Source organism: Dermacentor andersoni, chromosome 3 (genome assembly GCF_023375885.2).
Source record: "Dermacentor andersoni chromosome 3, qqDerAnde1_hic_scaffold, whole genome shotgun sequence".
Lineage (NCBI taxonomy): Eukaryota > Metazoa > Arthropoda > Arachnida > Ixodida > Ixodidae > Dermacentor > Dermacentor andersoni.
Genome location: NC_092816.1, coordinates 158,567,941 through 158,640,029, shown reverse-complemented (window position 1 = coordinate 158,640,029; position 72,089 = coordinate 158,567,941). Strand labels below are relative to the sequence as shown.

At 45.6% G+C, this 72,089-nt stretch overlaps 1 long non-coding RNA gene across 1 annotated transcript; it reads left to right on the top strand.

The window, feature by feature from the left end:
- The first annotated feature begins 27,296 nt into the window (after positions 1-27,296).
- Positions 27,297-61,931, top strand: LOC129382998 (uncharacterized). The gene is made up of 3 exons (XR_008610955.1): positions 27,297-27,350; positions 39,139-39,200; positions 61,383-61,931. It is a non-coding gene; the product is annotated as an uncharacterized lncRNA (long non-coding RNA).
- The last annotated feature ends 10,158 nt before the right edge of the window (positions 61,932-72,089 follow it).

Genomic DNA, 72,089 nt, shown 5'->3' with positions numbered 1-72,089 from the left:
CGCCATAATTAATTTTTTTTAAGCAGCCACCAGGCGATAGTGGCGGCGGAGATGAATACTTGGGGATTTCAGCGTCCAAGCTCACTGAAGCGCCCGTCAGACGACTCTGAGTGCGAAGAACAAGATCGAAAATAATCCCAAAATTCACTTACGCGCTCCTCTTGCACAGCTGGGGGCAAACACTTATGAAGAACTGTATGTGAGCACGAAGGCTCGAAGACATGAGCGTTAGGTGTTTCAAAAAAAGCATGGGCACTGGGCCCATCAGTCATTCTTTGTGAAGGCGCCTCCATTGAACCACTGGGTTCAGTTACTCGCCTATGAGGCGAAAGAACATATTGGCTGGACCCCACAGCAGGGTATCAAACTGGTGCCTGAATAAAATTCTCAGATCCTGTGAAACGCTCAGCAGTCGACGCTCCAAACGGTGCAGTATGACTGGGCACGTCAGTCAGCATAAGGAATCCTGCCGGAATCCTTTGTCTTACGGCCGAACATGAAATACTCGTTCGAGCTACTTTACGAGCTGTATAAGAACGCAGTCGCGAATGAGAAGAACAGCATTGAAAAGCGGAACTCAGTGAAGGCATATGTGAAGAAACTGCATCTTACAGTGTTACAACAGTATTGGTAAGATGGTTATATGCATTACTATGCGTGGGACTATAGAAAAACCTGGTAGGAATGTGCTGCACACGCAAATTGACTAGGGGTGTACAGTTCAACTGGGTTTTCCTTGGAGCTCGCCGTCGCGGCGCTTTTACTGGAGTATCCTGTTCCAACACGCTACACTTGTTCACGGTAGCGGGTGATGAAGTCGAACAGGCTTTAGCTAGCGGTGCAATGTCAAAGTCAGCTGCACCATAACAGTTCAGTGAATTCGGATGATATTCCGTTCAGCGGGAACCAATGTCGAAGCCCGGTGGTGAAGATCAGGCTTGGACACATGACACAGTCGCTCCATCGATCACTACCTTTAATGCCTTAATAGCGTCGAGTCCCAGAATTGATTAATCGCATTCAGTGATATAGAAGTTCACTGCAGCTGACTTATCTTGGTATTTGATGGTTGCGGCGACAAATAAAAAATTATTTACCACTTGCTCCTAGTAGTTCTGGATGATCAAATGCCATTGAAGCAGGCGGATATGCGAAAAGTACATCTTGTAGTCCCGAATATTCATAAGGGAGAGGACTCCTCCTGTATCGACCATCAGGTGAAGAGTCACGTTTTTAACTTTCACGGGAACGCGCATAAGCGATAAAGCGTCGATGCGTTTTCAATCTCTAGAATAGTCGCGGTCTTTATACCAGTATTCTCTTGCATTTCCAGCTCGTTGACTGGTCCCTATGTACTTTCCGATGAACGGCACAGTTGGAAGAAATGTCCCTTCTTGACACACGTCTGGCAGAATTTGTGGCGGGCAGGACAACCCAGAAAATTATTCCAGTGCTTTAGGGCGCCTCAGTGGAAGCAGCCACCGGGTCGAGCCGATGGCGAGGAAGTAGAGGAGGCGCCCGGTTGCCTTCTTCCCTGAGGAGGAGGCCCACCTCCTCGCTCTCGGCGTACTCCATCTTGGCCCGGTCGGGGGGAAAGCACAGGGGGCGTGGCTGGTCGCGTCTGCCATCTTGTGGCTGCCGGCGCTGTGAAACAGCGTCTACTTGTAAAACGCCTAGCTGCTGCATTATTTTATCGGTGCGTTCCTCTTCCTGAGCACTTTTCATTGTTTTCTTGACAGTACAGCACTGGCCGTGTTGGATGAACCGGCGGCGAAGCTGATGCGACTGCAGGCCGCAAAGGATCTGGTCTTGAACCATGACGTCGGTAGCGGTGCCCAACTTGCATGATTTGAGGAGCCGTCGAACAACTTGAATGAATTCCGTAGTCGGCTCCGCAGGACTTTGTACTCTTCGTTTAAGTGGACGCAACTGCAAAATTCATCCTTTTCTCAGGAAAGTGCTTGTGGAGCTCTTCAACCGCCTCTTTGTATACTTCAATTGCCTTGGAGTACCCTGTCCCTTCGTTGGCTCCGGTCTGCGCCTCACCCTCGATGAGGTTGTAGTGAATACTGACGCCTTCCACACCCGGCGAATTGAGAAGGAGCGCTTTTTTGTGGTCCGGCGTAGCGGTCTGTGGCTTCGGCGTCGACGTATTCCTGCGGAACACGTCGCCATTTCAGCCAAGGAATAGCCGGCACGCCGGGACCTGACAAGAAGGGTGGGGCTGGGGGTGGGGAATCGCCACGTTCATGCTGCGGCCGTAGCATACAGGGCCGAAGGGCATGGACAGCCGCAGACAACGCCGCAGTGGCATCGAAAGCCAAGCAGATGACGTCGCAGTCGCGTTAAAAAGCAGAATGTTCAAAAATACTGCTTGAAAGGACGGCAGAAGAAGTGGAAGATGCGGTGAAGAAGCAAGCTGCAAATTGTAACTCACATGTAAGCGCGATGAACACGGATTACCCTCGTCGCCAATGTTATGTCACGTATTGCGACGGAACGCACTGCACATATCCAAGGCTGGTAGCGTCGGCTCCGCCGTTAACGGCAGCAGAATGGCACAATCTGCAATTCTTGTGGGCATTACGGCAGCAGTTGACGATGTGCAGCCCGCACGGAAAGTTTATCCTCATCGCCAATGTTATGTCGGCGTGGCCGCCATGATCGCCACGCAGGCACGGTGGCCTGGAGAGAGGAGCAGACTGGGGCCAAGGCTGGGAATGTTTACATAAAGACATTCAACAAGAGTAGACACTCTCATAGGGCCCAGCGGCCGAGTTGAATGTCGCGGCCAAAGCGGATGGAATTATTTCCTCTACGGTATCGATTTTCTGCGCGCGCGTTTTGAACTCGAGCTGGCACGTGCTACGCCGGCTGCGCTACTCGGCGCTTTTTCTTTCTTCTCTTGCTCAATCGCGCGCGGTCTTAGTGCGGAATCGTTGATTTAATTAAAATGATTGCGAACAATCTTTACAAGCCTCCCTCGAATCTTTGCCACGTGAACTTTTATGAAGTTGACGCAAAGCGTGTTGTAAATGTCTTCATATAAATGTTCGTTCCGGGCTTTCTGTGGATTTATCGAACGTTGTGGCACCAGGTAGGCAGCAGTACTTCCCGTACGAAGCTCGACCGGACGGCATCAGCTGAAAAATGAAAAAAGTAAATGAAAAGCATGCGCCATTTTGGTATTTAGCCCTTGTCGGAATACTGCCTGCAGAGTGGAAAGGAGTAACAGTGGTCAAATATGCGACATTATAAACAAAAGCAATTTGATTTTATATACATGGCGTTGAAAACACCAGGCTTATTGCAAGCCTTACTATAAGTTATGAAGAAAACATCTGGCTTCCAAGCATTCCCCCATTCCCGGGCATTATTTCCTCCGCTTTATGAGCGCGCGAGTGCGCGTTTCCAAAACAACTTGGCCTCAGCCGACGCGATAGTACGCTACATACACGGAAGTGCCCACAACACAGGCTATCAGCCAGACCATGTTAGAATCTCGCAGAATGCCTTCTGCTCCCACTCAAGAGAAATGCGCTGGTGCAAAGCCTGCTTTCAGTCGTTTAGAAGACAAAATTATCGAGCTGTTGGTTTTTGAGCTCCTCCGCGCTATCTTTTGTGCGTTCTGCCAGCGCAAGCAACGTACTCCAGTGTTATCACTCTTCGCAATCCTTCATCTCGTTTCGACGAGTACCGAAAGAAGGTATATGTTGCGGGGCCGTAGAAAGGTCACAAACTTGGGCCCTATAATATAAAACTATTTCAATATGTTTTATTCCAATCTCCTGACATCAAATTCCCGTAACCATCGACGCAAGCACCGGCCGGTTACCCTCAGGGTTGTCCGAACAGACCAATCAAACGCTCTCCTCGTTCACAGGAGCTAACTTTTGTTTGCTTGAAAAACAAATAACATCGCCTACATTGAATGGCTTGAAGTATCTCGCTGGCTGACAAGAGGCGAGGCGCACACTCAAGGGGAGAGGGATACGATGGTTCCGAGCCAGTGCACTGAAAATCGATAACCAGATGAAGAGGGTGGTGCCGGCCCCTGCAATTGGGTCGCTTTCCATTGGTTAGCTTACGGTGGCTGGTCGAAAATCGCGGCGGCATGCAACGGAAGCTTAAGAATGACGCTAAAACGGATCCTCAACAAAGAAGAGTTGGCAGAATGAGGTCCTAAACGTGCCGAAACTGCTCGAAAACGTTACACGGCCACGCAAAAGGTTTTATTATACGCAAATAAACCCATGCTCTTCGGCAGGTGCGAGTAGCCAGCGCCTGAGTGATCGGCAGTAACCATCTTTTATTCTTTACGGAACTGGTCAGCCTGCAGCTGTTCAGAAGAAAATTCAGTTTTCTTCGGCTTATTATTGCATCTTCAGTGCGTACACGTCACATTGACGCGGTGAGTTATAGAGGTTTTGTGACGTAGCGTGACAGGCAGGTGAAGTGAGTGCAGCCCGAAAACTTTTCCCCAATAGCCGGGGATAATGGCGAAAAGGCGTCGAATCAAAAATAACTATTTTTCTTTTTTCGGTCAAGTCACGCATAATCAGTGTGTACACGTCATATCAGATGGGGATCTATCGCGGTTATCGTGACGTCGCGTGACCGACAGGTGAAGTGGCGGAGGTTCAAAAAAGTTTTGGCCAGCCGCCGAGGGCTGATAAGACTTGCAATAGAAATGTTTGGAATAGTTTTACGTTATAGGGCCCCTCGTGTCACTAAGATTCAGTACGCGCCAAACTGTCACTACGGCCAGCTTGCTTTTTTTGCTAGCTACTTCACAGCCTCCGGGGAGGCGAGCGTGTCTCAAAAGTATCCGAAAAAGCTGCGAAATCAATTAAAATAATTTGGGGTGTCACAGAAGGCGTCACGAACTTGTTCCCGTAAGATTCAGTACACGCGAAGCTAACTGCGGGACACAGCTGAGTTGCTTTTCTCTAACTGTGTGGTTCGGCGAGCATGCCTCAAAAGTATCCCAAAGAGTAACGAAATTAGTTACTATAGGTGGTCACTAAAGGTGGTCAGTGGAAGGTGGTCACTCCGCGTGCCAATTATTCTACACAAAAGATATCATACACACTACCAACACTTTTAAGTTTGTTTCTGAAATCAGGTCTTGATATTTATATAACTGGTGTACGAGCTTTACCTGAACATTTTGTCGCTCAATCTTTCTTAAATAATTGAAGAGAGTTTTACAGGTAATTTGTGCTTTTGCGTTTATTTTTTGTGCATATTTCACATGTAGTCAATTGCTATTTATATATATGTCTCCTGTTCAATCGCTGTTTGCCTTGTAAAGGAGGCTGCGGGCTCTAGTCAACTCATCATCATCATCATCAGCCTGGTTACGCCCACTGCAGGGCAAAGGCCTCTCCCATACTTCTCCAACTGCCCCGGTCATGTACTAATTGTGGCCATGTTGACCCTCCAAACTTCCTAATCTCATCTGCCCGCCTAACTTTCTGTCGCCCCCTGCTACGCTTCCCTTCCCTCGGAATCCAGTCCGTAACCCTTAATGACCATCGGTTATCTTCCCTCCTCATTACATGTCCTGCCCGTGCCCATTTCTTTTTCTTGATTTAAACTAAGATGTCATTAACGCGCGTTTGTTTCCTCACCCAATCTGCTCTTTTCTTATCCCTTAATGTTACACCTATCATTCTTCTTTCCATAGCTCGTTGCATCGTCCTCAATTTAAGTAGAACCCTTTTCGTAAGCCTCCAGGTTTCTCCCCCGTACGTAAGTACTGGTAAGACACAGCTGTTATACACTTTTCTCTTAAGGGATAATGGCAACCTGCTGTTCATGATCTCAGAATGCCTGCCAAACGCACCCCAGCCCATTCTTATTCTTCTGATTATTTCACTCTCATGATCCGGATCAGCAGTCACTACCTGTCCTAAGTAGATGTATTCCCTTACCACTTCCAGTGCCTCGCTACCTATCGTAAACTGCTGTTCCCTTCCGAGACTGTTAAACATTACTTTAGTTTTTTGCAGATTAATCTTTAGTCCCACCCTTCTGCTCTGCCCCTCCAGGTCAGTGAGCATGCATTGCAGTTGGTCCCCTGAGTTACTAAGCAAGGCAATATCATCAGCGAAGCGCAAGTTACTAAGGTATTCTCCATTTACTCTTATCCCCAATTCTTCCCAATCCAGGTCTCTGAATACCTCCTGTAAACATGCTGTGAATAGCATTGGAGAGATCGTATCTCCCTGCCTGACGCCTTTCGTTATAGGGATTTTGTTGCTTTCTTTATGGAGGACTACAGTGGCTGTGGTGCCGATATAGATATCTTTCAGTATTTTTACGTACGGCTCGTCTACACCCTGATTCCGCAGTGCCTCCATGACTGCTGAGGTTTCGACTGAATCAAACGCTTTCTCATAATCAATGAAAGCTGTATATAATGGTTGGTTATATTCCGCACATTTCTCTATCACCTGATAGATAGTGTGAATATGATCTATTGTTGAGTAGCCTTTACGGAATCCTGCCTGTTCCTTTGGTTGACGGAAGCCTGAGGTGTTCCTGATTCTATTTGCAATTACCTTAGTAAATACTTTGTAGGCAACGGACAGTAAGCTGATCGGTCTATAATTTTTCAGGTCTTTGGCGTCCCCTTTCTTATGGATTAGAATTATGTTAGCGTTCTTCCAAGTTTCCGGTACGCTCGAGGTCATGAGGCATTGTGTATACAGGGTGGCCAGTTTTTCTAGAAGAATCTGCCCACCATCCTTCAACAAATCTGCTGTTACCTGATGCTCCCCAGCTGCCTTCCCCCTTTGCATAGCTCCCAAGGCTTTCCTTACTTCTTCCGGCGTTACTTGTGGGATTTCGAATTCCTCTAGACTATTCTCTCTTCCATTATCATCGTGTGTTCCACTCGTACTGTATAAATCGCTATTGAACTCCTCAGCCACTTGAACTATCTCATCCATATTAGTAATGATATTGCCGGCTTTGTCTCTTAACGCATACATCTGATTCTTGCCAATTCCTAGTTTCTTCTTCTCTGCTTTTAGGCTTCCTCGGTTCCTGAGAGCTTGTTCAATTCTATCCATATTATACTTCCTTTTGTCAGCTGTCTTACGCTTGTTGATTAACTTCGAAAGTTCTGCCAGTTCTATTCTAGCTGTAGGGTTCGAGGCTTCCATACATTGGCGTTTCTTGATCAGATCTTTCGTCTCCTGCGATAGCTTACTGGTATCCTGTCTAACAGGGTTACCGCCGACTTCTATTGCACACTCCTTAATGATGCCCACAAGATTGTCGTTCATTGCTTCAACACTAAGGTCCTCTTCCTGAGTTAAAGCCGAATACCTGTTCTGTAGCTTGATCTGGAATTCTTATCGCCGATTCCACCTCTTCATAGAAGCTTTCGACTTCCTGGTCATCATGACTGGATGTAGGAGCGTAGACCTGTACAACCTTCATTTGGTACCTCTTATTAAGTTTCAGAACAAGACATGCCACCCTCTCGTTAATGCTATAGAATTCCTGTATGTTACCAGCTATATTCTTGTTAATCAGGAATCCGACTCCTAGTTCTCGTCTCTCCGCTAAGCCCCGGTAGCACAGGACGTGCCCGCTTCTGAGCACTGTATATGCTTCTTTTGGCCTCCTAACTTCACTGAGCCCTATTATATCCCATTTACTGCCCTCTAGTTCCTCTAATAGCACTGCTAGACTCGCCTCACTAGATAACGTTCTAGCGTTAAACGTTGCCAGGGATTCTTAGCACCCTCTGCTGCGTCGCAGGTCTGACCACCGCCGTGGTCAGTTGCTTCGCAGCTGCTGGGGACTGAGGGCCGGGGCTTGATTGTTGTGTTCATATAGGTCGTTGTGGTCAAGTGCTGCACCAGGGTGGCCAATCCTGCTCTTGTGAGGGAGTGCGTTACCGGTTCTGGTCACCGGGATCAGGCCACACTCCACGCCTGTTTATGCAATTTTATCAACACGCGGATTTTTTTTTTTTAGTCCGGTGGAAAATTGCGCGGCACCGGGATTCGAACCACGGACCTCTTGCACGTGAGGCGGGTGTTCTACCTCTATGCCACCGCTACCAGTCAAGTCGCTTGCCTCTAAAGCGACTTTCACCCGCAGTCTGCTCCATCACTGATGGAAATAAAGGAGTCATAATTATTCTTAACGTTCGGGGTCAGTACAAGGGCCAGAACTTGCCCGGCAAGATTCAGTACACGCGGAACTGCGTAACACGGCCGAGCTGCTTTACCCCAACTGCGTCACAAAGCCGGGTGCGGAGAGCGGGCCCTAAAGCTACCGAAATAAGTTAAATTAATGTTGGGACTCATAGAAACACCTCCCAGTATGAGTAATTAGCTAAGATTAGTTATGCCAGGACGGCCGAGCTGTTTGTCGCTAACTGCATCACAAGTCTTGGTTCCGTGCCGTTAAAGCCAAAACTGCTTCAAATGCATCGCAGACTATCAAACAAAATGTCTCACCTTGCCGTAGTCCAATAGTGCTGTTTTGCCATGTCGAAGTGCAGAAGAAGCGAAAGAATACGCCGGGATCCCAACAAACACGCTACAACCAAAAGAGACGGGTCGCCGAGCAGGCGACCTTCACATGCGCAGCCGGCCTCGCTCGCTTCGGTGGCATGTCTGGCGAATGACGCATGCATATGGTGCGTCTGGCGTGCCGCTAGCTTGTTGCTAGGTGACGCAAGAAAAATAAGCCGCCAAGTATAAGTGCATTTATAGGCATAGTTTTAGCGGAAAAGACTAAAAAACTAAAACGTTGTCTGTGTGTTCACTTTACATCATTTTTTTTACGATACTCGCGTCAACTAACGGATGGGATTGACACTAGGCGTGACGTGTTTCCTATTGCCAGTTTTCGCCTAGTGTCTCCTCTTGTTGAAATTATTTCTCTATGGTATCTATTGAAAGCGTGACGCCTTAAATAGGCTCAGCGTCGCTATCACAGCGCCCCCTGAGGGCGAGTAAGTTGCGGTCTCGAAACTGTCATCCGGATGTAACAGTTATGTCACAATTGTGCGAACTTCACCTGATGGCAAATCTAAAGCGGGCAAAACTGAAATAATATGCAGGGTCCTAAACTACACCACTAATATGGAAGTAGAACTTTTGCGAAACTCATGCAAACATTGCCAGAAATTCAAGTAAGATATACATTAGTACTTTAAATTTATCTGATGTGCTTGGGTTAACGGATCTGATATAGAACTGCTATATCTGTTTTTGGTGCAGTGTTACGGATTTGTAAACTTCGCGTATCTTCTTGTTTTCAAACTTACTAATTTTCGGAATAAATTAGAAAAAAGTTGAGGCTCTACACAACAATTTCACTTCCAATAATCACTAGAATTCAAATTCTCCCAGAAGCAACAAATGTCAATAAAGTGGGCCGTGGGTGATCTCTGAAGATCATTTCTGCGGTTAACAGGTGGCAGCGGAGCTGGGTCCGAGCTTATAATTCCTCTTAGTGCAGCATTTTTTACTCGGTACGCTGCTTGCTCCAGCTTGAAGATGAATGATTGGACGACGTGAAATGTCAAATTAGTTTGGGCATAATTTGACATTTCAAGCCGTCCAATCATTCATCTCATGTGCTCCCGTTTTCTCATGACAAAGTTTACTGCTGTTTATTCAGTCATGTAAGTATACGAAAATAGGCCGGGCGAATTTCAGGCCATATCTTACCAACCTGAACAAAAACCAGTGAACTAAACATTTATATGCTTACAGCACCATCTGAGACACCGCTACGAAGGACCATTCGTAAAAAGAGAAAGAAACACTAGGCAACATGGGTGAAACATAGAGGTGCCTTTTTTTCTGAGCGAGTGGCTACTTTTATATTTACATATGGATGTTGAGTGTGCCGTTGAACTCAGAAATTTCTGCAGCACTACCTTTGTAAATTTATTTATTTATTTATTTATTTAGTCAACTTTAATTTACTTATTAAATTCCGAGAAGGCCAGCATTTCAGATGCGTTCAAAGCTAAGAGGAGAAAGAAAATGAGTAGTCGTAAAACTGGCTCACTATCTGGGTATATTCCCAATGTGATATTTACATTGTTATTATTTATGTGTACTTGCAGCAAGTGCAGCAGGGTCAGTGGAATCGGTGAAGGAGCCGCAAGCAAGAGCAAGCACAGAAGAACGAAAATCTTCTGAAATTTGTTTTCGGGGTGTATGTGGGTAGTCATCAGCCGGGACCGCACAATACTGGCCCCAGAAGTGTGGTGCTGGTGGCGTCTTCCCTGACAATGCTTGGTAAACGAGGAAAATAAAGCGTTTTATGGAAGACATATTCTGCTGTATATACTGAATACCTTATCAATACGTAATATGAAGTGGAATAATTTAGGCTGTAAAGTTTTTGAGTGCGACGACGCCGCCTATCGCATTTACATAGTTTAGTATTATTAAAAAAAATACATTAGAACCTATTTGACGCTCAATGTCGACGGTAATCTGTTATCATAGAATGGATAAAGCGGCCCAACGTGTTGCCACTGTCGAAATGAGTTACGTATGATGAGCGCACTGCAGTGGCATCGCTCTCTAGCGCTTCTCTGAGAACTCTCGGTCCCATGTAGCGCCGCCGCCGCGAAGCCTGCGCATGGACTCCGAAATGCCTGCTGCACCGGTGCGTGCAAGCGCTCTGAAACGCGTCATGCGTCCAGCAGGCTGCTCTCGCGCACTTTCTAGACACGTCATCAACTGTGCCTCGGTCTGGACGACGCACCCCGAACAAGTTGCCGTGGCACCCGCTATGCAAGACGGTCGGAGCGACACGGTGTACAGCAATTCGAAAGCGGCCGTCAGGACACTCCAGAAAGGCCGGGTAGCCCGGCAGGTAGGTCAAAGTGGGAAAAGCGCCAAACATGGCGACCGCTCCACACACTCCATCCTTTGGTTGCCTGCCCACATCGGGGCGATCTAGGGAGTTCCTCTGAACCTTAACGAGTCTGCCCACGAGACTGTGCGTGGCTTTACCGACCGCGGTACCCTCGGATCGGGTCTCTGTCTCTGCCAGGACACAGAGACGTTCCTATCGCGCACAAGGAAATTCCTAAATTATTTTACTCAGAGAGAAGGGTTTTCCCGTCTCCTCATTCTATGCTAAGCTGGCCACAGGCGGTCACGCTCACACCCCTGCGAAACGAACTCCTACCCAAATCCGGCGTCCTTTAACAGCATATATCCTGACATTTACCCGAATTGTTCTCGCGCGGCCTGTGGTGAGGCTGATACTTTTACTCACATGGTCTGGGAGAGCAGGTCGTTGGGCCCGAAGTTCACCAAGGAAGAGTGGAACGCACTCCTGGCTCCTGCGAAGTTCAGTCTTTGAAGATGAAAGTGTGACCGTCCAGCGCGCCCGTGATCAGGCCGGCAGGCCTAGCCTGCCGGCCCGATGTATAGCTGTTGCGCGTTTTGTTGCGTTTTGCTGGACCCACTAAAAGTTTACTCACTCACTCACTCACTCACTCTGGACACGCGATCTATGCAGTGGCACTGCCGAGAATTCTGCATGTAGCCTTCGAGATGGTTGTGTGGTACTGCGTGAAGCAGGGACAAAGGACGCAACGAAAACAAGGGCAAGCGCTTACTGCCAACTGAAATTTTATTGCCCGGTGCAAGGTGTTATATATATAAAAAAAACAAAGGGAAAGCGACTTAAAAACATATGTGTAAAAAACAAACAATACAGATGAAACTTATTCGCGCTGCCCTTGTCTAAGAATGATAATTCCCTTCGTGATAAGGCCAGGGATACCTTGCTTATGCACATAAGAAGCCAACAAACACTGACACCAAGGATAGCATAAGAGAATTTACTTGTGCTTAATAATTAAAGTAAAGAAACAATAAATTATTGGAAAGTGGATGAAAAAAATGGCCAGGCTTAGCTTGGTTAAGCCAAGAATGCGTTGCATATTGCGCGCGTTGCATATTGCGCGGTCCGTGACGTCACGCGCCGGCGCAGCGCCCCTAGCGCGAGGAGTGGGAGTCAGGTGGTGGCTGCGGCCGCGCGCGACCGCGCGAGTTGGGGCCCAGCTTTTCCTCCGGCTGTCGTGACGTCACGTCACGTGGTTGCGCTAAAGGTCAATGGTGGCTGCCCGGCCGCGCCCAAGGGCTGAACTGAGTGATTGCAATATGCAACGCATAAAACCCTAGTGTAGGGGTATGAGCCACTATGATGGCTCATACCCCCAATGGTGGCTGCGCGGCCGCGCCCAAGGGCCGAACTGAGTGATTGCAATATGCAACGCATAAAAACAACTTGCTGCAGGTGGGGACCGAACCCACAATCTTCCCATTTCGCTACGATGCTCTAGCAATTGAGATACCGCGGCGCGGTTTCCCCATCCACTTTCTTGGGTATTTATGTTTCCTAGAAGAACCTTGGGAGTGTTAGCCAGCGCCACGGACGTGGCGTTGGCTAACACTGTATGTATGTATGTATGTATGTATGTATGTATGTATGTATGTATGTATGTATGTATGTATGTATGTATGTATGTGTACATGTATGTATGTACTTATGCATGTTTGTACGTACTATCGGCCAAAAAAGTAAGCGGACTACGGCTTAGGTGGCCGGAGCGGCTGCGGGGCCACACCGGGGCGCTACTATCTTGCTCGGCGCGCTGACGGCGAGAGTGCCCCGAGTGACGCCAGATTTCGCCCTCACTCTCACGCGGCACCTCATCACGATTGATAAATTTCTAGTGCACCATTCAGTTGCTCTGCTGCTGACGGTCGCGACGAAGGGGACCGTGCATCGCCCTTACCCTAGCACATGGCGCTGTCGCGCAGTAGCGGATGGCCGCATGACATCAAACCGCGGCACTGAGAAGAAACGAAGACCCGTTCTGATTGTTTTGCTTATATTCACCTTATTTTTCATGTTAGTGCATGCCGCCGGCATCCAATGCTGCTCGATTTCAGGCAGCATCACGCAAGCAGGCGCAATGGCGGCTACGGTGACGCGCGGTCTTTGACGCCGGCGTGGTATGTTGCAGAGTGGGAACACATAACATCTACGGTGGGAAGCGCTGCGCGGACGTCCGAAGCTATAGCGGCTGCGCTCTATGAGTCGATGTCAAGGCGAGTAAGCCAAGTCATCGCGGTAGACGGAAAGTTTTCATCGCACTGAGGACCCCTTGAAGCCATGGAATGCTTCCATGTATAAACTTTCACGACTGACTAGTGTATCCGATTCGTCTTCCCACTCATCTCTTCCTGACAGTACTTTTGTAAAGTTACATAACGGCCTATGCATTGTAGTAGCTAGTCAAAGCAGTTTTCATATGCGTCGCTGATATCGCTATTAAATCCAATGCGGGAGACAATACCGGAAAAGTAATCTCGACAGAAAAGCCGTACCTGCAGTAAGCAGTAAAGCTTGACGCCTGTAACTTATCGCTTACCTTGCCGGTGAAGCAGCGCACGGACACAGTGAAGACACACATGAAAAGACGACATTCACTGCGTGTGTTGTCTGCGTTTCTTGTGTGTCTCCACTGTGTCCATGTCAGTACGCTGCTTCACCGTCAAGGTATGATGATTAATCACAAGCTAACCCAACTTTCCACATCACGTAACTTATCGCGCTGGCGTGAAAGTGCGCGGGTCACCGTAGCCGCCGTTGCGGCTAAATTGAGCAGCGGTGGACACCGGCGACATGCACTAATATGAAAGATAAGGTGAAAATAAGCAAAACAACAATCAGGACGGGTCTTCGTTCCTTCTCAGTGCCGCGGTTTGATTCCCCGCGGCCGTCCGCTACTGTGCGACAGCGCCATGTGCTAGACGACGGGCAATGCACGGTCCCCTTCGTCGCGACCGTGAGCAGCTGAGCAACCAAACGGCGCACCAGAACTTTATCAAGCATGACAAGGCCACGCGTGAGAGAGACTGCGAAGTCTGGCGCCACTCGGAGCACTCTCGTCGTCAGCGAGCGGAGCGAGATAGCAGCGCCCCGGTGTGGCCCCGCAGCCACTCCGGCCACCTAAGCCGTGGTCCGTTTACTTTTTTGGCCAGCAGTACGTACAATGTATGGATGTATATATGTATCTATGTTTGTAGTCAACCGTTTTCTCGCCTACCTGCGTCATGGGTATTCAGTGGTCGAATGGCCAGGGTATCGGGCTGATAAGCTGAGCTCAGAGGGTTCAAAAACAACTGTCGGGCCGAAATCGCTGACTGGGTATGTGGCAATGTGTACATACGTGCTGCTCTTCAACCAACATCTTTCACACCTACATGGGTTACTCGAGACGCCGGCTTGCGTCGGTATCGCTGATCGACAAAAATACGCAGATGTCCCCCAGTGTCGTAATCGACGTTATGCGAAGCATTTTGCATGCAGCTTGCTATGCAGCACTGTTGGGGCTTTGCAAGCGTTCCAATCGACGTTATGCGAATCATTTTTGATGCAGCTTGCTATGCGGCATTGTTTGGGCCTTTGCAATGCCTTACCATCATTGTTAAATGTGTTTGTCTGGATCCAGCATTTTTGTATGGGACACCACTACCGAGGGCTACAATTAACGCTAGCGCGTGCGTGTGACCACAACAGAAACACGACGACAGCGGTAACGATGATTGCATCATGATTAAATGATGTGTAGGAGCGGTATGGGTGTTGTTATGGGCAACAAATGCAGAAACTAAATGTTCATTGAAGGCAGTACGTGGTATCACTTGTAAGACACAAATGGGTGACTTGACGGCGATACTGTAGTAGAGTCTCAAACGTGTGTCCCCTTAAAGCCCTTTGGACGAGTTGCGCGGTGGCGCTGCTGGCTATGACGGAGCCGTATAGATGCTGCCATTGTGGCAGTCGATATAGCATTGCCATACTCGGACACTATGTGCACCAGGAAAGAGCAGGGCTTGTTTGAATAAGCCGTAAGGTAACGATGAGAATGGCCGTGAATGTCCAGTACAGAAGCGAGGAGGTGGCGTGCTGGCGCTCGGAAATCGCCGATCCTGAAAAGCCTGCTTTTGAATCGCTTGGCTTTTGCTTTTGAAAAAAAAAATGGAAATAAAAAAATTCCAATATTGCATTTCAACCACCACCCAATGTGCTCTATCGCCAGAGAGGCCGGGGTCTTTCGCGTGTCACTTGCTTCGAGCGCATATGGCATGCATTACATTTTCAGTTCCATTTTCCAGCGTGATATCCATCGCATAAATTAAATGACATGACATGCATCACACGACGGACATGACATGCATGTCATGTCTTGATTGTCACGAATGACATCAATGGTATGAAGTGGCGGTGTCGCGGTCATTTTTTTCGGTGGATATCTACGAGTATATGCGTGTCGAGAAATGCGACTATGACATTACAAGGACAACATGAAGTGACACGCTCATGCATGTCCTGTGAATAATATGATGCCATGCAATATGTGGCATTCATAGCCATGACACGCATTTCACTCATGCGGTGAAATTTATGTCTTGCAATTTATATCAGGTCAACCAGGCATGTCATGTCACTCATCATCATCATCATCAGCCTGGTTATGCCCACTGCAGGACAAAGGCCTCTGCCATACTTCTCCAACTACCCCGGTCATGTACTAATTGTGGCCATGTTGTCCCTGCAAACTAATTAATCTCATCCGCCCACCTAACTTTCTGCCGCCCTCTACTACGCTTTCCTTCCCTTGGAATCCATTCCGTAACTCTTAATGACCATCGGTTATCTTCCCTCCTGATTACATGTCCTGCCCATGCCCATTTCTTTTTCTTGATTTCAACTAAGATATCATTAACTCGCGTTTGTTCCCTCACCAAATCTGCTCTTTTCTTATCCTTTAACGTTACACTTATGATTCTTCTTTCCATAGCTCGTTGCGTCGTCCTCAATTTAAGTAGAACCCATTTCGTAAGCCTCCAGGTTTCTGCCCCGTACGTGAGTGCTGGTAAGACACAGCTGTTATAAACTTTTCTCTTGAGGGATAATGGCAACCTGCTGTTCATGATCTGAGAATGCCTGCCAAATGCACCCCAGCCCTTTCTTATTCTTGTGATTATTTCAGTCTCATGATCCGGATCCGCAGTCACTACCTGTCCTAAGTAGATGTATTCCCTTATCACTTCCAGTGCCTCACTACCTATTGTAAACTGCTGTTCCCTTCCGAGACTGTTAAACATTACTTTAATTTTCTGCAGATTAATTTTAGACCCACCTTTCGGCTTTGCCTCTCCAGGTCAGTGAGCATGCATTGCAGTTGGTCCCCTGAGTTACTAAGCAAGGCAATATCATCAGCGAATCCCAAGTTACTAAGGTATTCTCCATTAACTCTTATCCCCAATTCTTCCCAATCCAGGTCTCTGAATACCTCCTGTAAACACGCTGTGAATAGCATCGGAGAGATCGTATCTCCCTGCCTGACGCCTTTCTTTATTGGGATTTCGTTGCTTACTTTATGGAGGACTACGGTGGTTTTGGAGCCGCTATATATATATCTTTCAGTATTTTTACATACGGCTCGTCTACACCCTGATTCCGCAATGCTTCCATGACTGCTGAGGTTTCGACTGAATCAAACGCTCTCTCGTAATCAATGAAAGCTATATATAAAGGTTGGTTATATTCTGCACATTTTTCTATCACCTGATTGATAGTGTGCATATGGTCTATTGTTGAGTAGCCTTTGCGGAATCCTGCCTGGTCCTTTGGCTGACGGAAGTCTAAGGTTTTCCTGATTCTATTTGCAATTACCTTAGTAAATAATTTGTAGGCAACGGGCAGTAAACTGATCGGTCTATAATTTTTCAAGTCTTTGGCGTCCCCTTTCTTATGGATTAGGATTATGTTAGCGTTTTTTCAAGATTCCGGTACGCTCGAAGTCCTGAGGCATTGCGTATACAGGGTGGCCAGTTTCTCTAGAACAATCTGCCCACCATCTTTCAACAAATCTGCTTCAACAGATCTTCCCCAGCTGCCTTCCCCCTTTGCATAGCTCCCAAGGCTTTCTTTACTTCTTCCGGTGTTACCTGCAAGATTTCGAATTCCTCTAGACTATTCTCTCTTCCATGATCGTCGTGGGTGCCACTGGTACTGTCATTCATATACAGACATATATCGAGTTAAAGAAGAGACCACGACAGCATCATGTATTTCATACCATTTACGTCATGACGTACGGGCCATGAAAAACATATGATGTCAGGTCATGCATACATTCAATTCATATTCTTATATAGATTGAGTTAAAGACGCTACCACCATTGCTTCATGTCCTTCGTACCAGTCAAATAATGACATGCATCTCATGAAAAATATGTAACGACATGTTACTCATGTTGTTCGCACGGATGATAATAATAATAATAATAATAATGACATACAATATATGATATAGCCAGCCACCTTATGCAAATGCGCGTCATGGTTAAGCCAACGTGACGGCTTCTAGAAGCGCTACAACATTATTTACTGATAATGAGTGCAAAGCCCTGAGGGCTTATGTAATATGGAAATAATTATATTGGAGACTGTGAGTAAAAGTGAGAGGACGACACTTTAGAATAGCTAGCATGTTTAGTCAAATATCGTGAAAACAGCGGCCTCTTATTCTGCCAAGTGCAAGGTTGCAACCAATGTAACACGTGGAAAAACAAGCCATGGTCTTTCCTTAATGAGAGCCAGTGACAGGCAGTTTAGTTGAATGTAATCATGCTTCCTCATTTTCAGGTGCGTTGTTCTCAAAAATGAAGTCCTCCTTCTCACACTGGCCTCCGATTGTATCGTTCTAAAAGCCGAGGTAATTTGAAATTGCCTTTAAATTTCGCTATAAACAGTATCTCGCGGCTATATAAATAGTAGATTCCACTGCTGTCATCCTTGAAATGGTGAACTATTCATTTGCACCCAGTTGTGAAGCACCAGCAAAGTTTCTCAGCAAAAAGATTAACTCTTCCTTTGAGTCAGGCTCCATAATGAACATACGATGATGCAATTGCACCGACAGGACTGTCAGAATACTTACCAAGGCATATTAAAGTGATATATGGGGAAAAGAATGTGTGAGCTTCAAATTATGTGCATTACAGTACTAATTCTATCCGCCAAACAATCTGTGGAGCCACACATGAGTTGAGAGTTGTAGGGTTGAGAGCAGTAGCGTGCGACAGATAACGGTTGAATGACCCACGCATGATTTTATCCACCAGGCGACAGCGGCTCATGTCCAGAGCAGATGAAAATGGCTCAATAAATTAGCCCTACGATAACATAGCAGATGTCTGCGATCCAAAATAGCCATAACAACCTTCTCTTAAACCCGAGATCGAGGGTAAGAGACTTCTGTCCGTAAGTTGCGATGACAGAAGGGTTGATAGCTTGTAGGGGGTTTGCTTTGCGCGGAGACTGCGGTCAGCTCTGGATGCAGGAATTATGCTGACGTCCACATCAGCGTCCAACAATAAACACAGTCCGCTTGTTCGGTCGGTTAAATGGAAAAGGCGGTTTGTCGTATGGCCATGATCGCCCGCTGTTTATTAACGAGTGGCCTGAACGCGTGCGGTGTGCCACGAATAGGGTGACACACATCGACGAGCCGTGGCGAATAGGCGTCGGTGGTAGTAGCACAGGCCCTGTGATGAAAATCTGCGCTCAGGATGTTAAACGGCCGCTGCATAGCAGGTGGCCTGAGAGGCTGATGAGTTGGATAGGGTCGATCATTAAAGTTGCGAGTGTTGCGCAATTACTGACGCAAATCGGGGACTTGAGATGCGAACTCTTTACTGTTTCCCGAAGGGAATCTACTTCAGGAAGTAGAGAGCTACGACAGAATTTATGACTGCCGGAGCGACATCCATCATATCTTCGGCCAGTTCGGCGAGTTCCGACAAAAGCTTATGCTTAGCTGTGGCGAGAGCCATGCAGACATTGGCTGAAAGACGTTGTAGAACTAGCTCACGAAATAGGGCCGTGTCCAAGGGTTCTAGTTGGTCATCAATGAGCTGTTGCAGGCAGGGCTGGGCAAAATACTTTTTGATTGTATGACGATACGATGCAAGACACTCGGGTATTTGAAGTAAAGATACAAGATACTACCGCACTTACTGTATTCGGTTCGGTACTTTCCATTCGTATGTTAAGATACTTCGATACATTAGAAATGTTTTCAGTTTATATCTATGTAATGTAGCAGAAAACATGTATGCAGGAAGTGTTTGCTTGGAAATCCCTTAACTCCGACCAACTTTCTTTCTTTGGAATAAAATACGTGTTAGTATCTCAAGAATTTTGTCTTTCTTGCTCAGGTATAATAGTTTCATTCCAAAACAATGCTTGAAAGCCACTAGACGCTTGACAACCTCATTCTAGCATTCTTCAGACATTGTAACAGAGCATCACGAAAATGAAACTTCGATAACATCACTATAGCGGCATCACAATTTCCGGGAAAGACACCGCACACATTGGGGTACGTAGCGCAGTAAGGTGGCCAGGAGCAAGTGTCGTAACACCTACGCAACTAAAAACAAGAAATCAAGAAAAAAGATTGGCTGCGCGCAGATGTTCGCGCGCATGTCATTGTCAAGGCGGTGTGACCGCCGCCATGTCACTCTGCCCCACCAATAGGGGCGCGGAGACCTAATCACCTGCCCTCGCTGGAGGGCTCTCGCGGAAAGATAAAAGAATGTCGCTGCCTATATTTTCATTAAGGTGGTCTACTGACAACAGCACCAGCTTGGGAAGCGGAGTTCAGCCGGCCTTTATAGTTTCGCGCACTCATTTGCAATAGCCAGTGACTTGTACCTTAAGATATACGATACATTCTTTCATGTATCGGAAATACAGATGCCGATAGACGTCTTGAGGGAAGTAGCATGATAAAGATACAAGATATCCAAATGTTATCTAAGATACTATCTAAGATACGTGTATTTTTATGCTTCCCAGCGCTGGTTGCAGGTGACGTCAAAACTACGTTGGACATCTGTCACCGAGCTGTTCGTTGTGCAGTAACTGCTGAAGACCCCTATGTGAAGGCCTGACAAGGCGTCCAAAAGAGCCTCTTTGTTTGTCTTATATGGCGTTTCATGATGTGAGTGGATGAGGATGTCATGTATCTTGCCCCTAGCGTGTAGCGGCAAAGCATCAAGGATGAGTTCATATTTCCGAAACTCCGACGTAACGCGATGACTGCGGAACTTATTCTCAGCCTATATGAACCATAACCTGAGGTCGGCCAGCTATAGCTATGGTAGCACTATGGCAGCTGTAGCTCCTATAACACCCTTAGAAGGTACCTGCGCGGTTGCAGCGGTGGTAGGAACGGAGTTGAGGCCGTCTGGAGCATTTGATTGATCCATTGAAAGTCGCGTTCGTAGTACAGGTCACTAGTAACTGTGGAACCACCAAGCACAGTTAAGACCACAGAGGTTTTATTTCTACGTCCGTTCACTTGACCTACTCCATCGCTTCGAACTCCTCTTTGTCATCTTTTAAGCCATAGACCACTACTCGCTCATGTCTAAAACCAGCGACGCGCCAGAAGGGGAAAAAGTTTGCCGCACCATGTTTTGCTATCATAACATCAAACTTAAGGTAGATCAAAAGAAAATCTGCACTGCATTTATGGAAAAAAAGTATTGGTACTACTTTCCAGGGGCACAGCAAATTCACGTTATTTAAACGTACACTCGTTAACTTCCAATAGGTGCATGGGTTGCCAATTGCACTGGACCGTTGCTGAGCAAAAGTGGTCATATGAGGATTGTACGTCTGAAACTAGCGGAAACGTTTCCAATGGAGGATCTTGTCCAGTCGCACAAAAATGTTTCAGGCAGAATCCATTTCGTCTAATTGCAAAAGTATTGGCTCCGGCCAGAGGCATTCCTTGTCAGAGCACTCTTGACCATTCAAGTCTACATCTTTTTCTTCTATATTATTCAGCCTATTGTTGCAAGCAGAAGCTTCATTTGCATTAAAGAAACCTTACTGAACTCAAGGGATTTGCGCAGTACTTTGTTTGCAAGTACAAAAATGTGTTTTCAGTTAGGTATGCTTTTGGTGCCTTTCCCGGGTTCTCAATGGCCAAAAACCAAAAATGATGCAAACAGACGGGCTACGGAAGCAAGTAAGCATAATACGGATAAAATCAAGCTCCACATAAATATGGAGTTTCAGCTCTGCCCCCTCCCCTCCCCCTCCATCTCGACCCACACTGGTTCAGCAGGTCTTCTTCCTAATATTCAGGAACTGAGAAGAAAAATACAGACAAGTACGTATTTTAAATCTTCCGTTCATATTAGGAAATAAAGTTGTGCTTGAAAACGCCATGGACATTGTCTAAGACATTGGAATAAGGACACGCTGCGCTGACTGAAAACGTAAGTATTTTTGCCACGAACGAACTTGCGAATGCGCTGGAGCGCTTCATCGAACCAAAGTAATTATACTGAAGAAAACAAAAGGGGTGCAAAAGCTTTCTAATTTCATCTGACTTTGTGCGCTCTTTCTGTATTTATATGCGATAGTATTTTAACTATAGTATTTCTGTCATTAGTGTAAGATATGCCTTCTCGATCGAGCCGGAATACGGCGCTCGGTTTCATCACTCGATGGAATTTAAGCTCATTAGTTAAACTACTGGAACTTCCAAAACTTTCAAAGCGATAGCACTTAAAGACTTTAAACAGGATGTGTGGAGTCCACATGTTTTTTCCGTTGTTCCGTGGCGTTCGGCGCTGTGCTATCATTTGCTTAGCTATAATTGTTTATTTGGCACCGGATGCGGATACTACATGCAAGGCTTTGTTATGATTGCACTGATCCGGTCATGATGTCGCCTTGCTCGTATCCTCGTCACCGTGTTACCGTCGTCATCATCGTCGCTTCCTCCGGCGGTCGTCATCACCTTTCTGTCGTTGGTATCATTCCGTCGTTGTCATCGCTCTACCTAGTCGTCGGTTGAGTAGCTTTCGTTGCTAAGGCGTGGTCGACATCCTACTGCATTCATCACTTTTCGGCTGACCCCGTGAACACTTGAGCGAGTTTCAGTGGCATTTTGAAGTTTGTGCACAAATTTCGGACGTTGGCGAAGCAATAACTTTGTCGCAGCAAATGAAATGTCAACTAAAATAATTGATGAACTTCGCTAATATTTTGCAACCGAAAGGCCACGCTCATCAATACGGTCGGCTACGACAGTAGGGACAAACTATGTAGTGTTATTAGACGGTGTCTTTGCTTTAGTAAATTGCAATCATAAATGAGATGGCGCGTTTTCGCGAAACGGTGCTCATTAGTTTAAAAGAAAGTTATCACTATCATGCGATCGTGGACGTTCTTTACAGTAAAATACGGGACGCACGGTAGCCACTTGTACGTCATCAGGGAGAAGGTATTGTCTTCATTAATTATAAAATGCGAACGTTCTTTGCAAGAGGCAATAACTACAAGTTATTTTGCTGTGCTAACGCAACCCAGTGCTGTATCACCATGGCGTGATCTGTTCCTCTGATCCTTTTTTGTAATTTAGGTGTCTCGTCTGGTTTCGTGCAATGTCTATCAAGACAGACTATCTATCTGTCAAAAGAGACTTCAGTCTGTCAAAACAAGTATGTACATTTTTCGTGATGTCCTGACACAGCGTCGGGACTGCAATCCCGCTCGCGTCAACAGACCACGCCTTTATTGAAGTAACTTTATAGTAGCTATTACCTCTCTGTATAGTTGTGTTGCACATTTTTGTTTTGGCCCTGAATTACATATTTTCAGCCGGCCACATTGAACCACGTCATGATAGCAATTGTACACTGAGGTCATCTGCCTCTCTCTTTTTTGTATTGTTCATGGGTACACGTGTGCTTGTCATAAAACTTATTTTTATTCCAGTTGATTGTGAAGAATATAAGTACTACCAACGTCTCGACGCATCGAAACTCGTGATTGTCCAACACTGCCTGCAAAAATTGGCAGATAGCAAATAAACAAAGTGATAATTGAACTGACGCGCTTCAAGTTTTAATCGAAATCAACCTTTTGTAGGATGAGGCGGCAGAGATTATAACCCCTGGTCACACACTTCAGTAATAGCAGAGACGCATGAAAGAAGAGGGTAATGCAACAATCGAAATTGCGACAGCAGCAAAAAAAGTTTGAGCACCGTTTACTTCCTAGGGCTGGTGTTTATCAAAGGTGAAACGTGCAAAACTACGCCCGCGACCGCATAGAAAACTTGTGAAACAGCTCAAGTTCAATTGGTCGGTGTAGCTGCACGTGCGTGGTCAGCTATGAGAATGTTCATATTTTATCATTTCTCTCCATGCAGCTTGGCTAGAGTTAAGGCAAAGATCGTGACCGTTCTTCGGACGCAGGTGAGTTTTCGACGCTAATGTTACTAAAGGAAGGTGTCTCCTCGAAGTACAAGTCATTGGTCGAGTGATCTCCTTGGGCGTCCAATATATCTCGGCTTTTCTGAAAGCGGTGTCATTTTTCGACATGGAACGACACATTTGTGCTCATGGTTACAGCACATAAAACTTGAGAATTCAAATGAATAGTCATTTGGCCCAGACGATGGTCTAGTTGATTAGGCAAGGTGACTTGGGGTCATGCACTAGTAGTAAGTGATGATTGCGATTCTGGCAGCAAATGTGATTAGGCATGGCGCAATATAAATTTTGCTTACTTCTTCTTTGTAGTTTGCTTATTTGATGAACAAGGATGTTGTCTATCCTTATGTTGTACTTGGTTGCTCGGTCTCTGCTGGTATCAAATTACCCTAGATAAGAAAGCAGGAACAGCGTACCAGGAGATCTTGAGCGGGTTCGTAATCATGGCCCATGTCTTCTGCTAGCTATTAGTTGTTGTAACAGAAGAAAAAAGAATTCGACCTCATAAGTGCAAGAATGAACTCGGTTCACATAATTTATAGCAATTCTAATATTAACCTCAAGCACAGAATGGGTAAAATTGCTGAATATCGAATCGGCGTGACATCAAAAGTTCTTACTTCATGTTTGAAACGAGTCCTTTGGTTTTTCTTAAGCTTATCATATCGTATAGCCGAAGCTATTTTCACGTCCATTTATGAAGCGGGACCAGACATGTAAGAAAGATGCCACTGCGTAGGTGATGCGCTCAGTGGCACGGTAGCATGCGCTACACACGTGCTCAGCATGGCCATCGCATGACGGCACATCAATTCTGAATGAGGCCGCTGACTCTGTTTCCTGTTCGGTATGTTCGTTTTATTGCTTGCCATTACGTCTATGTGCTTTTTATTAAGGTGCCACTACCATGAAAAAACTCGGCAGGGAAACTACTCGTAGAGAAGATCGTTTACTTTGGAATGTGGTGTGTAAACGACGAGTAACGACTGCTTGGAGATTATCAAACTCTGATGGAGCACGCTAGTTCCATCAACAGCTATCGGTCTTCCGACATAAGCAATATCGATGAAGCCGGCTGCGCGTTTTGAAAACGCTTTCATAATTATAGCACTGGGTAGGGCCAGTTGAGAATGCAATATATTATTTTTTTCCTTACTTTGGGTCCGTTTTCTTAAATACAGCAGCAAAAAGTGTGCAGGACCTGAAATTCATGCGGGAGTTTGTGTAACGCATGTTATAAGCACTGATGCTGTGGCTTTGGCTTGATACAACGCCAGGTAACATTAAACATTCGAACGTACGTGACATTCTACAGTGGGAAGCCCAATAGAAAGTGACTGTTATAACTTGAATATTTGCTGACGGTACTATAAAGTAGACAGAAAAGGCACGTCGTGGGCGTAGTATATAACCGAAAGAATGAAACGAACCGGGTCAGTTCATGCGATCAATACAGGAGATATCTAGAATTTTGTAAATGCAACAGATTATCTGTACAACAGTGAGAAAGACGCTGGAAGTCGTCAGATTATCATGTGCAGGTAATCACATCACGAATTAAGCAAATATAGCAAGTGTGCGGCTGAGGAGGGTCGAGATGTGTTGAAGTTAACAATAAAATTTCAACTCTGCACCTTTATTTCAAGACAGACGTGTTATGAGCAAATATAAAAGAGAGAGAAAGAATAAACTTAATGTTTGACCAGTTTCTTTGCTTGAGCCCAGAGGTGGTTGGCCTGCTCAATCCAGGTAGCCATGGCTCGCTGCCGCCGCCCGAGTCCTGTTCACCAACTGTAGCTATTCTTCAGTGTCGTGCGTCACCAGCGAAGCATCTTACTGGTCCTCTGATTGTTGTTCTCACTTCGCTTCTTTCTGCGCGTTATCGCCTGGTGGTGGTGACAACGGTGATACGTCTCCGTTATTCCTGCACCCCAGAACCATGTGGCATAGGGTTTTGGGCGTGTCCGGCGAGCGGGTAGAATTTGCAGTCGCGCCCGTAGGTCCTCGGATAAATGGCGTGCATCAGTGTTCCACGCGGGTAGGTTCCAGCCTGGAGTCCTCTCCAGGTCGCCGCTTGTTCCCTACTCATCCTCTTACTTGTGGGTGGGTAGCGACTCCTCTGCTTCCTGTGGTGCGCCAAGATCTTTAAATAGTTATCGCGTATGTGTTCAGTTTCTGCGTGACAAACGCATGTTCGTGTTCTCTGCGTGTCGTAGATTGCTCCACGTGCATGATGTTGATAGGTGGCGTGCGCCAGCTCGTTCCCCGCTGGATATTTGTGTCCCAGCGTCCAGAGTATATTTTCTTGTTCTATCTCGGTGCTTTTCGAGACCTGAAGTGCTGCCTTTCCGATCCTTCCGTTCATATACCTTCTGCACGGTTCTTGCGAATCCGTCATCACGATAACCTGGGTCTTCCTGCGTGTTGCGATGGCCAGAACTGTGCCCAGCTCTTACGCTGTGCTCACCGACTGCGGCCTCTGGCTGATGTTACGTGGGTTCTGGGGCCTCTTGCATAATAAAAAGCAGGTGAAGACAAGCGTTCGTTTTCACCCTTTGCTTTCTATTTTTGTCTTGTTTTTGCTAACCACTGGAATAGTTTACGTTGTCGAATTCGATTGAAGTAAAACACAAGTAATAGGAAATAGATCGTTAGTAGACATATTCATTCTGAAGTGGACTTAGGCTGACGACGCCGTCAGCCTTACGATTGTGGAGACATGAGTTCCCGGAATCAGCTGAGTTTCTGAAGTTTAGCATTGTGGCGACGCATTAGCGCTGCCGAGGCTGTATGCAGTAGTTCCTGAAGTGACCACAGAAAGGCATACCACAGGCTTGTCTATCATAACGGTATCTGAGATACATACCTTAATCAAACTCTTGCGAGATGAAAAGCTACTGTTAAACCATAACTTTTGTTCATCCGTGTTGTCGTTGATATTGATTTCCTTAGAACGATAGATGGCAGCAAAATAAAATGGAACGGATATGTGAAAGTATAACACAACGTTCTTGTTTAATGTGCAGCGCGTTCTTATGCAAACGTTTTTGTTTTCCCCGTCTAAGGTTCTTTGTTCGCTCTGTAACTCTGCAAAGTGCTAACACTAATTACGTCAAGAAAAATAACAACTTATGTAACCTAATTCATGATTATTGAGGGCACGTTCGCGTGAAAAGAAAACCATGATATTTTCTGTGATTTAGAAAAAATATTGTGATTGTACTTAATTATCAATTATTTTCTGACCTATCATACACTGAAGCTGTGCTCCAAGTTACCGGAAATGCTCCAATGAACGTTGCGTTATGTATCCTGTGCCTAAATTAATTTGGGAAGTATCTTACTCAGAATATAAAGAAATACTTTGGTTCTTGTAAGAGCAAATAAATTATAAGCAAATAATTGTACAGAAAACAATATATATCGTGCAATGCTGCACGCTCATCATCCCTTATTTTGTTGCAATTCTAGGATAGAATAAGCATGCGCCTATCAGCGATGGATACATGAAACTGCTTGGTTGTATTCAAACTGTAGTAATGTGCGACGTATCTTTTTTGTATAGTTCTATCGACCTCGTAGTTTTTTTCACTGCCAGGAACCACGTGCATCTTCAAAATAGATAAACGCGAAATTCCCTTGAGCACCATTGAAAGACTCTTGTCAGGATTATGGTGAGACGTCGAAAATTGAAGCTCATGTTTGCGCTTCCTTTCGTTATCGCTCCATTACATACCCCTCTGCTTGTGTGCGCAGGCAAAAAAAATTCTTCAGCTGTGCAGGAAGAGAAACATACGGCGGCACAGCGTTGTCTCATCCAACAATAACAGGTATTAAAAATTGTGCACACGGCACGTTGAAATAGATGAATAAAAAACACCATGCAACAGGAAACATCTATTCTCCGAATTACTTGGTTAAGAACGAGGTTGAAATCAACGAGGGTTGTTCTACCTGGTATGTGAAATGTTGTGCAGTTTCTTATATGTCAAAGCGCTATGCCAATGAAATTGCCATGAATTGTTAATGCGTGCTAATCGACATCCAGCATGTAAAATTGAGAGCGTTGAAAACGTATGGTGTGCTCATTTTGATCTTAGCTAAATATAATGCACCTGTATATAAGCTACTAAAAATGGCTTCATTTTAGGTCTTCACTAACGTTAGAAAGCTCGCGAACTGTATACTTTTACTGGCGTCATGCCTTTTACAATAGCGTATATTTTCAGGGTTGCAGTGTCGTGGTGAAACCTGTTGCGCCTTCGTGTTCAGAATATCTTCGATCTATATATACGTAGAGAACAAGTAGTGCGCTTGACAAAAGTGTACAGCAGGCGTATGTGTGGATGTAGGATATTGTAACCAACATAGGAAAAATATTTATTCAGGACTTGAAGAACTGCCACGAAAAGCAAAATGGCCACTATGTCGTAGGCGTCCTAATGTTTGCATTTAACATCTCCTAATGCCTTGTCGTCCTTGGACGCAACATAGCTCTTTTCGCACACAAAGCCTGAAGTGTGAGTCAACTGGCTTAGGCTTCCTGTCGTAGAGTATATGGTTTCGAATGGGTGGCAGGCGTGAGTTGTGCACTCGGAGAGCATCTACCGCTGGTCGTGAGACGCGCGAGAGTGTTGTTCACTTTTCTCATCCAGTGAAGGGCACCATGCGGTCGACAGCAGTTTGCCCAGCAACATTTGAAACAAACCACGCTTCCTTGGGAGTCCAAAGTCAAACTATATCCCCAGGATAACAAGTAACAGACCGGTGTTGTATGTACTAGCGTCCGTTGAAGTTTGCCTCCTACGCAGAAGTATGCAGTCGCGCGAGGCGAGGCGGGCCTTTACCAAGGCGTAGGCTGTCGGCCACCTTAAGGTGATCATTAGGATAAAGAGCATGCCAAGCAAATACCGGGACGCGCGACCATTAAGATGGTAGAACAGACTGTAGCCGGTGGTGTGGCGTTTTGCAGTTTTGTACGATTAAGTAATAATACGTAGAGCGTCAATCCAATCCTGCTGATCGCGGAATGAAACACATAGGAACAATATTATGGATCGTCCGATAAGCGTGCTGAGACCGGTTTGTGTGTGGGAGATATGACGTCGAATGTCTGCAGATTGAGTCACATAAACCTAGAAGCTCTTCCACGATATGCGCAGTCCACGACAAGAAGAATGAAATGAAGTGCAGTAGCATTCCGGCTGCAGTCGCCGATGGCATGGCCGCTGTTTCGCAGTTGCGCCGAAAGTATACAGAGCAGATAATTACCCAGCGGTTGCCCTAGGAGGCTTCATGAAAAAGAGCCTAATAGATTCATGGAAAACTGTCTAAAACCGCGAGCCAGGAGATAGAACGAGGTTCCAGAACACCAGGTGTGGCAGTGGTTGGACGTTGTCAAAAGAGAACTTCTTCTGGAAGAAAGCAGAAGCAAATGCCAATAATAACTTGGCCGCGGTACACGATTTCTTATGGCATATTCTCAGGCACGAAGTCATAGATGACGATTTCGTGGAGGTGCTCTCAGAGATACATATAGAGGCAACGGAGTACAAAATTGTGCGGGATGGGCACAAATACAATGAAGTGCCGGAAATCACCAAGAATTAAATGACTGATGTCGGCTGCCTCCATTGTTGTTTAAGGCTTATGTAAGGACATAGGAAGACGACTGGAAAAAAGTGAATGAAGGTTTCATTTGTCAACGTACGTAATGGGCGCATGATTCAACAGATGGTCTCTAGACTGATGTGTGTGGACGACATATCACTGCTAGCGCACAATGCTAGAGGTTTGCAAGCATTTGAAAATATGTGGGGCAACTCCGCAACAAATCTTTGCATTACGTTTACCACCGAGAAATCTGGAATTACGATCTTCGAGGAAGAGACGAGTAATTATTCGATGTCACTTCAACAGCAAGTCATACCCATAGTTAAATAATATAAATACCTCGACGTATACATCAACGAAAACAAGATGCATTCAAGCAGCCACCAAGATAATCAGCAAATAAATGTGAAACGGAATGGAGCAATATTGAAACATGGACCACTTTGGGGCCACCACTATGGGGCCACCATAAATATGAGATGGTGCGTGTATCCTGGAAAGGAGTAATGGTACCTGCGGTATCGTTCGCAAATGTCATTGTGTGTGCAGAACTGGATATCTTGTCGGGGTTGAAAGTCAACCAAAGATTGGTTAACACAACCAACTCACAAATGAGGCAGTGCGTGGTGACATGCAATCGGCATCTTATAAAGTGAAAGAAGCGCCGAGCAAACTTATTTTTGAAGAAAAACACAGAAACATGGATCCAAATGAGGGGCGGCCCATGTGCACATGTATCTCTACCTGAAAGCGTGGACACAGAATGAATGAAGTGCTGAAGGTAGTCGACAACCAAGTACAGGGTATTCAAAGTGTAAATAGATACGAGGAGTCATCAAAAAGACAGTGAGAGAAGCGGACACAGCTAATGCGACGCATAGAATGAAAAAAAAAAAGGCCATGGGGTTTTACAAGAATTGGAAGAAAGCTATTTGATGGGAAAATCTCTAGCATAACAAAAATGGCCATGCCTTGGCCTTGGAAAGTCGGGCAGGTTGCCTAAGGAGAGGAAATGCCACAGCAAATACTCGCAAGAATACAAGGCATGTTCATGCTGCAGCAAAAATCCGGAGACCACTCAGCGCATCCTAATGGAATGTGAAGGGAGAGACCCGTGTGAGCAGGGAGAAATGTAGGTAACGTGCATCTTCCAGAAGCGCTTGGGCTCAAATTGGACGAAAGCATCAACAAGTGAGCAGTCGAGATAAGCCAGAGGCGTTTGGAGAATTGATGGAAAATTGGTAAGGAAGCGATTTCTACGACCGGATTCGCTGCAGGCATAAGTTGCGGTATAAAGTAGATAAAAGTTTTCAGGGAGATTAAAAAGATTAAGGAGCTGTATACAGAAGTACTAGAATTAAAAGCATGCATAGCACACTTATTAACTGAAGCGGGCAAGGTCACTATTTGTCACCGCCCCGTTTCAAAAGGGATGGTATTAAGTCATCATTATCATTCAACGACGACACTTCTGCAGCTGGCCATATACAACTCAACTGAACGTTGCAAACAGGTACATCTAAGGTCCACTTAAGGGCAATAAAGAGTCCGCTCAGCGTCTAAGTTACTTTAGCTAGGGTCGTCATCCGTACCTGGCAGAATTCTTGGCCGGAGACTATCCGGTACAACCGCAAGGAAGCATGCACGCGGTGCTTAAATAGTTATATTTGCAGGAACTCGTGATGCACACAGTACGTGCTTGTTAAAGTAGAACGGGTCATTGTAAAGCGCGGCTCGAAATTGGTGAAGCCATTGCTTGGCCTTCAGACATTGAGGTCAGTGAAATCGGGTGTCTTGGAGGTGACTACGCCATCTAACACATCTTTGTCGCAGACCGCCCCGCTAAGTGACATCAGTAGAAATCAGTCTGCGTCAGCATGTCTTCACCTACTTGTGTGAGAAGCAACGAAGTTTAACTCCTGTAACCACAGAGCCCAGCGCGCAAGGCGCCGACAAAGGTCATCGACGTGCAGAAGCTCACACAGAGGATGGCTATCTGTGAAAATCATAAATGGGCATGCGCACAAGTAAGAGCGAAATCCCTGAACCGCAAAGAACACAGTGAGACACCCTTGTACTGTCACCGCGTAATTGCATTCAGATTTGCCTACAGTGCCGCTTGCACGAGCGATCACGTCCCGTCAGTTGTGATTGCGTTGGACCTGTACGGCACACAAAGAAACACCACAAACATTTATGTGTATCTTGGTCTGCGCTGTAGAATCTAAGTGACGAAAGAGAGGACTGAAGTTCAGAAAGAATTTCAGTTACCGAAATGCAGAATCGCACTCAGATATCTGCTCAAACGGGGTGTCTTTGTGTAGGGGGCTTGTCAGATCATTAGCAATGCCCCATATCGATACGGGCGAAATACGAAAACGTCTGTCTACTTTGATTTCGGTGCACGTCAAAGGATCCCAGGTGGTCAAAATTACCGGTGGAAAATTGGTGTACTACGGCGTACCTCATAAACAGATCGTGGCTTTGGCACGTAGAACCCCATAATTTAACTAGCAGCTACCTTCTTCAGACGATTATGACGGACAGCGCATTTGTCAATGAGATGACCCAGCATGTGTTTGAGGATCACCTACGTGACAGTTCTTGGAAATAAGAACGCGGCCCGCATTTTTTATACAGTCCAGGACAATATCCAGGCGCATTTTGTTCTCACTAAATGTGCATCCGAAAATGAAGTCACCGAGTCACCGGACCAGGACGACTTTTTCTTCAACTGCGAGGCTTTTCTTTCGAGGAATCCGTATAGGTTTCCTTCGTAGCAATTGCTACAAACGGGTGGATGTCTGATTTTCCCTTTATTGATTACTTCTCTCCGCCTTGCGGGCTTCCGCAGAACTATTACGTCAATATCACAAACTGCTGCGCCATTTGAAGCTATGCAGGTTGGTTGTCAAGCAAGCTCTAAAAGAATGCTGAGGTGTCGCACAATCCAGAAGGATTCACATCAAATTCGAATAAGCCATCCATGGTTATGGATACATTCTTTCTGCTAGCCTGATGCGTCAGGATTACCCATAGCCCTAGCATAGGTCCACTGAAGAAAAATATGAGGCCAAGTGAAGGTCGTTGACTGCATCATCAATACTCGTCCTTCTTAGTCACTGCATCGAATCGGCCATAATCGGCAGAGAATCCCTATCTACCGTCTTTTTTCTAACGTGTGATACCGCAGCTGCCATAGAACTTGGAAAATCTTCTATTACTACATTTTTTCGTCATTTTACTTACCTGAAGTATTGCACTGGATCTTCAGAGTTTCTCGTTGACTTGAGTTGGCTTGATGGCATTCTGAGCAGCAGACAATAAGGGGTCGAGAACAAGCCAGGTATGTTTGTACGAGCGCACCCGGCGAATGCCGCTTCCTCGTTTCAAACACGGAAGTCTTGGCAATGTTTCGCTCGAGCGACGCTTATAATTATCAACGCAATATTGCTATATGAAATACCGCGATCGTCCCGCTATAGATCTACAGTCAGCGCAAGCCTCTTGCCACGCCTTTCTGCATCACGGGTATGTCTCCTGTTTTGGACAATATCAGTCTATCCATGGTTCTAGGCGGCGCGTTATTACCTCAACCCTTTCTTTTGAATGCGGTAAATGAAAGCGTGTATCATATAACTTACTTGCACAGAAAATGCACTGGGTGTAACAATAAACAAATGACTCAAGGCACCAGCGTTTCACCGCGTGACTCCTTCTTTTCGGCCACCTATGAGGCAATGCGTCAGTAGTAATAACCGTAAAGAGAATCTAGATAAGCCAATGAAAATGGAGTTGTACCTAGAGTTGAAGTAAATATCTTGGTACTCTTAGTTCATTCATCTGAGGGCGTCGCCAGAGCTTGCGGCGATCTCCACCTTGGCCAAACCCTGACCTTGCCGAATAGCACCCCTGTTCATCGAATATCTCAAGCTCGGCACGCGAGACACAATAAGAATATTGTGTTAGAGGGCCCGCTTATCCCGGATTGATATTATGTAGAGGCTCAAAACTCGAGAACGTTTTGTAAGGCTGCGCAGTGTGAAAAACTGCCCTTTGCTTATAAAGCACATTCATCATTATATGAGCAAAACGAGCACAAGCTAAAAGAGGGAGCGAAAGTTTCGAAAAGCAGACATGAAAAGTGGACAAGTGGAGATGTCCACTTGTCGAAACGTTGGCTCCCGCTCTTACCTTGTTCTCGCTTTGCTCATATTTTTGAATTTCCATCTTCCGCCTTCCCTGTTTTCCCTCCATTAACATATCGCACTCACGTCATCTGAGCGACTTTTTTACCACAGAAAGAAGCTTCGTGCAAGCGTGTCCAAGGCCGGGAGGTTAACATGGTGTATTTGTTAGGGTACGGACGAAGACGTATATTCTTTATTTAGCCCGTGTTTCCGGCTGTCTAGAAGCAAGACACGTTCTGCCGAGTTAACCGTTGACACGCCGGCACGCCCGTTCCCGGTTGACACCAGCCCAAACGGCAATAAAAAGTTTTTCTTCCCACAGGGCACATGCCTTCGATCTGCACAGACACTGTAACTATATTTAACTTTGCCAAAACAGGCAACGAGAATGTACACAGCGGTCGACGCGCACCCAGTCGTATCAGCAGAGACACAAGCTTGATTACACTTCTGCTACGGATGGAACATTGCCATTGGAGCAAACATCTCCCTGCGGACAAGGCCAGCAGACAATGCTGCAATCACTTCATGGGTGGGTCGACAAATGAGAACAAACTGTCGTGAAATCTCCACCAAAAAAGGACAACTCAGCAGATCGTACAAAAACCGGACGCAAAGGCTTGCCACTAACATCATAAAACATTGCAGCCTGATCCCACCAAAATAAAGCTTGCGCCCCAAGGGACCTGTAAAAGAGTTTTCAGGAGCGCCTCCATAACCGGGACAGAGAGGGGGATGCGCACGCTTTGACCATATTGCGCCCGCTCCATCGCGCGACCTTCACTTCTGGCGTGCATCAACATGCTCAGGAAGACGCTGCCTCTCCCGTCTCAACTTCGCAGGCTTCCCTCTTATGCGCTGTAGACGGTGCGTAGTCCATGGAGTTTCAACAAATTATCAGAGGCAACTTTTGTGCTAGTGTTAAGGGGAGTTGCAACCATGGCAGTTCAGTCAGCATGCGAATGGTGGGTAGCACATGGATTTGCCTATACTTTGTAATTTGCCTTTTGGCTTTAAATGGCTTAGTGACTTTGCAAATAGATTATTTTTGAGAAAGTACCATGTTATGACTAATTGCATACAGGTTATTAAAATTCTCCTACGGCGAAATTCGAGCACAAGACCTGAACTGAATTTAATTGCGGGGATTGGCGTGCCACAACCACGATTTCATCATGAGGAACGCCGTAGTGGGGGACACCACATTAATTTTCACCGCCAGAGCATTTTTAACACGCCGCCAATGGACGAGACACTGGCGTTTTTGCATTTCGAATCCCATCGAAATGTGGCCGCCGCGGCCGGAATTTGGTCCCGCGAACTGCTGCTTAGCAGAGCAACACCGTACCCGCTCAACCACCGCGGCTGCTAACACAGGACCTCACGGTCAGAAGACCGATGTTGTCACCTAGTATTTACGCCGAAGAAAGCAGCAAAACTGTAAATGATGAAACAAACTTTTACTTGTGCCCACAGAAGTAGGTTACACTCAAAGGACAATGATATCCGCGAACACAGTCGCTGATCGTCCGAACCTGATCTGCTGTTCTAGCATGAATTTTCAGAAAAAGTTGCTGTTGCCGTCATATCTGACGGCAGGAATGACAGTCTTTTGCATTTCGGATGAGTCTAATAAAATACAATGATACACACCATGACTAACTCAATTTAAATAAACATGGCTGAGCCATAAATTCACGCATAGAAGCCTTATATACGTCAAGCAGAATAAAAGTAGGGAATAGCGACTAAGTAATAAAAGGTGTCACCAGACCACTGCCTGTCACCGGCCTTATATTAACTGAAATGTACTAGAGAATACTACAGATATATGCAGTGACATTATGTGTCTCGTTCTTAACCAATCCGGTGAATTATCTAAGAATTGGAACATCGATAATATCGGTGCCCCTCTCTCATCTGGTAGCAGCCATTCACCCGGTAATTATCGACCTATTTCACTAACATGCACATGCTGCACTTGCACTTGAGCACGTTATATAGTATAAACGTTATAAACAGGGATAAGGTGTCTCAGAAAAGCTGGCCAACGCTTCGATAGGAGGACCTATCTTCGTCAAAGGCGGCCTCGTCATCCTCGGCATGTTACTTTTAACAGGTTAGTAGAGTGAGGTCACGTGCGGTTGCTGTCGGTGGCAGCTGGTTGTAAAAGGAGAGACTGAAAAGAAAATGAGCACTGTCGCCTGATATCTATGGGCGTGGTTCCTCAGACAAGGGGACAAGAGCGGGGGAGTGGCAAGGCGGGGAGAGAAAAAAAGAAAAAAAGAGACCAAGAGGGAAAGCAATAAAAAGAAAAGGAAAGGAAGAGCATGGGAGGGGGCTGGGGGAGCGAGAGGTTAGGGAGCATTCAGAGGTTGGTAGGCGGTATTTTTTTTTTTGTAGCTTTAGAAGAGTCGGTCAGCTGGTCAGTGCGCGAGTAACAAAAAAGGCCCAAAAACATCAATTGAAAGGATGACGAGTAGCGTAGAAGTAATGCGTCGGATAATATTGAAGGAGTTAACATAGCGACAAGGAGTGTGGGGTGGAGTGCATGGGGTAGTTGGAAGGCAGCGGCTTGGTCGTTCAAGGGGCCTTAGACCCAGTAGCTCTATGTAGGCGTCGTCGCGGCGGTATACAGAAGTGGCGACTCCCTGTGGCTCGGCGCCTCAGCCACACAGGGTGTCGCCGCTTCTGTAAATGACACTCAGAGTAAATGAGACACTCAGAGTAAATGAGGTGCGTTATTTGTAAGAGAAATAAAAATTACAGAATCCGCATAGTCGCATAAAGTGCGTGCCGATAATGGCTAAGTTTACACTGATATAAACTTTCAAATACCCTTATTTATTATCTCTTCTCAAAGAACTTGGTGTGCGTCTCAGCATGTTTCTTTACAATAATTTCGTTTGCATTCATGTGGTTTGTCTTCGATTACGTGAGAAAAAGATCAGCCTAAACTTAACTCTCTTTATGTAGGTGACCCTTGTATAGCTTAACATCTCTGATATCTACTGTCCACCAACAAAAAAATTATGCCAGCACTGCGCTTAGCGCCTTGAAGGGCAGATTGGAGCCTTGAAGTTAAGACGTGAGTTAGAGCCACACTTGCGCCCGAGTTCATAGAAGCTTGTCATTTTCTTCTTTTGCGGCCACTAGAGTTTGAGATCAACTTGTTTTCATGACTGTCGCAGTAAAATGCAAGGACATCTTCGAATTGAAACACGAGTATCACAGCCAGTGGGGTCCTTTCTCCTTAAGTTTAGTCTGCGGGAAGGACCTCAAATGAAATCATTGCTGTGGCTACGCTTACCTGCACCATTTGATGTTAAAAATGATACAGCAGCTTTCTTTCAAAATTACCTAATGAAGAAATGCGAAGTACGTGCGCGGTAAATATTTTTAAAAGAAAACATGCTAAATTCTTTTCAGAATTATTCAATAGCGTGCAGTGTATTCACAAAATCAGTGTTTATAAAATAATGCACGCTTGCCGGCAGGGACAGATATAGAGAAATAAAAGCTGACATCCACTGCTAGAATGATAACAAATTGTAAACAACCATTACATTATCAAATTGTGCCCTTCTGGAATAAATATAAAGGAACAGAGCGCTGTAGTGAGTCAATAGAAAGTAAAATATGTGATCATGGTGCATCGTGCAGCCATTGACGTCCTGCTGTTACTACCTCTTTAATATTTTCTGTTATAAGCTCATTCCTCACAAAATTGAGTGAGCTGATAGTGCATTCTGTCGTGGTTTTGAATAAGTTCGCTTTAGGTTTCCAGGTTTGTGTAAAAGATTATTCTGTCACTACTTTATCTTTATTGATGAGTGGGTTGTATACTGCGGTTTTTACATCTCGATTTAGCAATCTTAATTAATTTTATTTGTTTTCTGCGTGAAGAAATGTTTCACATCATACCTAAATTCTAAAAACGAGTAAGTAAGATTGTGGAATCTGTGACTCTGTGCATGGTTATAAGTTTCTGTATTTTCCGTGGCGCGAACACCCAGGCACCGAGGCACTCCCCTGCCTTTTAGTTTCTACCCTTTCTGTCTAGCCTTTAGTTTCTAGCCTCTCAAGGCAAGTCCTGAATTAAAGTGAACTTGAAATGCCTCTATATCCCACTTATTTTTCTCAGCTATTCTCATCATTGAAATTGATGTTGCGGAAGTTATATGAAAAGTGTAACACGACTTAAGTTTCGTGCTGAAGCACGGCCTTCTGGAACATGCCCCTTTGTAGTTGCATCTGCTCCTTTCATTCAAGGATGACCTGCAGTGACTGAGCGCTTGTTTCAAAACTATTTCATGTGATACTCCATTTGAACTAATACCACTATGACATGAAACTATTTTGTTGTCGCAGCAGTGAGTCGTCAAGTGATGTAGCCATCTTTATGCTTCGCTCTTTGGAACTGTTCCCTCACATGCCACTCTATTTTTGAGCACACAGACCAGCAGCGTATGACGGCGCACTGCTGCCGCAATCAGCAGTCACGGACGCAGAAATGTTTGCGCACGTCACGTTCACATATTCGTCCCCTATAACATACCGACGTCACGCGCTGGTTGAAACAGTTTCATTTCCGACGATCGAAAGGTCAGGACGCAATTCCTTATCTTGTATGTAAAATTTAGTTTTTTCTAGTTCTAGGACAGAGACACAAATGTAAGCGGACAGTATATCGTACGGTGAGAATACTTTTACGTTTTATGGAATTTTGAAAGACCACTTGTCGCAGATAACGTAATTTTAGTCCTTCAGGTCTGTTATTCTGAGACGCAGACATTAGTTGCACAAGAAATCAAAACACATATTGTGACTAAATGAGCAATATTAGTAACTTCATAATGAATTAATTTACAGCTCATATAAAATTTTAAGAAATGCAGCTGCTGAGTTTGCAGGGCCTATCTACACGGAATGAATTTCCAGAATCACACCAGTTCTGATATACACAACATAAAACTAGCCGTAAAAATGGACAGATTTTTTTTTCACTTACTTTAAAAAAACACGCGCTTTGATGCATTGAAGGCCAAAAGTATCTGAAACGACCGTGTATTTCGTCCCACAATTCTGGAAAGAACATCTCGAAACTGGTGTCATCCTGGAAATTAATTTTAAGTGGATACTTCTTGCAATCACGTCAGCTACACTTCGTAAATTGCAATGTGTACTATAAAGTAATTAATTAGGAAGTTAAATATATAATTTTTGTTAATCAGTTCAATAGGTCTTTTTTTCTTGTGGTAGTAATGCCTGTCCCCTCAAATATTCCAGTTCAACCACAAAAGCTATACTATCTGCCAGAGGCGATATTGAAAAATTCCGAGAAGTTTCAAAATGGTCACTACATATATTGCGGAATGCAATGGCGAGTTAGGAAGTGCGATTGAGGACAACGCCTCAACTGAATGCGGGATATGTGTAAAGGTTAATGGCATTACTTTTGACCTACACACAATGCCTGTACGATTCAGCAAAGGACGAAAACAAGAGCGAAACAACCAAATCGACTGTGCACTGACTTCCTTGAGGGCCTTTTATTACAGAGCAAGGGAAGATCTTGGCTGTCTGAGCATGTGTTGGTGCTATCATGGATGTCTTCATGTGAAAATTTCTCAGTACAAATAAACACTTGTTGGTTACCCGATATAAGCAATGCGTCGTTGAGCTCAATGAGCAGTAGTGTTTGCTTATTGTGCAATAATGTTTTCTTAAAACTTTCAAATTTTTAACAGTGTTCCACTTAGTATTGAAAACACCTTAACGACCTTTTTTTTCTTTTTGGCCGATATTATCGTTACGTTTCTTCGTATACATCTTTAAAGAACTTGCCCACAGGAATTAATTTCTACACTTAAAGAAATTGACAAGAACATTAGCGCTTATATATTAGGTTCTAACTAAATGTTGTACTTCTTTTTCTGCAGAAAGAAAATGAAGCTTATGCTGGCCCTCCTCGCTTTTGCCATTTCTGGCCTCTTGGTGCCAGGTAAGCACGCCTTTACGAATCAGAAATTCCATAACTTCAACATGTATGGAACAGTTACCAGCAACCCACCGTAGGATGCAGCTTCATCAAATCAAGCGACGACTTACACATACCGAAAAAAAGAGCTACAAAGAAACTTCGAGCGGTTTCTTCAGAAATCTCCCAAAGTAAAGAAATACAATGTTGGCTGCTGTTCGCAGTTTTGAAGCGGTATGGGCTAGTTTTAGCAGAAGTGGGTCTATGACTAAACTAAGGTGACCAGAGAGTTCGTAGATGGGATAGAGAGGCCACAATAAAAGCACATTAAAATTTCAATAACGATATTAGTAGCCCGAAAATTTGTATTATGGAGCAAGGTTTATATGCATTCCCTACACCATAAATTGAAATGAAAAAAAAGTACATGATTATTGAAAGGCAGGCGTTCAATGGTCTGATAACGCGCGTTCATGTGAAAAATCCTTCAGAATAATACCACTCGTACTTAATGCATGAAAATAATGAAGAAACCAAAGTAGCTTTTCTATTCGAATGTCAGGGTATACTGTGAGTGAGAAAGCAGCACTGAGCCACACTGATAGAGCCATCGATATTGTGGGATAGTCAGGATCAAATCTAAATTCATGGAGAATGGATGGATACGCAGGGGATCGGTGAAAGCGCGATGTTCTATTGGTGGCGCAAAGTAAGCGAGCACACACATTACTGGAGACAGGGTCTTCTTTTGGGAACGCGCACGGATTTGCAGTATCTAGAATATTTATATCTTGTGACACTTACAGAAAAAACGGCCATTTCACGTCTGCAGAGTGTACTCGCAAGTCATAAAGTATGTCATAACGTAGGTAACAACGAGACAGAAAGCAAGAATTAGTCGCGGAGCAAGTAAAATAATGGTACGGATACATTTAGCACCAATATTCTCTGAAATTAGCCACATCGCACCATACACTTCAGAAATTCAAGGGTTGGCCGACCTGCCTTTTTGGTAAAAAACAAAGGGTCAAGTATGTGTCGACATAAAAAGACAATGTTCGCGTAGTTGACCGGGAAATACGATCTGACTCGTATACTAAATTAGGGAATAATGAGCATAAAAAACAGAAAGCAGTGAAATAAAGATATATCATCACCATTTATTCTATGAATGATTACACCCACCATGTAATCCGACATCGTTGTCTTCAGTTTTCACAATTAGTTGACGCTTCATTAATTATTTCAAGAATTCAGCTTACGTATAAACGAATATAAAGACTAGTATGCAACAAAAAGAGACGGTCATATCATCATCATTAGGAAGGCAGCATACCTGAAACGTTGATCGTTTGGATTCATCTTTTGGCTAGTTCCTTTTACGTGATGCAGAAACAGGTTATGCAGAAATCATGCAGGCTGATTATCAAAATAAGCGAATAGATTTTGGGCTCCGCTGAATTATCTAAGAAACTTTATGGATCAGTAGAACGCATCGAACGAACCAGCCTAACTATGAAGGGGGCCGGCTTAAATCTTGCTACCTCATTTCATTATCAAGCCTTGTTGTAGTGGAGTGTAAACCTTTCGGACGAGTAACGCAAGTATTTCCACTGTATCAGTCAAAGATTTCATTGTTCTTTGGATTCAAGCTTTTGTTTGGTTGTACTTCAGATTCTATAAAAACGCACACGCTTCTGTTGCACTTGTGGTTTTATTTTGTTGCGTCTTCGGTAACCACAAACGCCTGTGCAGAGAACCATTAACAATGTTGCAAATGAGAAGTTGGAAGAAAGGCTATCGTCATTCTTAACTGGCGACCGTACATGAGCAGCGCGTGCAGGAAAGTGCAGGGCTACGCGAGTAGCCTGCCACACATAAGCGGAAATTCACCTTTTTTTGCTGAGTTCAATTTATTCAACTTCAATTTATTGATCTTCGTGCTTTGTAGCACGAAACTACAAAGGAAACCCGTCCGGTTTCCTTGGCAGCTTCGTGTTACACTCGCGTGGATAAGAATTTCACCTTTCACGAATGCTCACTTCACCTTGCGCGATGGCGCAGAACTGATGTGCCATGGTCTATGTCCTTTTACATCTAGTTGTCCATTAATTCGCCCTCGTGCTTCGATCTACTAGTTTCCTGTTAGCTGAGGTGGTATGGCAACTGCCCCGGACAGTCGTTGGTCCCGGCGTACAATCCCGGACCAGGACGGATTCTTTCCTCAAATGGGAGGCCTTATTTTTAAGAAACCCGTATGGGTGTCCTCTGCCGCTTCGTGCTAAATTCGGGTTGATGACAATTTTACCTTTGATAAATACTTCCTCCATCTTGCAGCGTTGTGCGGAACTGATATGCCATATTCTGTGTCCCTTTACCTTGAGTTGTCGATTAATTCACCCTCGTACTTCGATCTGCCACCCTCTTGTTAGCTCATATGGTATAGCGACCGCCGCGGAATGCTGTTGGTCCAGGCCTCAAATCGCGGACCAGGACTAAATTTACGATATGAACGATAGTCCAGCCTGTCTCGTCGTCTGTTCCTGTCCATGTCAGAAGGTTCTGCTGGAAACCAATTCTGCTATGTACAACCAACGAGATCAGGCAAGTGTAACTCTGACGAATTTTTACACAACTGTGGTCTTATTTCTGAGAAACCCGTATGGGTTTCCTTTGTATCTTCGTGCTACATTCGTATGGATCACAATTTTACCTTTCATGAATACTTTCTCCCCCTTGTGGAATTCTGCAGTACTGATTTGCTATGTTCTGTGCCCCTTTGCACAGAGTTGTTCATAAATTCGCCCTCGTGCTTCGATATACTAGCCTAGTGTTAGCTCATATGAAATAGCGACTGCCCGGAATGGTGCTGGTCCCTGCCTCAAATCCGGGACAAGGACGAATTTTTACCCTCATCTTCGAGACCTTATTTTTGAGAAACCCGTAAGGGTTTCCTCGGCAGCATCGTGCTATATTCGGTTTGACGACACGTTTACTTTGTATGAATACTTCCTCCATCTTGCAGAGTTGCATGGAACTGATTTGCCATATTTTGTGTCCCTTTACATGGGGGTGTCAATTAATTCACCCTCGTACTTCGATCTGCCGCCTTCCTGTTAGCTCATATGGTATAGCGATCGCATCGGAAAGCTGTTGGTCCCGGCCTCAAATCCCAAACCAGGACAAAATTTACAATACGAACGATAATCCAGCTTGTGTCTTGGTCTCTTCCTGTCCGTGTCAGACATTCCGCTGGAAACCAATTCTGCTTTGTACAACCAACGAGCTGAGGCATGCATTACTCTGGTTTCCTTTGCAGCTTCTGGCCACATTCGTGTGGATGAAAATTTTACCTTCATGACTACTGTCTCCACCTTGTGGGATTCTGCAGAACTGATTTGCCATATTCTGTGTCCCTTTGCACCGACTTGTCTATTAACCAGCCCTCGTGCTTCGATTTGCTACCTTCTTGTCATCTCAGTTGGTAGAGCGACCACCCCGGAAACGTGCTGGTCCCGGCCTCAAATCACGGACCAGCACGAATGTTTCCTCAACTTTGAGGCTTTGTTTCAGTGAAACCCGTATTGTTTCACTTCGCAGCATCGTGCTACATTCGCGTGGATAACAATTTTACCTTTGGTGAATATTTCGTCTACCTTGAGGCAATCCCCAGAACTGAAGGGTCCCGGGTTGGCGAAAATCCGGCGTCTGTCTCGGACATCGTTTCGACAAACAGAGTTTCGCACAATACAAACCTAGGCCCTCTATGTGGCACAAGAAACTTACTGCACTTATTCTATTTCTCAAGCTAAAATACGTAGAGCAATCATAAGGTACTGCTTACACATAACCTACAAACATGAAAGCTCTCGGATTGTAATCTGAATATACAAGAAAACATATCTATGTTACGGGAAAACTCAAACGAACCTTTTTCCAGCCTGTCAACAATACATAGACTGGCGACGGCGTCCGCCGTTAGTGCGCGACGGCGCGTGAATATCTCGGAGTCCACGAAGCGGCGTACTCGCTTCCTTGAAACACTTCCAGATAGTGCTCGCCTCCGTCGCACCGCGGCCCACGCAAGAGGCCGCGTTTCTACAAGAAAGCCCGCCTTCGGGCATAGGTTTCACCGGGAGCGTTTCCCGGTAAAAATTGCTACTACATAGGCTGCGGTTGCGGGGAAGCGTGAGAAGCAGTCAGGGATCTTTGAATGCTGTCGCGTTCCACTGTTAATGATGAAGCGCAAGCCTGAAGGAGGAGGAAATAACTTTATTATTGAGTCCTGAGGAAGCCCTCCTCACCCACTATTTGTTTAGTGGTCGGCAGGGGTCGCGGGCCGCACCCACGTGGGACGGGAAGCCCGTGAGCCTCCACCGTTTCGTGAGCCCTCTGGACGGTCCGGAGCTGGGTCTGGTGGTCGTCGCTTCGCAGGGCGTCCACCCAATCTACTTTACTGAACACGGTGCCGCCTAACGCGGAACGTCGTCAGAGCACGTGCTCTAGCGAGCAGTACGATTCGCCACAATCCGGAAGGTGGACTACCACTCGATTTAATGAAAAATGGTGGAGACGTAATGCTTGAAAAACTAGTGGCTTTGGCACTAGTGGCACTAGAAAAACTAGTGGCATTCAAAGCCCCATTTGGGGCTTTGAATGCCTTGAACGATGAATGACCGGAGTGGTGCACCACTTCAGCAGGTAGATGATTCCACTCTTTCGCTGTTTGAACGAAGAAAGAGTTAAGATGAGTGGAGGTGCGAGCTGGAGGGGGATAAACAGCCTTTGAATGGCTATGATGGGATGAAGTGCGATGCGCAGGCGTGATGTCAGTCTGATGAAGTAGTGAGTGATAAATTGTGTAAAAGAGGCAGTCTTGCTGTTTTGTGGCGCTGCTCGAGGGTTGGAAGGTTCAGAGATGACTTAAGTTTTGTAACGCTAGTGTGGTAAGAGTAGTCAGAATGAATGAACCTTGCTACACGATTCTGTAAAGATTGTAGAGCTGTTGCCAGGTTAGATTGGTGTGGGTCCCACATTGAACATGCGTATTCCAGTTTTGGTCGAACGATTGTTAAATATCCGCGTAGTTTTACTGAGGGCGGTACAAGACGTAGATTACGCCGCAGGTAGCACAGTACACGACTGGCATCATTGCTAATGCTGCAAATGTGCGAGGACCAGCCGAGGTAATTGGACAAGTTAATACCTGGGTACTTATTAGAAGTCACAGCACATATTTCCGAACCGGCGATAATGTAATTAGCTGAAATAAATGATTGGCGACGATGGAAAGCAAGTAGCGAAGTTTGTTTGACATTGAGGGACATTAGCCAATTATTGCACCAAGTTTCAATGACGTTAAGGTCGGACTGGAGAGTGCGAGAATCAGCGTCGTTAGTAATATTACGATAGTTTCCACAATCATCAGCAAATAAACGAATTTTGGAAGAACAATCTATCGGTAAGTCGTTAATGTATATTAAGAAGAGTAGTGGCCCCAGGACTGTGCCTTGTGGCACGCCTGAGGTTACGGGTGATATATTAGGCGAGCATTGGTTAGCGTAAACGAATTGTTGACCGTTAGTCCGAAAGTTTCGTATCCATTGGAGAACACAAGGGTTCACATTAAGACGTCATAGTTTTAGGAAGAGCCATTCACGAGGAACCTTGTCAAAAGACTTTTGGAAATCTAGGAAGAGGTCGTCTATCGGTATGTTTTGATCTAGATGCGAGCTGATGTCATTAATGAATAGAGCTAGTTGAATCTCGCAACACATGCCTTTCTGAAAACCGTGTTGATTAGGAATGAAGAAATTAGCGGAGGTCAGGTAGTTTACAATATGGGAATAAATTCTATGCTCCATTAGTTTAGAAGAAACACTGATGAGGAAAATTGGACTGTAATTGTGGCACGATGACGATGTTCCTTTTATGGTACTGGAATTATCTTACCTATTTTCCAGTTTTGCGGCACCACTCCAGATAATGATTGCTGAAAAATATGGCATAAAAATACACTAGAGATGTGCGCAGTGTTCTTAAGCATTTGGAATTGATTCCATTGGTGCCGGCTGAGGATGTTAATTTGAGGGATTCAATTAGTTTGGTGATATCATATGCTTCGATTGTTATGTCTGGCATCGTTGGGTTCTTGAGGTAAGGACAGTCTAGGATCTGGGAGGTCAGTGTTAAGTTCAGAAGTGAACACAGAAGAGAAGACAGAGTTTAGTACTTCAGATACCTTATGGTCTGAAACACGGTTATTCTCGTTAACTTATAATAATAATGCTTTACAGTTATTTGGGTAATGTATTTCCGAAATTGTTTAGGATTGTTTTGCAGCATGTTAGGGAGTGTTATTGAGTAGAACGTTTGTTTAGCTGTTGCGGCCAAAGAATCAAACTCCTTTTCACTGTCGTAATATTTTCCCAGGCCGGAGCGGTATTGGAATGCTTGGCTTTACGAAAAAATCTTTTCTTTTTATTGTTTATAGGTTTTAATGTGTTGTTGAACCATGGGGACGAAGGTCACTCTGTTAAAATGATAGTTGGTATGTAAGGTGGTATGAGCTGGGCGGCTGTCGCCGCTTCTCCCGGCGGCGGAGGCCCTCCGGCGGGCCCGCCGTCGGCGGCGGCGGTGGCAGCGAGCTCGAGCGAGCGAAAGAGCGAGTCCTAAAACAACGCCTGGAACCATTGGCATCAATAATTGCCGAGCTTAAACGCGAAAATGCGCTCCTTAGGGAGGAAAATTTCAATTTGAAAGGCGAGGCTCCACAACCGCAGCAGCCACAGCAACGTCAAACGACGTTGCCGCGGTGATCGGCGCCTCGATCACCGACTCCATCACGGCTTGAGCCGGCCGGGATGGACACGGACGATGAGGGCAGCTCGGGGGAGACGGCGAATGAACACGATGATCGTCCAGTTACCGCAAAAAGGATCGCACTAGATCCCGCAAGCCCTGACACCAAACAGCGTTGCGGCCGTTATGAGAAACTACAGAAATGAGTTGACAGCATCGAGAAGAGCCTCGAGGAACGTTTTACAACACAGACGGCTCATGTGAACGAAATGTTCAATAACGCGGTAGCTAACCTCTCTGAACAAATAACACAAATGTTCGCCGCGCACTTGGCGCGCATAGACGACATAGAAGCGAGGCTGTCGCCAGCTGCAGGCAGACCAATCAAAACAATGAGCAAGCCGTACACTAGACAGCAACAACACAATCAGCAACAGCAAAACACGCTCACAGACTTAGAGACGCAATCGCAGCTGCAACCACAGCAGCTACCAAGTCGCCTCGATGGCAAGGGGTTAAATTAAACGCAAGCATCACCATGGCTACACACGCAACGAAGCACACTAACACTGGGAAACAACAATACACAATCTGGCAGTGGAACTACCGGGGCTACAGGAGGAAGCGGGGTAATCTTCAGCAATTCATACACAGCCGCGAGACGAAACCGGACGTTTCCTTTTACAGGAGACAAACCATCCGGTCAAACTGGTTGGCTACAAAGCCATAGACGCCACCGCGACGGAGAACAGGCAAACAAGGAAACGAGCTACACCCCGCGTGGCGGGTGGCGCGGGGCCGAAGGCGATGGTTGCGCACCGACCGTCTCCCCCGCCACGCCCGTCGCCGGCCGCTGCCGTGCTCGTTCGACGTAACGTCACTGTGGCGCAGCGAGAACTTGCCTGCATAAAGATACCTCACGTGTTCGTAGAATTAATTCCTAAGAGCGGCCGAGGACTCGTCGTCCTTAACGTGTACAGTAAACCCACACTGCAGCACAGATTCGCGGACCTGCTGCGGGGCGCGCGCGCGGCTTCCGGCGGCGAGCCTCTACTTGTTGCGGGCGACTTTAACGCGCCCCACGGAGCCTGGGGCTACACCCGAGAAACACCCAAAGGCAAACACCTTTGGGTAGACTCGCAAGACCAAAGGCTTGAACTGATCGCGAATCTCGCCGATCCTACTGGGACTCCGCATACTGGGACTCCGCATATCCGAAAACGGCCATAACGGAGAAACCATTAGACTACTTGACAATAGTGTTCAACAAACAATCAGACTAATAAAGCGGATATCCAACAGGCACTATGGCATGAAAGAGCACAATCTCATCCGATTAATAGAAACATTCGTAATCAGTCGCATTGTATATGTGGTTCCTTACCTCAAGCTCTACGCTGCGGAGAAAACCAAGATAGACTGCATTATTAGAAGGGCGTATAAGCAAGCCTTGGGACTTCCGGCAAATACGTCAAACGAGAAATTCTTGGCGCTCGGCGTGCACAACACATTAGACCAACTTATTGAGGCCCAGAGAGTAGCGCAGTATGAAAGGCTTACACAGAGTTTGACGGGGAGACACATCTTAGATGACATCGGAATAACCTACGAAGCACAGCACGGAGTGCGGAGAGACATCCCAAGGAAAATAAGGGAACATCTATCAATACCCCCACTCCCCAGAAACATGCACCCGGAGTTTCACCAAGATCGAAGAAACGCACGAGCGAGAGCTCTCCACAAAAGATTCCGTAGTGCCAGGGACGTGGTCTATGTGGACGCGGCGGAGTACGCAAATGGACATAGTATGTCCATAGTTGCTACGAGTCTAGAGGGTGACTGCAGAGTTAGTGGGACGGTAAAAACATGGAAGGCAGAGGTGGCGGAGGAAGCTGCCTTAGCACTGGCAATAGCCTCCACGGAAGCTAACATCGTAGTAAGCGACTGCAAGACAGCCGTCAAGAACTATGCAAAGGGAAGAATCTCGCTGGAAGCACTGAGAATTTTAAACAACTTTCGTGAAGATCGCGACATGCACATTATTTGGGCACCCGCACACTCCTCCCTTCCCGGGAACGAAATAGCGCACAACCTGGCTCGAGAACTGACAGGCCGAGCAGGTGACACGCAACAAATACTGGGAACGGAGAGAGACCGGATGACCAGCTTTAACGAGATCACCAAACACTATAAATTGGGAAGGGCCCATTTCCCCCCGGCACACTCCTCGTTAAATAGACGGCAAGCGACGGCATGGCGCCTCTTACAAACAGATACATATCCGAACCCGGTGGCCTACCACCGCTACTACCCCGACCTTTACACGGATAGATGTAGATTCTCCGAAGAAAGGGCGGAACTAGAACATATTGTTTGGGCTTGTCCTCGTACACCCATACAGAATAAAATAATTAAGACCAGAGAGCAGTGGGAGACCGCGTTGCTCAGCTGTGCACCGGAAGACCAACTCAAGGCAATCCAGCAGGCCGAAGATGCCGCCAGGGCCCAAGGGCTCGAGGCCGTAATTTAGGCAGAGGCCTAGGTCTCAAACCTGCTGTGCACAAATAAAGTTTATTCCTCCTCCTCCTCCTACACGCAGATGGAACAGCGCATTCGTTTCGAATGGAACAACAGCGCACTGGCAAAATACACAGGAAGATTTGGGGAGTGACCACGCGCTGATCGAGATCACAATAGGCATGGGCCCGAGCGGTCGTGGTACTAACCCTGAAGGCAAAGGTCGTAAGCTCAAACTCGTGAAGTGGGACACGTTCTGCAAGAAGCGTGAAGAAGCGGGGCGAGGCGACGAGACGATTACGGACATAGACGAGTGGACCGAGACGCTCAGAAGGGACGTAGGTGCAGCAACGAGCGACGTCCCGCCCGAGGCGAACCTCGAAATAATTGAGAGCAGGCTCCTACACATGTGGGAAGCAAAGCGAGCCCTCCTAAAGAGATGGAAATGCCAAAGACATAATAAGGCGTTGCGCATACGCATAGCACAATTAGACAGAGGCATCGAAGAACACGCACTCCACATATGCAGGGCACAATGGTAAGACACGTGCAACGGCCTCGAGAGGCAGATGACCGGGGCGAGCGCGTGGCGCCTTTTTAGACACCTATTAGATCCGGAGGAGGCTCGGGCCTTGAGCGGCCCGAATCTCCGTAGTCTCTAGACTCGTAGGCTAGTAGGCTAGACTCCGAGTCTCTAGACTCGTAGGCTAGTAAGAGATTATAAAGGCGATAACTTCCTCGACGCAATACGTGACCGCTACTTTAAGGAGGCCGAAAGCATCCAGCACGCCGAATACGACGGCATCGCAAACGAGAAACTGGACGCGGAATTTAGCGAATCGGACATTCGGATAGTGCTATTCGAACTAAACACTCGATCGGCGCCCGGCCCGGACCGGGTTACCAACAAGACTCTCCGCAACCTAGACGACGAGTCAATCTCCCGACTTGCGGCCTACGTCAGTGAGTGCTGGCGAGGGGGTTCCCTCCCCGAAGCCTGGAAACGGGCCCGCTTTATCATGATTCCTAAACCTGGCAAGCAAGTTACGCTCCATAATCTAAGACCGATTTCGCTTACGTCTTGCATCGGCAAAGTCATGGAACACGCAGTTCTCAACCGCGTGACTGACTTCTTCGAAGATCATGACGTGTTCCCGCACACCATGCTAGGATTCCGCCGCAACCTCTCCGCACAGGACGTATTGCTTCAGCCTAAACACCAGATCGTAGACGACACTACCAGCTCCACGAAGGCAATTCTAGGTGTAGATATTAAAAAGGCCTTTGACAACGTTAAACACGAAGCGATCTTAAAAACAATTAGAAGATTAGGACTAGGCCAAAGAATGTATATTTACGTTAGAGATTTCCTCGCGGGCAGGCGGGCATGCATCGTCGTCGGCGACGAGGAATCGCCGGAATTTGAGACGGGTCCTTGCGACACGGCGCAAGGATCCGTCACATCACCATTACTCCTTTTAATTTAGTTCTACTCGGTCTAGCAGAGAAATTAACAGAAATAGATGGATTACATTACAGTCTCTACGCGGATGACATCACCGTCTGGGTTCCCGGGGGAGGAGGTGACGGTCACGTCCAGCGAACGCTACAGCAAGTTACGGCCTCGATTATCGAGGCCGTAACTTTACGCTTGCTCCAGACACACACCTACCCTAGTAGCAGTAGATGCGGTTCAGAATTACTTGCGTGGAAAGGGCCTCGAGTGTTCGGCTACATAAGTCCGCACTCTTACTCTACAAACTCACAAGGAGAGGTCGTAGAACCCTGCGCGAAGAGGAACGGGAATATTCCGAAGCATGCATTACATTGGCAGATGGTACTCCCGTACCGCACCTCGAGAAAATTAGAATTCTAGGGTTACACCTGCAGGCAAACGGCCATAACGGAGAGACGGTGCGAATACTTCGTCGTTCGGTAGATGACACGATCCGACTCTTGCGTCGCATCACGAATAAACGCAATGGTATGCGTGAAGAGTGCGCGATCCGTCTCGTACAGGCGTACGCGATAAGCGACAAAACGTATGTTGCCCCCTACCTCAAGTGGATCGGGTCCGAAAAAAACAAAGTCGAATGAATGATCCGAAAGGCTTTCAAGAGGGCGGACGGCGTTCCACTCAACACGAGCACCGACAAGTTTCTAGAGCTCGGAGTTCACAACTCACTTAACGAGTTAATCGAGGCGCACAAGGTTGCGCAATACGAACGATTATCGAGGTCAAAGGCAGGTCGATGCATCCTCGAGTCGCTCGGCATCGCGTACCGCACTAAGCATGGAGAAAAGACGGCGGTTCCCGCCTCTGTTCGCGACCGCCTGATCATCCCGCCACTTCCCAAGAACATGCACCCGACGCACCACGCCGGGAGACGCAACAAACGAGCAAGCGACCTTCAGAAGAAGTTCGGTAACAGCAACGAGGCGGTGTACGTAGACGCGGCGCGATATGGAGGAGGGAGAAGCGCACACGCGATAGCGGTTGTAAACCGCTCGGGTAAGTGCCTCGCGAGCGCCACGGTGACCACGGGACACACGGAGGCGGCTGAAGAAGCCGCGATAGCCCTAGCACTCGTCGCGGTGCCAAACGCTGCGATCGTGATCAGCGACTCTCAGGCGGCAATCCGCGGCTTCCCGCGCGGTTGTGTCTCGCGGGAAGCGGCGCGCATACTCCAAATTTCTGACGACGGCGACTCGTCATCGCCTTCGCAACCCCAAAATTCTACGGTCTTCCTCCTCTAAACCCCGGCACGCACCGATGTTCCACTCGCGGGCAACGAGGCGGCCCACGCCACGGCTCGAGGTCTCACACGCCGAGCCGCCACTGATTATGTGACCGCCTCCCCCCCCGAGAGCGGGGCATCGGATCTGCCGGATCGGGACACTACAACAGAAACACAGCAACAAGAAGCATACTGTGCGTGGGGCGATCGCCTAACCACGTTTAGAGACCTCACCCAACACTACAGACTCGAAAGACGCACCTTCCCGCCACCGCACAATAAATTGAACAGGAACGAGGTCGTAACTTTACGCTTGCTCCAGACAGACACCTACCCCAGCCCCGCTATGTTACACCACTGCTATCCGCGTTTATATCCAACAGACGTGTGTGAAACATGCGGACAGAGAGCAACGCTGCGACTCATGCTCTGGGAATATGCCGGCAACAACGGTAATCAAACCAGCTCCGTTCGCGACGCATCCATAATCGCGGCCGTTGCCATAGTACGGGAAGGCTCGAGCTCGCTTCTTCTCGACGCCGCCCCGGATGCGGGAGCCTCCGGGGACCTTCTCCGTAGGTGTCGCCGCCGCTGGGATGCGGCTATCAAAAGTTCAGAGCTGGCAGACCAGCTCTGGGCCGTCCGGCAAGCCGAAGATGCCGCTCGAATCCAAGGACTTCGAGCCGTCACCTGAGGCCACCACAGCAAGAAATGCCGGACTATTCTTTAATAAAGTTTCTTCTTCTGGTACGTAAGTCTCAGTGAGTTCGATCATTTTATTTTGAAAACGCGTTCAGTTGGTGTCTACTGTGCGCTTCAGGAAATCTATAATGTACCAGTTGATCATGATTTAATGGCATCGCATTTGAAACGGGGCAGTGAGAAAAAGTCACCTAACCTGCTTGATTTTATCAGGTATGCTATACATGCTTTTATCTAACATTTTTGTATACATCTCTTTAATAAGTTTTTCTTAAATATCTGCCTTGTACCCCTAGCTATGGCTCTAAGAGACCCGGTCTTGTAAATCTATTCCGTGTTTTTTTTCACCAATACTGTAAATGCCTTATGCTAATCTAACCTGCTGACTGGTTGACGCTTCCGACCACTTTAACCTCAAGCTCTTCTGGAAGGTCTACGTTACGTACGGTTCTCACTGGGTGAATCCCCTTGTATTCCATTACGATGGGCTTAGTGGCTTCCGGATTTTCTGCTGCAGCATACACACACCTCATCTAGCTACGAATATTTGCTCCAGTATGTTTTTGTCTTTAGGTAACCGGCTCAAACTTCCAATAGCAAGGCACTGCCCTTTGAGTTATTTCTACAGATTTTGCCTTCTAAGTTCTTTCTTCTCATTCTTGTAAATTTCCATGGTATCCTTTGTTTTGTTTTCGCGATTCAATTAACTGCCCATGCTTCTCTCACTTTCATTCTTGGTTGTATATTTGTCGTTTCTATTACCCTGTACTTCGTTGCCAGCTGTCTTGACCTCTTCCGCCATTCTGTGTCCGCACTTTTAAGGTGCAGATACTTCTGCACTTTAGCTGCGCAGTTACTTTCATTCATATTCTTAAGTCTTCAAAACAAATTTTTCTCTGTGCTTCTCTGACTGCAAAGGAGGCCCAGCCCATGTCACCCTGCAGTACCTCATTTGTGGTTTTACCCTGGGCTCCCAAAGCTAACCGGCTTACCGATCTTTGGTTAACTTCGAACCGCGACAATATATCGGATTTGAAGCATAAAATATCATCTGCGAACGCTCTTTTTCTCCTTGATAACTGCTATAAGGTTGTATTCAGCTAGCCCGATTTGTTGAACTCATTATTTTCGCTTCTAACGCAAACATCGTTTTTTTTATTTATATCTCCGCTATGAATACCTGTGCATAAGTAGGCTACTCCCATCCACGTATTTTTGCCTTCACATGTGCCGCTAATCCATAAAGGCTCTTTACATGTCTATTTTATCCTTTGCCTAATTCCTCGCCTAATTAGCAGGCATACGCCTCCGCCTTCTCTTGATCCAGTAATTCTGTTGCACCCTTCCCATACAAAATTGTCAATGACAGGCGGCTACTCCAAATCACGTAGAGGCGTTTCGATCAAGGCGTACGCGCCAATCGCTTCGTCATTCAGCTGTGTTTTAGTTTTCAGCCATTCTTACAGCTTGCGACTACCCCGCATGTTTACGTAACAAAATTCTCTATTTTTATACCTTGTGCGTCGTTTCATGACTCGCTGCGGTCTAATCCTGCATTTTATCGGTCTGTCGCTACAGTCAGTACTTAATAGTGCTTCTGGATGGCCAGGGACTCGCATATAAAACTACAGCCCGCAGCGCGAGTCGATGTCCAGCCGGTGTTGCTACACTTTTTCTAAAATACATCCCGTGACGCACAAAATCGCCTTCGCGGATTTCTCAGTGCACTTATCGATTAATGTAATGAACAGGGATTTTTCAACAGGGACACCTAGCGAAGAGAAGGAAAAAACTTAGAAGAGGCCCTACCCAGTCCGCGCACTGGGGGAATACGGTGGAGGATGTCACGCGTCATTTCTTTTTATTCAGACGCGACGTTGTCGGGGCACAATGACGGTTTTGTTATGGTGGTGTGTACTCATGTGTGCTGCTGTGTCGGTCTCGTACCATGGTAAAGGCGCCGAATATGTAGTTTTGCGTTAGGCCCCATGTTATCTTCGATCCTGATGGGTGGCAGTGCTCTTGCGGCTGTTGTCGAGGCCAGGTGGGACTCGAAGATGTAAAATGCGGAAAACAAGCGCGCATACAACGCTGTACACCGCGCACCGCGTCATGGAAGAAGGGCCTTCTGGGACTATTGTTGCCGTATTCGGTAGATTCGTGCTAACGCGCCATTACACACTGAAAACACTGTACTCCAGAACGTACGATAAACGCCTTGCAGGTCGGTGACAGTTGTGGGGGGGGGGGGGGGGGGGGGGGTGCTGCATTTGGCAGTGGACGCTGCACTAGTGACCCGCAAAACAGCCATGCGGAACGATGAGAAACAACCGGCTGCTGTCAGTAATTAACGGATGAACACTGTTCCCTGCCGACATTGTATCTGTGCGCCCGACGGGCTCCGGAATGTGATGGTAGGCGGATGCGGTGGAAGAGCCAACGAGGCGCAGAAAAGAAACGAAGGCCTGCGCACTCATCAAACCGTTGATGGTCGCACTTCGTGAGACCGGCCAACGCGCAAGCCACCCTCAGACGCGCCTATTATTGGGGAACGCGTGGCGTATCCCATAGAATTTGTTTCCGTGCAGCATCACTGAGTGTACGAACCATACACCTCAAGACGTAGTCTGGTATATAAACATGTTCTCTTCTGGCACGACTGGCATACGTGTCTGTTCTCGTAAAATACAGATGGGCTAGCCATAGGTCGATGTGTCGCGATTTATGTATATAGTAACGTGTGATGCCGGTCATCACCTGTGCATTCTTGCAGCACAGTAAGAATGCGGAGATTTATTTTCACAAAAGGCGGAAAAGTAGCACGGACCAGCCTCATGGCTTAATTTGCGGAGTTCACCATGAACTCCTTTCAACGCTAGAGCACAGTGCTCGTACTGCATGACGTTGATTGGATATCTTTATTGCGCCACGTGGTTGAACATCCGAGGCGAGAAATGTAAAAAAGATAGGAATATCTGCCATGGCAAAATCGCGAAGCAAAGCCCACTTCCGGCGTCCCAGTGCTCCAGAAAGAGTGACGTTAGGGCCTCAACTAAGTTTTTCGTTCATTCATGACACCTATCGATGATAATGATAACTTATTTTGCCACCATTTCCGAAACGGCGCAGCCACAAACAGTTAGCCTGTTCGAGCTAGGGACGTTTTGCTACATCTGTTCAGTCTAGCATTTCGCCTATCTCTCCATTATTTTCCGTCTTATTTGAAACGCCTGTTTAAACATCTTACATTTGTCTGTGCCTTTAACAAGCCCAGCTATACTGATCTTTCCCAGATTGTGTTGAAACACGCGCAATGTATCTTGCGTATCTCAGCCACTGACAAGCCAATAATTTAATCCGCTTTGAGCCATAACACTTCCGCAAGGTGGGCGTTCGCTAAGGTGCTTCCTAATCGAAATTGTTGACATTCCAGTACGATGTGCTGGATTATTTAGCGCTAAGGTGCCAACATGGGTTACAAATAGCAAGGCATTGCCATTCGTTATAGTACAAGTGTTGTTTCCTCATTTTTTTGTTCTGTATTTCTAAATCTTCCTGAACTTTCTGTTTGCGTCCATCGCTTTCACTTTAGTCTCTATTTCTCACAGTTCCTTTTTGATGACTCAGTTGTTCTTATTGCTTCTGTTCTTTTCGCATTCAACTTATAGCTCGTGCCCACGAGGGTGGATTTCCTCGCGTTAATTTATTGGTCAGTGCTACCTGTATTTAAAGAATGATTAAAAATTCATTTTTTTCTTTTCTTGAAAAGTATCTATACCAGTTTTCGAAAAAAAAGCTGCTATAATTATGAGAAAAAGCCGACCTAATGTTAAGAACAAGGAAAAGGTGTTTAATATTGGACTCTTAGAGTCTATTGTCTGCTTGCTTGTTTCTCACTGGTGGCCATTGTGCAGGAGCTAACATTGTTGATCTGTTCTTGCATTCCGGGCCCACGCTTTTGTGGTAGAGATAATTGTGTACTTAGCCGCTCATTTCCTTCGGACATGTTCCCGAGTCTTTCTTCAAATCTAATTCCGCTCGGGGCTTCTGTAACTTCAAGAGAGCCAAACTTTGTCACTCTTAATAGCCGTATTCGTGATTTTGCCGCAGGCCCCCCAATGCCGCTAGGCCTAAAGACCTTCAGTGAACTTCCAACTTCGACAAGATATGTGATTTTAACCACTAAATATCATTCATAATTACAAACTCGGAGACCTATACTCCTTTCACAATTCCGCGTAATACTTCACATTTATTGCAGCCCCAAAGTGGTCTCTATCATTATTGTCGCATTCCGCTTCCTCATCGTTCTCAGATTATCTTTGTGAATATTTGAGTAGGCCTAGTCATGCGTATGTATTGACCCAGGTTTTTGTATTGCTTGATTATGGGTATGTCTTGAGGTTTTTTTGATACCCCATCATAATTGGCATCATGGCTAAATATCGGAATTTGGGGTTTGCCTATGATAAAATTATTGCATAGACACAGTAGTTAACAAATATATTTTCGTTTTCCCGCTGAAATTGAAAGAGTAACCTCCAATATACTATGAAATTGCGTGTTTTATATTTTTTTACCCAAACATGGCCACTGCTCTGTTTAGTCCCCACGGGGATCCGTGGGGATATCAATCTAATGTTGCGGTAACATTTCGCTGTTGCCTCTATCAAGACAGTTTTGTACGGCATCCTCTCTTGTTTTATCTGAAACATTACTAAGTGAAACACATTTCATCATCATCATCATCATCATCATCATACTGCTTACGCCCACTGCAGGGCAAAGGCCTCTCCCATTCTTCTCCAACAACCCCGATCGTGTACTAATTGTGGCCAAACTTCTTAATCTCATCCGCCTACCTAACTTTCTGCCGCCCTCTGTTACGCTTCCCTTCCCTTGGGATCCAGTCAGTAACCCTTAATGACCATCGCTTATTTTCTCTCCTCATTACACGTCCTGCCCATGCCCACTTCTTTTTCTTGATTTCAACTAAGATGTCATTAACTTGCGTTTGTTCCCTCACCCAATCTGCTCTTTTCTTATCCCTTAACGTTACACCTATCATTCTTCTTTCCATAGCTCGTTGCGTCGTCCTCAATTTGAGTAGAACCCTTTTCGTAAGCCTCCAGCTTTCTGCCCCGTAGGTGAGTACTGGTAAGACAAAGCTGTTATACACTTTTCTCGTGAGGGATAATGGCAACCTGCTGTTCATGATCTCAGAATGCCTGCCAAACGCACCCAAGACCATTCTTATTTTTCTGATTATTTCCGTCTCATGATCCGGATCCGCCGTCACTACCTGCCCTAAGTAGATCTATTCCCTTACGACTTTCAGTACCTCGCTGCCTATTGTAAATTGCTGTTCTCTTCCGAGACTGTTAAACATTACTTTAATTTTCTGCAGATTAATTTTTAGATCCACTCTTCTGCTTTGCCTCTCCATGTTAGTGAGCATGCATTGCAATTGGTCCCCTGAGTTACTAAGCAAGGCAATATCATCAGCGAATCGCAAGTTACTAAGGTATTCTCCATTAACTTTTATCCCCAATTCTTCCCAATCCAGGTCTCTGAATACCTCCTGTAAACACGCTGTGAATAGCATTGGAGAGATCGTATCTCCCTGCCTAACGCCTTTCTTTATTGGAATTTTTGTCGTTCTTTGTGGAGGACTATGGTGGCTGTGGAGCTGCTATAGATATCTTACAGTATTTTTAAATACGGCTCGTCTACACCCTGATTCTGTAATGCCTGCATGACTGCTGAGGTTTCGACTGAATCAAACGCTTTCTCGTAATCAATGAAAGCTATATATAAGGGTAGGTTATATTCCGCACATTTCTCTATCACCTGATTGATAGTGTGAATATGATCTATTGTTGAGTAGCCTTTAGAGAATCCTGCCTGGTCCTTTGCTTGACAGAAGTCTAAGGTGTTCCTGATTCTGTTTGCCATTACCTTAGTAAATAGTTTGTAGGCAATGGGCAGTAAGCTGATGGGTCTATAATTTTTCAAGTCTTTCGCGTCCCCTTTCTTATGGATTAGGATTATGTTAGCGTTCTTCCAAGATTCCGGTACGCTCGAGGTCATGAGGCATTGCGTATACAGCGTGGCCAGTTTCTCTAGAACAATCTGCCCACCATCCTTCAACACATCTGCTGTTACCTGATCCTCCCCTGCTGCCTTTCCCCTTTGCATATCTCCCAAGGCTTTCTTTACTTCTTCCGGCTGTTACCTTTAAGATTTCGAATTCCTCTAGACTATTTTCTCTTCCATTATCGTCGTGGGTGCCACTGGTACTGCATAAATCTCTATAGAACTCCTCAGCCACTTGAACTATTTCATCCATATTAGTAGTGATATTGCCGGCTTTGTCTCTTAACGCATACATCTGATTCTTGCCAATTCCTAGTTTCTTCGTCACTGTTTTTAGGCTTCCGCCGTTCCTGAGAGCATGTTCAATTCTATCCATATTATATTTCCTTATGTCAGCTGTCTTACGCTTGTTGATTACCTTCGAAAGTTCTGCCAGTTCTATTCTAGCTGTAGGGTTAGGGGCTTTCATTTATTGGCGTTTCTTGATCAGATCTTTCGTCTCCTGCGATAGTTTACTGGTATCCTGCCTAACGGAGTTACCACCGACTTCCATTGCACACTCCTTAATGATGCCCACAAGATTGTCGTTCATTCCTCCAACACTAAGGTCCTCTTCCTGAGTTAAAGCCGAATACCTGTTCTGCAGCTTGATCTGGAATTCCTCTATTTTCCCTCTTACCGCTAACTCATTGACTGGCTTCTTATGTACCAGTTCCTTCCGTTCCCTCCTCAGGTCTAGGCTAATTCGAGTTCTTACCATCCTGTGGTCACTGCAGCACACCTTGCCGAGCACGTCCACATCTTGTATGATGCCAGGGTTAGCGCAGGGTATGAGGTCTATTTCATTTCTAGCCTCGCCATTCGGGCTCCTCTACATCCACTTTCGGCTATCCCGCTTGCGGAAGAAGGTATTCATCATCCTCATATTATTCTGTTCCGCAAACTCTACTAATAGCTCTCCCCTGCTATTCCTAGTGCCTATGCCATATTCCCCCACTGCCTTGTCTCCAGCCTGTTTCTTGCCTACCTTGGCATTAAAGTCGCCCATTAGTATAGAGTATTTAGTTTTCACTTTACCCATCGCCGATTCCACGTCTTCATAGAAGCTTTCGACTTCCTTGTCATCATGACTGGATGTAGGGGCGTAGACCTGTACAATCTTCATTTTGTACCTCTTATTAAGTTTCACAACAAGACCTACCACCCTCTCGTTAATGCTATAGAATTCCTGTATGTTACCAGCTATATTCTTATTAATCAGGAATCCGACTCCTAGTTCTCTTCTCTCCGCTAAGCCCCGGTAGCACAGGACGTGCCCGCTTTTTAGCACTGTGTATGCTTCTTTTGGCCTCCTAGCTTCACTGAGCCCTATTATATCCCATTTACTGCCCTCTAATTCCTCAAATAGCACTGCTAGACTCGCCTCACTAGATAACGTTCTAGTGTTAAACGTTGCCAGGTTCATATTCCAATGGCGGCCTGTCCGGAGCCAGTGATTCTTAGCACTCTCTGCTGCGTCGCAGGTCTGACCGCCGCCGAGGTCAGTTGCTGGGGACTGAGGGCCGGGGTGTGATTGTTGTGTTCATATAGGAGGTTATGGCCAAGTACTGCACCAGGGTGACCAATCCAGCTCTGGTGAGGGAGTGCGTTACCGGCTCTGGTCACCGGGATCAGGCCACACTCCATGCCTGTTTGTGCAATTTTATCAACACGCGGATTTTTTTTAATCCGGTGGAAAATCGCCGGCACCGGGATTCGAGCCACGGACCTCTTGCACGCGAGGCGGGTGTTCCACCTCTACGCCACCGCTGCACCGATAATCACATTTCATGCTATAATATTTTGCAGTTATAGATATTTCTTTATAATTTCTTCAGAATGGGCAAAGTGAAAGTTGAAAAGTAATTTATCAAGGAGAGTTCAAATAGAAATGGCATGCAGCTACTAGGTCCGGCAGGACACAGTACGTGCTTTCGAGCCAGTTCAACGTCGATCATTCGACTATTTCAGTTATTTGGAAAATATCAGTGTCACTGCGTCGCTACACTAACTCTTCATGGGTCTTACTACAGCTTTATGCTGGTGTGTTCCTAGACTCAATGCCGAACTACCTACTTTAGTGGCTGGGACCTGCTCAAGGAAGCTATTGCTCGGGCTGCGAATGGACGTCCCACAGGTGGAGCTACTGCACGCTAAAATGTATTTCATTTACACCATCAATACTTCGTGACATTCTCAGGTTGCTATGGCGCTCATTCCGTTCCGACAGAATGACGTCAGCGCCGTCTGAGACGGAGCAAGAGGGAGAGAGAGAGTAAACTAGAAAAGAAGGGAAGTGTCACTGAGAGAAGCCGAAAGTCCAGGGCCCCTATGACAGGGATGCGACGCCCATTGCCCATTTAACCTACTCCAGTGCCAAGCTTCACGACGTTCACCAAAGTGCATATGCTGACAAAGTTTAATACTGGTGGTGGATATTAGCACTTTAACGACAGTTGCCAGCACAACTACTCGTTAGGAAAATATTATTAAATAATGACAATAGAAGTCGGGTGGTTACTGCACAATTGACTTCAGGCAGAAGTCCGATCATACTATGCCTGCCTGGTGCTATCAGTCCTGGACATTGCGGCTGGCGCAAGAATTGCGTACTGAAAGTACACAAGATAAATACATTGCCTGTACGGGTAACACATTACAGTAATGCGGAAAATGGCACTACATAAAGCAGATAGCTTACCGATTCTCGAAACTAGAGCTATGCAGCAAGTCAGGTCAGTTTTGAGCTTTCAATACTGCTTGAATAAAAACAGCAAGTCTGTGCAACAGCATTATTTGCCCATCCCGCATACAGTGTGAGCAAAATTGGGCTTGTCCCGGAAAGAAGTGTAAACCACTGTCGTGTGGGCCTCGCGGTGGGCGCCTTCTCGTACTGTTGTTTGGGCTGTAAGGTGTGTAATCACTATTCATGCAAACGACGGTGCAGACGAGGAGCAGCTTTACAGCATTTAACCGCTTCGCAGTACCTTTGTTCCACGTAGATTCCAACAGGTGCTTTTAGACTGCATGTCATTTTTGGTTGTTGACGGATTAACGCTAATGATAGACAACACTGAAAGATTTCGCCATCAGTGCTAGTATTAGAAGACACGTATTTCGACAGAATCTTATCCTACTAATTGTGCGACGCAGCAATGGTGCTGATTCCCACGGTGCAGCCAAAGTCGGGTGAAATGTATGTTTTATCTGCCATGGTATCACGTTTTTATAGTTCACTAAAGCAGGTCGATTAAATTCTAAAATAGTGGACGAATATTCACAACTAATTATTTCACCTTTGTTTTCTTCACAGACACTACAGCTTTGCCAACCGGCGATATATTTGGAGTTGCCTCAAAGGAAGCTCAGCGCTCGGACGGAAGTGCTGAAGACGCCGAAGCCCGCGTATCTGTGGCTTGTGTGAACAACAAATGCGCAGTTTCACCGCTGAGGAAATAAGGGCGAACCTCGAGAACATGTATTTGGGACTGAAACGCAGCCTTCGCTACTTCCATTTCTTTTCGGGAGCAGCATCTCTGTTTTTCAGCCGTAGCTGCGAACGTCTGCGCGAGGGATAAACTCCGTGACTGCACTTTTCTGGTGGTGGTTGAATAAAGTACCCGTCTATGATGGTGTTGGGGCGTTAGGTGCGCTGCATAGCAAATATATAGTTTTAAAAACTCAACGCACACATCTTTTACCTAATCAATTAAAAAGTTACGAGAAGTTTTCACCTCCGTCATTCGCTGGGTGTATTACGTCGCACTGTGCTTACATGGCGCTTTTCTCCGAGATCGAAGCACGCCGTGTCTAGTAATTCAACACGTTTGAACAATGAATAAAAATTCCGCTTCCTTTGCAAGCTCCATCGTCAACCTAGTTATCCCTGAAAGGTTGGAGGCGGAGTTTAAGTGCATCTGGCCCGTGAGAACTTCGGTGTCGGCCCCGGAGACGTACTGCGCAGAGCCAGGTGCATGCTTTTGTGCCAGCCCAAGCCTACACATATTCGTTGGCTCGTTCGCTAAGGCATTTCAAATACAAGGTCAGACATGCGTCCGCCGTTTTATGCCCAGGGATACTAAGATGAAATCTAATTCATTCGAAAGCAATGTTATTTCCATTGCTTCTGTAATTTTTGACTGAAGCATATCCGAAAAAAATGGTTAATGCCTGGCTTAGATTATGTATTCTAGGGACAAACAGAGTGCTACAAACTTTTTATTGAACTGCTTCTGCCATATTTGACTACTCTTGCTTGGAAACTCTTACATTTCAATTGGTCATAGCTCTATTGTGACGAAACACGTTCACTGTCCTTGCGCCACAGCTGAGCAAACGTGCTGCATTGGAGCAGTACAAGTTTTCGAAAGCGTATTTCATTGGGGCACATGCAATTACTGCCAAAAACAAATGGCGAGCAGTTCCTTTCCTTATACGATGTGTTCTCAACGCTCGCAATGGTGGCTTACTTCCTGCACACCACCTGGATAGCAGTCTTAATTACTTAGGCTAGATCAAAGGTGGAAATGCGATAGCATAGTTCGACTCCGTCACCGGCTTCGTTGGAGAGAGAGAGAAATAAGGAACTTTACCGGTCCAGTACGAAATGGAACGCGTTAAGCGTCTGATGAGGTGGCTCCCTTTTCACCGGCTCCATATGCTTCCAGGGCCACCTGGCCCCTGTGGATCAGTCGGGGCTAGTCTTCCAGGACGGGGCTGGACACCATGATCTCCCATCGCTAGTAAAGGGTGGGGATAGCAGGGAGGTTAGCTATGGGTATAGGTGGGGGTGGTCTGTGGAAACATTGTGCTCTCCTATGACGTGCCGAAGGGTGCCTAGTGTATTGCAGTGAGGACATGTGTTTTTGTACCTTTCTGGGTATATTTTGTTCTGGAGGCAGGGGTGGGGAAGAAATCCTGCCTGAATTTGCCTGTATATTGTTGGTTCGGCTCTGGTCAAGGAACGGTGGGGCGGGGGGTGCGGGAATGTCTTCCAGCGGTCTATAATATTTGACTATATCTATGTAATTTGTGATGGGTTGCGATCCCCTTGCCTCCTCCTCCGTGGCCCGGGTGTTGATCGCTCGGGCCTGTTGATGATCATATTCGTTGCCCTCAACTGAGGAGTGAGCCGGGACCCTAACTAATTCGATTGCTTCTTTAAGAGGCGTAGCTTTTCCTAGATTTTTAGTGCCACAAGGGGCACCATCTTTGGTTCTTGTATGCAGCTGGTGAGTCTGTGACGTCAATGGCGTCAACGCCACTCTCTCGGTGGGCGTCAGACCGGACGTGGAGCCAGGAGTGGAGTAGCAGAGGCGTTCGAGTCAGATAGGTCATATGGGAGGGGAAGTGAAGCAGCTCTGCATCAGCACTAAGAAGACAAAGCCTGTGACTCCGCGTGTTGTAAAACGCGTTCTTCATATAAGAACATTGGGAATAGAGGAAACAAAGCACAGACGTCTTTACAACTTACATCCATCGTTAAAGTTTAACATGCGGCGCGTCTTCTTGCGTACCCTCGTGGTCCACTTATTGTGGTAATGACGGGAAAGATACGAGGGCGGAGCTTCTGCATTTGTGCCACTACGCCTAGTAGGCCTCCAGTGTAACACAGCGCCTTCACGTTCTTAGAACATCTAGCGAGTCAGAGTAGTTTCTACAAGCGATGGTTTTGTGTTTGCTCACGCGCGGTACAGAAAAGCAACAAACTGCGGTAAGTCAAGTTTAAAAGTCGGTGTTTGGTTTTGACTTATACATCTGGTGTAAATGGGTCGTTTATGCTTTCTCTTCCCAAGCTCAAGCTATCGCGAATGAAAATGAAAATGAAATTGAGCACAATGCATATGTGACCGGCAAGGTTGAAACCAGCAAGTATGACAACCCCTCGTCACAAACAGTTTCATTAGATGGTGAGGAATCAAAGAACAGCGTGCAGGGAACGAAACCCGTACTTTTGATAAAAAACACAACAGGGAATGAGAACGCACAACGTGAACTAAGAGACAAACTGGAGAAGAACTTTGAATCAGCTGAGTTAAGGATGGTAGATGTTGATGTTAAAAACATCAAACATGGAGTCGCAGTAGTTTCAGCTAGGTCCGCAAATCTCAAGAACTTACAATTAGGCTTTAAAGCTAACCAAGAGACTCGTCACTTTTCTACGCGAATTTTCCAGGGTGTCTCCCCAGAGATTAAAGTCGTTGGCGTGGGTCTCGCAGTAAATGAAAAGTAGATTTCAGAGAGAATCATTCAACAAAACAACCTCGACGGAAACGAGGAGGATGTCAAAGTAGTATGGGTGACAAAAAAGGCATCAAAGTCCGTCACTTTAACAATCAAGAACACAGAACTCGCAAGCGCAATTCTTCAATGAGGTCACATAAAAGTTGGGTGGACTCGCTGCAAGGTGTACGAGAATGTCTTTGTTGCGAAATGTTCGAGATGCGCACGATTTGGGCACACAGAGAAGCAGTGCAGATCTTAAGAGGTAAGATGCACAGAATGTGATGGAGCCCACTATTATAACGAATGCGAGCCAACGAATAAGTCCTGCCCAGTATGCAATGAAAAGGGTTTCAATTATAAGAAGTACTCGATGCGAGATGCAACATGTCTGGTATTTGATGAAGCCTATGAAGCGCAGAGGAGGAGAATGGGTTTTGTCAGTAAGCATGTCAAGTTTTCATTTTTTATAATATATCTCGCATTCTTTCAAACAAATTCCTTTTAATGATTAACAATAAATATCTATAATAAGTCATTAAACATGATTCAGGTAAATCAAGATATATCAATTAAAGCTACAACACAATTAACTAATTTATAGACTCATTTTCAACAGACATATCACTTGTTCAGGAAACCTATGCTCTAAATAATAACATAATAGGATACCCGATGAGGTCTAAAATAGTAAGTCACTCAATTCTCCTGAAAACAGCTATAATTAAAAAATCCCTATATTCCCATTACTAAGTAAACAAAAGAAAACAGCTATAAGAATTAAATAGCAAGACGAGTCCGTCAACATAATTAACTGCTATGTTCCACCAACAGATAACAGGGAACTCAATTTCCTAGAAATTGAGGGAATTTTAAAATTAAAAAATACAGAGAACATAATTTGAGGGGATTTCTACTCCAAGAACGCCGTAAGGGAGGCTGAATTTCTGACCAAAGAGGAGAGAAGCGTGTTGAATTCGTTGTCAGAAACGAACTAAGTATCTCAAACAACGAAAATTCAGTACCTACTTTTGAGTGTAAGAATCGAAAAAGTTGCACTGACTTATCTATATTTAATAAACTCATGGCAAATAAAATATAAAAATGGGAGGTTCTGGAAGAAAATTGCCTTTGCGACCGTAGGTATATAGCAGTAACAGCAATTATAAACATCCAGAACCAAGAAAACGCCTTACTATGAAGGGAGAATATCAAGCACTAGAATAACTAAAACAAGGCACATGGTTAAAAGAAATAGTATTAGAGGATATAGTACATCCTGCTCAGATAAATACAATAATCAATACCTTCTAAACAATAATCAAAAATTCAGTAAACAAGCACACCAAAATAATAAAACCAAGAGATTCAATAACAAAACCATGGTGGAACAAAATTATAAATAAAAAGGAAGAAAGTAAGAGGATTAAGAAGAAGGTATCGAAAGGCAAATAATAACAGCAAAGAACGCTTTAAAGAAGTATACCCAGCAGCATTACAAGAGTACGACAACACAACCGACGCAAATGACATGTCATGGAAAGAAAAACATTTCCTTTGCCGCACAATTTAGCATCAAATAAAATTAGGAACCCTTTAATATTTGCTATTATTGAAGAAGAGGACGTCTTAAAACAGAAACAGGAGAAGAAAGAATTACTTTGAAGAAAGTGCTGAAAAAACACTTGAAGATCGATTTGTATCTGAAGAAATAGGAAACATTCATCAATTCCTATTCTTTACCACTATAGAAGTGGCTAACATCATTCAAAATCCTACAAAAACCAATAGCACCAGGCCCTGGTAAATTAAGAACATCATTTATCCAAACGTTCTATTATTCACCTAAACCTTTATCGAAATTGTCAACAGTTGTATTAACTTCTCCCAAAACGATGGAAATTTTTACAAATCATTTTAATACGTAAAAATAAGAAAACAAGTAAACCAGAAGAATTTTATCGTCGTATAGCGATTAATTGAATATTTGGAAAAGTATTAGAATATTGATAAACAATAGAATTTATCATTTCTTTGTGGTAAATGCTTCATTACCACGAAATTAATATGGGTTTAAACATGGATCCTCTGCAATTAATGCACTAGATAATATAAAAGAAGTAATAAACAAAACAAAGCTTGATCAATTACTATCCCTAATACATTGCTTGGATATTAAAAATGCATTCCGGAAGATTAATAAAGAAATAATCACAAGGAATATAACGAACCTTCAAATACCTACATATCTGATTACAATTATAGCTAATATTTTGACAGAATTATAATCTATAAGTCTTCTACAGTTAACTTTAGCAGAAACTTGAAAGTGGTTCCTCTCAAGGATCACCCTTCAGTCCGACCTTATGCAATCTTACCATTTTGGAACTTTAAAATTTAAAAATACCAAATATTATTAACATACAAGCATTTACAGATGATGTCACCGTAAGAGTCAAGGACATCAGTAGAGCACATTTAGAAAGAATAGTCAATGAAGCACTACAAAAAATCTACCAATGGACCAACAATTATAAATTGAATTTTAATCCTGAAATATACCAGTCGATAGTATTACGAAATGAATATATAGGCAAACCACCAAAACTCCGATTAAGCAATGATAGTCGAAAAAATAAAGAAGAATTAAAAATTTTAGGTGTCATGTTTGACAGAGGGCTGTCCTTTATACCACATCTTAAGGAGATTAAAAACAAAATCACTCAAGTCACATCCAAAATTTCTCGATTTAATAAAATAAGTGGAGGAAAGAAACCGATAGGATTAAGACAAACATATATAAGATGAACAGAAAGAATGATTGCCTACGGATGTCAAGTATGGCACAAACAACATACTCACATAATAAGGAAAGTGACATCTATATAAATATTTTAAATAAAAAAATGTAAGGGCTTTAGCACAAATTCAAATATGGCTCTTCAAGTAGTATGTAACCTCACACCTATACATGTAACAATAGAAAAAGAAAGCGCTACATATGACATCTTCCAGAAAAATAGCAATACCATATGGAAGGAAAGAACGTTCAACAAATCAAATACAGCTAATAAAATAGATTTATGGCATATGCACCCAGCTGAAAGAGTTTAATTAGACTGCAGAACTGAACCAATCAATGCAGACTATAGTATATGTACGGACGGTTTAAAAGATGCTGAAAAAAAACTCATGCAGCCTTCATAGTTATCACTAATGAAGACAAAATTCATCAGCAAAAACAATTCACCTTTCCAGAATATTTTAGTAACATTGAAGCAGACTACGGCTATAATAGAAGCAGTAAAATATGTATAAAAAGAAACAGCGAAATAATTTACAAATGTTCACTTACAGTCTTTCTACTTTACGAGGTATTAATAATCCATATAATAAATATCCATTCATAAATAAAATAAAATACGAGAGAAAAGAACAATCCCTAAAACACGAAATTATGTTTACATACATACAGGGGCATTCCGGAATAATAGGTAATGAAACGGCAGATGAACTGGCAAAAATCGCATGGAAATATTGCGTACAAAGGGCAATACCAATGACAAAGCTTATTTCTTAAAATTTAACAATCTAAACAAAGCACTTAAAAATGAAAGAATTACTGGGAGAACGCTAACAAAGCATTTGCAGCAGAATGTATTGTTGATGTGGCAAACAGACATGCACATTTTCCTTTATATCAGTAGACTATCCAAGCTTTCTCGGGCCACAGAAGAAGCAAACGGGAGCGGACGTGCGTTGCATGGGCTCCATGGATTCTCGAAGTTTTCAGAGTGACAAGCCCATCGGGCTACCAAAGCTATTGGTGTAATGGACTCGTGAGTGACCTGCAGCACGAGGACACCACTCTCAACCCGGTAGGCCCACTTTTTGGACTTTTATCGGAGATTGAAGTTTCCACGTGATCGGCGAGCCGGACCAAACGTCAGGCCTAGCCGTACCCGGGCTCTAACGGGAAACTAGGACGCGCGCGCAGCAGCGTAGCGACTAGTATGGACCGCTGGCAGGCGACCGTAACAACTTATAACCACCCGTCAAACGGACCAGCCCAAAATCCGTCACAAACACAAGCGATGGAGGAAACCCATCCCGCCACAGGTTCGGGACAAAGCGGGCTAGGCAGCGGAGTATCAGAAGATTTAGCGATGCAGCAAGATATCCCGAGTTCGGCAGACACGGCAGATCACCAGGAAGAAGACAAAAACTGGCAAATTTACTATTACCGACGCCAGAAGAAAGGGCTTAAGCGCGCTACGCAGAGCGCCGCCATTTTGAAACCGGGCAAGCCCCACGCCACCGAGAACAATAACAAGATGGCGCCGGCGGCAGCAGCTGGCGTGCCGTCAATGACACAAGGACAAAAGAGCGGCGCGGCGAGGCAGAGACTCTCGCCGCTCCCGATGAACGACGCGGAATTCATTATTCGGCCCAAGGGCGGGCTGAAATTTAGGGAGCTGAAGACGTACCAAGCGGAACGCGCTATCGTGGAAGCCCGTGGCCGAAAATTCGGAGAAGACAAGTGCCTGCGAGACTCCGGCCAGGTTCCAACATCATCGTCGCAAGCGCCTCGGACGAGGAAGCAGCCGGGATGATCAGGAAGATCAACTGCCTCAACTTTAACAGGCAAATTTACGACGAGAACGCCTACATGGCGCTACCGGAGGACATCAAAAGAGCCGTTATTCACGGCTTACCCCCGGGAATCGTCGCGGACCTACTCGAATACAAGTTGCGCCTACGCACCCAAGGAGTGGAGATCTTGAGCGCTATAATGCTGGGCAAGTCGGAGACTGCACTGGTCACTTTCGACGGCCCTTTCATCCCCAAATACGTTTTCGGGGGCATGCGAGTACAAGACTCACCCCTACAGACCAACGAAACAAGTATGCTTCGTATGCGGCGAGCAAGGACACCGCTAGGACGTGTGCCCAACGCCGAAAAGGAGAATATGCCGCCAGTGCGGAGAGCGGGCACGGGAAAGCGGCAACCATGCAGTCGCCGCTAAACCCTTTTTACTTCTACATGCAGTTCATTGGGCTTCTCGGAGCGTGGCTGTATCCCTCGGCCTGCGCATGTGCGGTTTCACCAGAGCTGATCTTTTATGACTCACCGACACCGCTGCCAGTCCTGCCATCTGACGCAAGTCAAGATCTTTGGTGCCAGCAAGTAATCCAGGGCGCCATCTTTATACCTTTGGGCGCAGATTCACAGCCGCCAGGAGCGACTTCTCCCTACTGGCTCTACTTAAGCAGCTGTCTTCCTCCGGACACTTTCAGTGGGCACGGGAAAGCGGCAACCATGCTGTCGCCGCTAAACCCTTTTTGCTTCTACATGCAGTTCATCGCGCTTCTTAAAGCATGGCTGTATTCCTCGACCTGCGCATGTGCAGTTTTACCAGTGCTCATCTTTTATGACTCACCGACACCGCTGCCAGTCCTGCCATTTGATGCAAGTCAAGATCTTTGGTGCCAGCAAGTAATCCAGGGCGCCATCTTTATACCTTTGGGCGCGGATTCACAGCCGCCAGGAGCGACTTCTCCGTACTGGCTCTACTTAAGCAGCTGTCTTCCTCCGGAGACTTTCAGTGGGCACGGGAAAGCGGCAACCATGCTGTCGCCGCTAAACCCTTTTTGCTTCTACATGCAGTTCATCGCGCTTCTTCGAGCATGGCTGTATCCCTCGACCTGCGCATGTGCAGTTTTACCAGTGCTCATCTTTAATGACTCACCGACACCGCTGCCAGTCCTGCTATCTGACGTGAGTCAATATCTTTGGTGCGAGCAAATAATCCATGGCGCCATCTTCATACCTTTGGGCACGGATTCACAGCCACCAGGAGCGACATCTCTCTTCTGGCTCTACTTGAGCAGCTGCCTTCGTCGGGCCACTTTCAGTGGGCACGGGAAAGCGCCAACCATGCAGTCGCCGCTAAACCCTTTTCGCTTCTACATGCAGGTTTGTGAAGCTCCGTCTCTTTACTCTAAACGTACGAGTAACGTCTGTCTGCTGCTTTTCCCGTGCCCAAGTGTTTTTTTTTTTTTTTCCTCGCTGTATGAATGTGCATTTGTTGCAAGGCTACTCATCCTATGTGGTGACGTTGAACTTAATCCGGGACCCGCAACTGACGCGCAGTACAAAGAACTTCTTGCAGCCATTTCGGCCCTTTCACCAAAAATAGATTCACCACACACAGATGTAATAAATGGTCTCGCCGAATTAAAAGAAAAGCAAGCTCAACTAACTAATCAAGTGTCCGATTTACCCACTAGATTAACGACAGTTGAATCACTTGTTGAATCACTTGAGCTTAACCCGTCGTCGGCTGACATAACTGCAGTTGTAGCTCACGCCGTAAAACTGAAAATGCCTCTCTCCTGACACGTCTCGATGATCTAGAAGATCGCTCTCGCCGTGATAACTTATTTTATAGTATTTCTGACACTCCGTCGGAAAGATGGGCGCATTCCGAAAAATTGGTATGTGAATTTTTATCTCATCATCTTAAGTTTGAGATCCCCTAGAATATGGTATGTAGATCCCACCGACTTGGCTCGTGTACTGCTAATAAGATTCGCTCGATTTTAATGAATTTTTCTTTCTCAAAGCTAAAGGATAAAATTCTGGCACTAAAATCTACTCTGAAATCCACCGGGGTATCCGTGGGCGAAGATTTTTGCCGAGCAACGCGCCAGTCTAGTAAATGCTACGTTATTTTGCTAAGGCATCGGGCCAGACATACTCAATACGGCTAAGCAAGTTATTTTTGAACAGGAAGTGCTACGTTTACGGTTCTACCACTGACAATGTATGTGAAGTCGACATGCCACGTGCAGCACGCTCTTCAGTTCGGTCGCGTCAAGCTATCGAAGGAAATGGTTCGACATAGTTAGCGCATGCGCAATGTAATACCAGCATATCATTTTTTTCACTAACGTGCGACGTCTACTAAATAAACGTGCTGCAGTGTCCTCGCTGATTGATTTATGCACTGCTGACATTATATGTTTCACCGAAACATGGCTATCTGCTCGGATAAAAAATAGCGTAATTTTTGATTGTGAGAAAGTGTATTCATGTAATCGCTGCTATCGTGGTGTGCGATCAGGTGGAGGTGTCTTTATTGCAGTTACTGAAACGCTCACTTCGAACTCAGTTTCCATAGAAACACCACTTAAACTTGTTTGCGTGCGTGTTGTACTCGACAACAGAGATGTCATTTTTTGCACATGCTATCGCCCTCCAACTGCTTCGACATCCTTTTGCGATGACCTTCATGACGCATTGAACAAATTAGTTGTCAGGTACCCTAATGCGCCCCTTTTTCATCTTGGTGACTTCAACTTTCCCGACATCATTTGGCATAACGACATGGCAACGTCCCAGTCTTCTCAGAGTACCCAGTTTCTAAACAGTTGTATGGACTTCCACTTCACCCAGCTTGTACTGAAACCAACGCGCGTGTCTGCCTCTTCATCTAGCATGGTAGACCTGATTCTCACTACGAACCCTGACACAGTTTCCGCAATTATTTAATTAAAAGGCTTAAGTGATCACGTTGCACTCACTTTTCATATCAACACACGGGCTCCTGTTCAGAAAAATACGAAGGTGATCCGCGATTACAGCAAAACCGACTTGGCTTCCACAACCGCTGAAATGGAAAATTTCGCAGCTTCTTACATCGCTAATTGCGATCAGCACTGTGTTGAAGAAAACTGGTGGATTTTCAAAAATGAATTGTTGTCACTAATCGAACGTTTCGTACCGCAAAGAACAG